Genomic DNA, 71,419 nt, shown 5'->3' with positions numbered 1-71,419 from the left:
ATTGAGTTAACACTCCATACCACTCAGATCTACAAACTTTGATGTCAAACATATTTTAAGTTCAGAAACGACAAGAGAGATGTATCTGAGTTTACATAAAGGTTCAAATAGCTGCATTTCCTTCTGGTTGCTTATGGTGGTCCATCAGTGGGAGGAACAATGAACAGAGTCACACCATACTTTTCCAAACAACTGACATTTTACACACCATACAGAGATGGAGACTGTGTGTGTGGTGTTTGTGTCGGGAATGTGTGAGTGAGTGTGTGTGTGTGTGTGTGTGTGTGTGTGTGTGTGTGTGTGTGTGTGTGTGTGTGTGTGTGTGTGTGTGTGTGTGTGTGTGTGTGTGTGTGCGTGTGGTTGTGTGTGTGCGTGTGGTTGTGTGTATGTTTTTATGTTTGTAGTATGGTGTGTGTTTGTGTTTGTCGTTGTGTGTGTGGTGTATGTGGGAAGGTGTATGTTTGGTATTACTGATACAGCTTTCTCAAGAACTGCTCATCCAAATGACAGAAAATCTCGAACCGGAATTTTTGTCCGTCCAGACACAGGCGTTTGCTTTGGGCTTAAAAGCGAAAATACTGAAAGTAAATTGATGTAGACAAGTGATGTGCATGTTATGTTCAGTGAGAGCCTCCAAGCACAGACTATCTTACATCTAACTGCACTCAGCGGTGAGACATGTTTATCTCTCTCTCTCTCTCTCTCTCTCTCTCTCTCTCTCTCTCTCTCTCTCTCTCTCTCTCTCTCTCTCTCTCTCTCTCTCTCTCTCTCTCTGTCTCTCTCTCTCCCTCTCTATGCCAGCCGCAACCCTCACCTCTTTCAGGGGCCCCTGAGGGCCAGCCCGTTGCTGGGGCCTGTGATGGCGGTGTGACCGGTGTCCGGGCAGCAGAGCCGGAGTCCTCAGGAGTCTGGCAGCACCCGGCTCGGTCCGGTACCAGAACCCAGCTTCCGTTGGACTGGAACTTCCCTGGAAGACTAGAGTCCTAGCCAGGACAAAAGCGCTCAGAGCCAGGACTGGTGGAGGAGGGGGGGGGGGGACGACGACTAGTGAGAGTGAGGGAGGGAGGGTGTGTTGGGGGGGAGGGGGGAGTTGGGGTGACTAGTGAGGGTGATGGAGGGAGAGAGTGAGGAGGGGGGGAGGGGGGCGTGAAGGGGTGGGGGGGACGGGGGGGGGTTACTAGTGAGGGTGAGGGAGGGAGAGTGTGAGGAGAGTGTGTGGGGGGGGGGGGGGAATAAGGGAGAACACAGGGAGATTAAAATTGCTGGAATGGAGTCCACCGTGGCCCATTCATCCGGTATTCTGCTCAAATCAGGGCTTTTGTTGCGCTTGGCGCAAAGTAGTGTCAATCATCGCGACCCGGTTTTGTCCGAAGGGAGGGGGATTTATTATGAATTTGCTCGTGCAAATAATGAGGACTACCCCCTACTGCCTTCTCTCCCCTCCCCTCCCCTACCCCTTCCTTACACCCCCCCCCCCCCCCCCCCACACCAAATCCTCCCCCCCCGCCAATATCAATGCTGCAAAAAAAATAGGCAACAGAGAGTGAAGTTTGGAAATCTCCGAGGCCACTCGCACACTGGAGACACATCAAAGTGACAGAGACGTCCAATCACATGTGTCGTACAGGCATTACATGATGAATACGGTGCGGACGCGCCACAAAGGGCCCTTTGTGTGGGGGCGAGCGGGGGCCATTCACACTGCGCCACGGCCAGCCGCGGCGGTGGAGGCAAATGGCAGAGAAGGGCCCGAGCCAAAGGGAGAAGAAAAACACCCAAACTTGTGCAGCACAATGGGCCATGCAAATGACTGGGCTCGGGCACCTCCACCCACTCCAACATAAACCCCCGCCTCCACCCGCGACACCCCGCTCCAACCCATACCCCCACCTTCCCCACACTACACACCCCCAACTACTTGCATATATTCCTACTTCACCCACTCCACCACCGAACCGCTCAACCGCCTCCACCGAAAACCTCCAACTTTTCCACCACAAACCCCCACCTAAGTCACCCACTCCACCGCGTATCCCCACCCGACACCATATACCCCCAGCTCCACCCACTCCACCCTTAACCACCTCATTCACCACCACAAATCCCCACGAACCTCCACCACAAACCCCCACCTAAGACAGCCACTCCACCACATATCTCCACCCACAACCACATGCCCCCACCTTCTCCACTACATACCCCCACCTCCGCCACCACATACCCCCACCTCCGCCACCACATACCCCCACCTTCTCCACCACATAGCCCGCCCACAACAAGTACGCCATCCCTGGCTCACGCTCGTCAGAAGTTTAGTGCCTATTCAGACGGACACACGCACGCACAACAAGAGAAGAGAATGAAATACACAAGTGTTGCGCAGACACAAATGGATGTGCACACACATATACACACACACAGACACAGAAAAAAGGCAGGCCTACACATGCGCAAAAAAGGCGTGTGTACCCACACACACAGACACACACACACGCGGTTTCCTCACTAGATTACGTTCTCTGCTTAGTAACGATGACTTTTTGGGAAGATATTGGCGGTCTGAGTCTTAAAAACAGAGTTGTTGTTTTTTTAACAACTTCTGTATTGAGTGAGAAATCAAAGTCTCCCCAATTGTATAATGTACAGCAGCCAGTCCAATAGGACACAATATGGACAATACCAACACACAAACACAACACAAGGAAGAACCACAAGAGAAACAACACAAACACAACAGAAGGTCACAAGCACATATGCACACAATATGATATCTGAGTCCGAAATATACTGAGGACCAATCGATGAGAACCGTTGTCCCTGGATGGAACATGAGTCTGTATTTAGTTACGATCACAGGGTCTGCCTCTGTAACACCTATATAAAACCAGCCTGTTTATATTCCATGTACTTCATCTCTATTCATCCCGGTCTTTTAAGTGTATAGTGATATTTTGATCTTGAATAAATGCCACCTGCACTAGGACAAGTCCTTGTGTGATTACTTTGGTGAAATAGAAGTCCTTATTCTGATGTCAAAAGGTGTCAACATGGAGTCTCTTCCCCATGTTCTACACGTTAAACAGGGGAGAGCAGTGATTGGTTATAATGCAGTGCTCGATCGAGTCCAGACCTTCATCAATCAAGAGCAAACACCGCTCAGTAGCGCGGCAGGTGGGGGCTGATGTCCCCTGACCTTCACCACAGACTCTACACACACATTACTTTACTGCCCCTCCGTGTGGATATGGACGTATCTACGCTGTGGCTCTGATTGTCTCAACACTGTGTTTGAATGTGTGGGTGTTTGTGTGTATGTGTGTGTGTATGCGTATATGTATGTGTATGTGTGTATGCGTGTGTGCGTGCGTGCGTGTGTGTGTGTGTGTGTGTGTGTGTGTGTGTGTGTGTGTGTGTGTGTGTGTGTGTGTGTGTGTGTGTGTGTGTGTGTGTGTGTGTGTGTGTGTGTGTGTGTGTGTGTGTGTGTGTATGTGCATATGTATGTATGTGTGTATGTGTATGTGCATATGTATGTATGTGTGTGTGTGTGTGTGTGTGTGTGTGTGTGTGTGTGTGTGTGTGTGTGTGTGTGTGTGTATGTGCATATGTATGTGTGTGTGTGTGTGTGTGTGTGTGTGTGTGTGTGTGTGTGTGTGTGTGTGTGTGTGTGTGTGTGTGTGTGTGTGTTTGTGTGCGTGCGTGCGTGCGTGTGTGTGTATCAGTGGAACATTGTTTTCCTTGTATGTTAAGTACAAAAGTGGCGATGCACGGTTTAAACATTAACACGTCTGTAAGCACCAACCAAGGTTGTCCTCCACCACCACCACCACCACCACCAACACCAACATCACCACCCATATACACCACCTCTTTCCTCTCTCTCCATCTGGGCTGTGATACTATGCACTCATCCACCTTCTCTTTCCAGTACATCCACAATCCCCATCAACACCAGTTGCCTTCGTTGCACTATTTCATTACATGTGATATTCATTTAACCTGCTTTAAAACGATCCAAATGATCAGAAACGAATTGAATAATTTAACTCACTTTTCACTTTAAATATGTAACACAATGGCTTCATAATGAAGGATATAATCCCATTGTGCATTAATCATTAGTGTCTCCGAATTGTGCTCCCGATTTAAATGGCAACATTTCTGACGAAAAGTTTTGACGAAAATATTTGTATACACAAACATATTGCTGAAAGAATGAATGTATTGGAATGTTAGAATCAAAAGATGTGCCACGACACACAAAATCCAAATCCGAACTGCAAAACATAACAAGCAGTTAACACGACATCCGGGCCGGCTTTCATAAATAAACACTGAATCACATCAAATGAGGAGTTCAGTTATTGTCGAAGATCCGCAACGCCACCGTTAACGCAGTGTTTACAAAGCACTTGACCTCGCTGGAGAGATGCTCCTTTTCGCGTCAACACAGAATACGTGATTACGCGCGGAGCCAAAACAGAGCTGTGTATAGAACAACAAGACGGTTGAATTTGTTCTCTCTGCTGCTCGTCCGTCTGACGCGCTCTGTCTTGTGAAACACTTCACTCATCTCCCTTTCACAGAACTAGAACAGAAAACAACTAATTCCCAAAGCGCACTACACGTTTTCGGCCAGTAGATTAAATCCTATTGCTGGATTGCTATTACCGCGGTCAATTTAGTCCAATATAATGATAATGGAAATACGCGGCTGGATAGTCCAAGGTCCGGCCTCAGCATCGGTATTCGGCTCTCTGATTGGTGCTCGTGGATGAATGGTTCAGTCTGATGGATTGGTCAGCGTCTGATTGCCCTGGTCATGAATATATCGCCATTACGCTTTGTCAGGGGAAGATTGCCCATGTCGATGAATACATTTGTTTCCCTCGTTCTGTCGTGTTATCCATATAGGAACCGTCCTAGAGAAAAGGGCGGGCGGGCGGGCAGGCACACACCCTCCCACACACACCCACACACACACACACACACACACACACACACACACACACACACACACACACACACACACACACACACACACACACACACACACACACACACACACACACACACACACACACACACACACACACACACACACACACACACACACACACACACAAGTCAGAAAGAGATGCCGCCGCGCGCCGCGGAGCGCGTGTCCTCTGCCCTCTGCGTGACACTGGAGGACGCGAGAAGGAGCGCTTCACGTGCGTGATAATGGCGCAGCGGGTGGGGGGAGTTCATTCAACGGCATTGGTTCGTCTTTTAAGTTCCACTGACGCACCGGGTTATAGAAAGCAATGAGTAATTGCCGCCATTTATCACCCGGTTGATTTCCTTCATGTCCTTAGATAGCCTAGTGACAGGACTCACACAGGCTTGGGTGCAGAACGCGCAACCCATTACCCAGCAGCCAGGGGCACGTGGCGTGCACCTGCAGTCTGGAACAGGATGAAGATCGGAGACAGACTATAGGACGCAGGGAGGGGCGGCAATAATAACTCGTGTGTGTGTGTGTGTGTGTGTGTGTGTGTGTGTGTGTGTGTGTGTGTGTGTGTGTGTGTGTGTGTGTGTGTGTGTGTGTGTGTGTGTGTGTGTGTGTGTTTATGTAGGCTAGGCTATGTGTGTTGGATGTGTAAGTGTGAGTGTGTGTGTGTGTGTGTGTGTGTGTGTGTGTGTGTGTGTGTGTGTGTGTGTGTGTGTGTGTGTGTGTGTGTGTGTGTGGCCGCACCTTGCTTCAATGTGCATGTTTGCCCTATTTTTATATAGCCACACATATTAGCTAACACACCCATAACTTTTATTTTTTTTGAGGCGCAGGAAAGACAGAAGAAAACTCTGTTCCGAAGTTTCAGTTGAATTATATACGTATATTTTTGTAACATTTAATAGGATAAAAGAATGAAGATATTTACTGAAAAATTGCAGGGTGGAGCGAGATAACATGCGAAACTCCAATTTACTGCAAGCAGAAGAGTCCAAAAGTTGTTCCTGAGTGTCCCGCCCCAAAAACCACCACATGGAACAACACCTCTACAACGGGGGTCATTTCAAATAGACGGTCTTGCAAAATGAGCGCATAAGCGAGCATAATATTGCAGACAATGGACTGATACGCTCAATGTGCAGCAAGAGTGACCTCTCACACCGGGCCGTGTGTCGACCAGAGCCACAGTCGGGGATCCAACAACAAGTCGAGTCCAACCCCCGGTTTGTTTTCGGGGTCAGCCAATACCAACTCTGACCCTTCGCATTGTTGAACTGACTTTCCACGGGCCGTATTTCAGCCTCTCCATCCCCGATCACCACACTCAACCCCCCACCCCGCCCCTACAGAGGCGCTTTTAGCGATCGGGAAGGGAAAGGAGGCATGAAAAGTAATATTAATCTCCCGACGGTGCAGAAAATGCGCTGCGGTGGTTAGGGTTAGAGTAGCCTCAGCTGCGTTTCTCTCTCCCCCGGACACACTACCCCAGAATCCCCGCAGCTGCGCCTCTGTCTCCCCGGAAACACCGCCACCGAGTCGGGAGAAGGTCAATATGAAGAGTGAACAGATATTTAATTAAGTTGATTCGATAGCACAGCCTCCACAGCTAGGAATACAAGGGAACGTATACACACACACACACACACACACACACACACACGCACACGCACACGCACACGCACGCGCACGCACACGCACACGCACACACACACACACACACACACACACACACACACACACACACACACACACACACACACGCACGCACGCACTCACACATCCACACAGTCGCGCACACACACACACACACACACACACACACACACACACACACACACACACACACACACACACACACACACACACACACAACAATAAGAGATGGGACAAGCATGTTATATAAATAGAGTAATTTTATTCATAAAAAAATGTTTTTCCACAAAATATATCTGTTCGAACTCAATATGTACATGTAGGCTTCTGTGAATGGAGAGCAAGTGCATACTTAGAATTAAAAAGGAAAAAAGTTCATCTTTACCACCAGAAAAACCCTTCAACATTTTTACAGGTAGTTGGTATTGCTGTCTAGTCTCACAACACACACACGCGCGTGCCAACACGCAGGCCCTCGCTCGCCCCCGCTCTGTCACTGTCAGACAAGGCTTGGCAGTGTTTGTGGTCCGGGAGATGTCGAAAGTTCATCCCCATTTTACGAAAACGTTGTCTTCATTTAAAAACATTGCACTGTAGACCACCGTCTCCGCTGGCGAAGTGTCAAGTTGATCTGAGCAGCGGTGGTGTGTTCAGCGTGATTCACTTTGACGTGTCTCTCCCCACACACGCACACACACACACACACACACACACACACACACACACACACACACACACACACACACACACGTCTCTGAGCAGTCTCTCTGGGCCACGGCCCAGGCCGTGCCAAGCATGCCTGCTGGCTGACATTAATTGCACTTATTCAAACACACACCAACTTGTTTGATTCCAGGCGCGTAAACTTGGCGACCCCAGACCCGGCGTGTCCTATACGCGAGCGGCCCAGTCGCTCGCTCCAGTTGTGACACTGCCCGTTTGTGTGTCCTTCTGTAGCGTAGCAACGGCTGTGTGTGTGTGTGTGTGTGTGTGTGTGTGTGTGTGTGTGTGTGTGTGTGTGTGTGTGTGTGTGTGTGTGTGTGTGTGTGTGTGTGTGTGTGTGTGTGTGTGTGTGTGTGTGTGTGTGTGTGTGTGTGTTTGTGTGTTTTTGTATGTGTTTGTGTTTGTCTCTGTCTTTCTTTACACACTCATAGACACCATGGCGTTACGCACGGAAACGAAGCCTTGATGGAAATCGCGAGTCAACGATTTTCTTCCAAGCGGAGACCGAGTGCCACGGAAGTGTGCTTCACACACTTCACACACACCAACCGAACGCCTCCCAACTTCACCATGTCAGTCCTGGCCGCGGGTCTGCGAAAGCAGGAGCGGAACCATTTTACGCACGGACACACACCGGTGTCGTTACCTCTCAGTAGCGGTCGAACCACGTCGTAAAGTCCAAGAGCTCCTGCTCCTCGGAGCTCAGCGGCTCCACCTCGTCGGAGGAGTAGGCGGAGGAGCGGGGCGACTCGGGCTCGGCGGAGTAGCTGTTGGAGATGGCCGGGGATGGCAGGCCGCACTGGAACGCGGCGGACACAGCGTCGTGCTCGTCCAGAAGCTGCTGCAGCGCGCGGATGTACTCCACCGCGGAGCGCAGCGTCTCCACCTTGCTCATCTTCTTGTTGGCGGCCCCGTTGGGCACGTGCTGCCTCAGCGTCTGGAAGCCCATGTTGACCTGCTTCACGCGGTTCCGCTCGCGCTCGTTGCGCCGCGCCACCGCCACGGGGGGCTGCTGAGGGGGCATGGAGTAGCCCAGGCCGTTGAAGCTCAGCCGCCGCTTGCAACGGAGGAGCTCCGGTGAGCTCGAGCGCTGTCTTTTCAGCACTTTGCTCTTGCTTTGGAAGGACGCGGCGGTGGCGGCCGCGGTGAGTCCCGGGTGCACGAGGAGGGGCACCTCCGGGCAGTCCTGGGCCGGGGCGTGCAGGGTGAGGGTCGCGCGCCTCTCGGTAAGTCCGAACGGGCAGCCGTTCTGTTGCGTGGTGGTGATGGTGGTGGTTTGGGTTTCCATGGTAACAACGCGAAAAGAAAATAACTGCGAAAAATAGGTTGTAGGTGCCGGCTGGGACCTCGAGGAGAAGAAGGATGAGGAGGAGTATGACGGGCAGGCAGTGGGCAGCTCTCGCGTCCTTCGCGTGCGGCTACCTGGAGTGCGTTGCGGATGCGAACAGGAGTCCAAAGTCTCTCTTGACTGCGCTTGCTTCCAACCACGAGCCGATCTGACCCAAACTTTGGCAGCACTCCTCTTTTTCAACACGCGCCCCGCACACCCCACCCCACACCCCTCTCTTTTTGGGGACGCACGCTTCACCGCGAGGCCCCGCCCCCGCTGTGTGATTCTCCAGCGCGCGCCGCCTCCCCGAGCCAGGCGCGTGGCTTCGGGAGCTCAATAAACAATCCCGAGCTTTCACTGCGCCAGGAGCACGCGCTACTGGGCTCATTTACATTCCAATGTCTCCGACTTGAAGGCCCTTATTGGTCGATTCAAACGGACTGCGACCGGGCGAAGAGAGAGGGGAGGTGGGGGGGAGCAGAAAAAGAAAAAGAATAAAAAGTGAATGGTTCGGTTCATTGAAATGGCTTTTGAATTTGACAATGTGCCCCTGGCAAGTCTTCAAATTATTTAGCCCCCCACACTCCTCCTCGCGCTCTTTACAATCCCGCAAATACCGGGGGCTCCGTCGCCGGTAGCCAGGCTACGGCTCAGAGAGGGAAATAAATGGCAAGCGTGTCTCTGTGTGCACAGTAATTGGCGATTAGTAAAATGGTACAGAGACACGATTAATATAAAGGTAAACACATTTCAACATGTTAAAGGGAGAACGCGAGCATCACACCCGCCCTTACAACCTGATGTCGGTTTAATCGTTATTGGTATTTGTGTTCTCAGTTGATAGGTTATCCCTTCGAATCAGGACAATATATCTGTCTTAACTTGAAAGGTATTGCCTGTATTTTCGTGCGTAATCTGCGCGTCGTTAACTCAAAGCGCACGCTTTACGCACAGTGCGCACGAAGGAAAATATAAAGGCTACTTGAAATGTTGAATGACATGTAGAAGTTAAATCAATAGGCCTATGTTGGTCGGAAATAGCATCCATCGGCTTTCAATTGTAAGTTATTAGTTTCAGATATAGGCTTTTGAATACACATTTGGAAACATTATCTAATCCAAGCATTGCATAAACACACTGCTTTTATTTTCCCTCAAAATGTTTTGTTGTATAAATAGTCAACGCACTAAAAACGTCCCGTCAGCAGGAAACTCTAGTAAGACAGGTCTGTTTTGAAACATCGCCCAACAAGTATTTGCCAAACTCCGGAAAGTTGGGTTGGGGCGCCTCCTGGCGGTGAATGCACTACATGTACCTTATTTGACTATATAAACTTTTCATTGTCATTGTGTCAAAATGATCATCAATATCTGATATTGTGAAAAAATAAACACTATAAATAATATAATAACACTTATTACTCTGAGTTCCTTCTTGATCTTGCATAGCAGGACAACGACCTTACAAACTCAACTCTACAAGATAAAGATAAACAAAGGTTGGACAACCAAACCTCAGAAATCCCAAAGCAGCCATTCAATTGTTTATGAGTTGGAAAAAAGACCTCGAAACGTTCTTAAATGTTCCACCTTGTTTGTGTCGGTCAGTGTCTGTTTTAGGTCTTCCCCTGAGTCCAACCGCACTGGGGTTTGAGCCACTAGGATGCGGGACGCATTTCTGTTCAGCCAACACACGCCTCCTCACGCCCACGGAGCCCACACGAGGATTGATGCGTCGCCTTTAAAAGGCTCTTCTCAAGGGAGCCTTTTAATTATGGAACGCTCCATAGTTCCGTCGTGAGTGTTTAAGGGGTTATGACACCTCATTTGAGGTGGCTCGGGCATCTGCTAAGCAGGCCCACTTGGCGCCCAATAGGGAGGTTTTTCATGCACGTCCAGTGGGGAGGAGGCCTCGGGGAAGACCCAGGACAAGGTGGAAAGATGATATCTCAACACTGGCCTGCGAAGGCCTCGGGATTCTCCTGTCAGAGCTGGTCAATGTGGCCTGTTGAAAGGGAAATCTGGGGCCAGCTGCTGGAGCTGCTGCCCCCGCGACCCAACCCCGGATAAGCGGTAGAAGATGAGAGGATTTGAGATGAGTGTATGTCTGTGTGTACCTATGTGTGCATATGCGAGAAAGAGAGAGAGAGAGAGAGAGAGAGAGAGAGAGAGAGAGAGAGAGAGAGAGAGAGAGAGAAAGCTGTCACACCACTGAGTGCAGTTAGATGTAAGATGGTCTGCGATGCTGAACACAAACTTCTGCTCAACACCAACACTGAGCGGTGTGTGACTAAACACAACAGGCACGAGACGGAGTGTGTGTGTGTGTGTGTGTGTGTGTGTGTGTGTGTGTGTGTGTGTGTGTGTGTGTGTGTGTGTGTGTGTGTGTGTGTGTGTGTGTGTTAGTGTGTGTGTGTGTGTGTGTTCTGCAGAAGCCCATGATGAGGTGGGAGCAGTGCAAAGGGAGAAGTGTACATCACAGAGTGCGTATCACTTCCGTATTCCCCTGCAGACTGCAGGGTCTGAGATGGTTGTTGTGAGGGGTGCCGGCGAGATGCTATCCTGACACTGGTGACTACGGCGGCTGTGGTGCATCAGCGCACTTCTCCTTTACGATGAAGGCTACAGAGAAGTGGGGGAGAGAGACTGTATTGTGTGTGGCGGTCGTCAAAGGCCTGGGGTGAATGGATCACTGTGAGCATTACGGAAATAGGAGGTAACTGGGAACAATCAGAGAGGGAGAACCCCTAAGAGAGAGAGACAACTCTCTCTCTCTGAGCATGGTTTCTAAATATATACAGTCTACGAGACTCAGTCAGACACCTGCAGCGTGAGCCACACCCAGACGATGCTGATTGGTTCTCAGACGATGTGATTCACTCTAATTCGCAGGAAGCCAATGTGATCGGCTATTTTAGACCCAGAATGCACGCCGACTCTCGGCCAAAACCAGGCCTGCAGCTGCTCTGGTTCAGGCTGTCAATTTAGGATCCTGGTATGAGAACAATCTCCCCCAACACCTGTCACTGCCTAGTGTAACACGAACCCCATCATACCTCCACCCTAGTGTAACAAGACCCCCATCAGAACTCAACCTTTCGCTAAATAGTGTAACAACACTTCTATAAGACCTGTCACTACATGGTTTAAACATCTAGATTGAATCTGCACTGTGTAACATCTCGGGTCAAAGGAAGAACGATGGCTGGTAAAACTCAAGTGCTTCCCTATTGTTTCCAGAGTACAAGTGCTGTGCGTCCCTATTGTTTCCAGAGTACATCACCGTCCTCTGCTGTTTGCACCGATGATGCAACCATAGAAAGTTTCGTTTCGTCGTCTCACTTTCGTTTTCCCCGGCACCAGCAGCGGAAGTGCTTTTGGTAGGTATTTGCTCTCCTCCCACTGAAGGAGGGGAGACACCTTGCGTGATATCACGCCTCTATATAACAGCGCATGCGAGCGAAGTGCTCACTCCGTCCGGGACGACACAACGTGGTACACTGCAAACATGCAAAGGTAGTTAATGTCTGTCTGTCTGTCTTTGTGACTTTTTCTCTCGCTCTAACACACGCACACAAACACATGCGGGCGCGTACACAGACACGCGCGCGCGAACACTCACACCAGCGCGCATACACACGCACGCTTACACGTACACATTCCCCCACACACATAAACACACAACCGTACAGAAACACACACACACACGCGTACACACGTATAGAGTACACACGCACGGACGCACGCACATAAAGCCTCTCTCTTACTGTCTCTATTTCACGCGACTGAAGTTTCTCTCGTCTCCGCAGCAGTCACAAGCCGCTGTTCGCCAACTGGTTAATCGAGCAAGTGGAAACTGGGAACTATCCGGGTTTGTCCTACATCAGCACGAATCTATTCAGAGTCCCCTGGAAACACAACTCCCGAAAGGACTGCAACGACGAGGACTGTAAAATATTTCGGGTATGTCGCTGCTTTTCCGCATTATACAAAAAGTTTTTTCTTTTTAATCATTTCTACACTCCTCTGCACCAGTGGGCCACCTGTCTTTCTCTGCTGATGCATCATTCCCCTGTTGTCCATGGTTTGTGCGTGTGCGTGTGTGTACGTGTGCGTGTCCGTGTGCGTATGTTTGTGCATGTGTTTGGTCTGTACGCAGGCATGGGCCGTCGCCAGTGGTAAAATCCACGAGTTTCCAAACGACAAGGCCAAATGGAAGACCAACTTCCGCTGCGCTCTGAAGAACCTCAACAAACGCTTCAGGATGACCAAGGACAACTCCAAGAACTCCGACGACCCGCACAAGATCTACGAGATCATCAATAGGGAGGCTGCCTGTAAGATGACCCCTCATTGCTTTCACTGTTTCACCCACACCACGTTGCATAGCGTCAGTTAATTGATATAAAGTGTGCTTCCAAAACGGAGGCAGTAATTGTAATGTAATGCTCAAAAGGAGTTAACAGTGTTTCCATCTTCATTTGACATCTGTAGACCAGCCTTCGCCCCCGGAGGAGGACATGGTACCTGTGATCTACAGTTCCCCGACGGAGAGCTACCCACCTGGGCATGAGGTAGGGGACAGAGCTAACCCCACAATCAGTGGCTCAGGAGCTATAGCAGGTGTTGAGGTACCCCTGATTAAGGCACCTCGTCATAACTGCTCCCGACGACCAGTTGGCTGTTCCCTCGCATGGTCAACACCGACGCGGATGAATGGATGATTGGGTAGCTGAATAGGTGGATGAATTGTGGTTGAATGGGTGGATGGATGAATGGGTGGATGGATGAATGGGTGGATGAATGTGTCTATGACTGGGTGTATGAAAGTTCTATAGATGGGTGTATGAACGCATGTATGAATGTTTGTAAGAAGGTGTGTAGCGGGTGGATGATGTGTGCATGTATGGGTGACTGTGAGGCCCGTTGTAAACCATTTGAGTGGCCACACATCAGAAAAGTGCCTTTTAAAATGTCCATTTACAATTTGCGTGGTGTAATAAAGCCAGCTATACCGGACGTCGGTCCTACATAAGTAACCTCCTCCCTTTCTCTCCTCACAGCAGAATATCCTGGAACAACTCATGACCTTGGATTTACTGGATGAACCCTGTCAACAAACAGGTAGAATCCCTGATTCCTCCTGTACAGAACCTTTGCTGAATAACAACTTCCAGACGTTGAAAGCGATATATTGGAGAACTCGGAGGACGACACAAGTGTTATGCTGATTATCATCGTTACTAGTACAGCCAACCAGCTCGTCGGGAGCAGTCAGGGTTAGGCGCCTTGCTCAGGGACACCTCGACACTCGGCTAGGACGAGCCGGGGATCAAACTAGCAACCTTCAGGTTACCTGTCAACCCGCTCGACCTCCAGAGCTACTGTCGCACCCCGATGATATTATCATTCTCTTTTCCTGACTGTTACGCAGTGGGCCGATCTCACTTCCTAATGCGCCCGCTGCCGCTGTGGTAACTGTGCGTTCTGTGACGCTGTGTGTGACAGTAGGCGAGCAGTGGGCGGAAAGCTACGGCCAGCAGTGCGCCATTGGGCTGGGGGTGTACGCCACAAACCAGCAGGCGACGGGGGAGACGATGCACGCCATGCAGACCCAACCACAGCTCCAACCACAGCAGCAGGCGTACTACCCCGGTATTTATAACAGGGTCACCAGCGATGGACCCCATGACTCTACGTTTTTTTGTATGCATTATGTTACGCTGGAAAGAACCGAGTGGATAGATAGACTTTGGTATGCAAACGTAGCAGTATGTGTGTCTTTCAAAGCTTGCCGTGGTTAAACTCTGACCTTTGGGTGCCCTTCTCACATTCCCTGGAAGAAGCGATCCCTCTTCTGTGTTGCTTCTTTAGGATTTCTCCTCTGGAGATTCAGGGATTTTTTCCGTGTCCTTAAAGTTAGAGGAGCTCGGGGCTCAGCCCCAGTCTGGTCCGGAAAAGGGGAACTTCAGTAAACGACCCGCAACTCGTGATGATTACCATTTCCTTTTTTAAGCACTTTCACTTACAACACTGCAAACTCCTGTAGGAAGCACCTGGGAAGGAGGCCACGCCCACCTGGGGTGTAAGAGGGGCCACGCCCACCTGGGGCGTAAGAGGGGCCACGCCCACCTGGGGTGTAAGAGGGGCCACGCCCACCTGGGGCGTGAGAGGTGGCGGCAGGTGACGAGATTAATCGTCCTGTACTGGTTTGCAGATGCTTCGATGGATTCTGAAGCAACATATGGAGATAAAAACGTGTGGATGATATAAATGGTTCATTGATTTCATTTGGAAACCACAAGGGTTTCCAAGATCACTGGACAGAATCAAGGGTCCTGTACGAGACTATCTTGGGAATAAGGACGACTATCAAGCTGTGACTCGTTCATGTGTGTTTTGCGTGTATAAGAATGCCTTTCATGTGATATGTCTTTGTGACTTCATCGTACTTAATCCTGTATCGGTGCATCTCTCCCCAGTCAACCCGCCGCCGGTGCTGGACTCCGGCCTGCAGCCCTCCCTCTTTGACCTGGAGATATCGGTGCACTACCGGAAGGTGGAGATGCTGAAGACCCAGGTGTCCTGGCCCCGCGTCCAGCTGCACTACGGCAACGAGGCCACGGAGCTCCAGGCCCGGCCCATCTGCTTCCCCCCCACCGACACCCTGCGGGACCACAAACAGGTGGGCAGACGGCACGCGGTGGTGCATGGTGTACAGTGTACGAGACCCAGACCCCCCCCAGACCCAGACCCAGACACCCCCCCCCCCCCCAGACCCAGACACCCCCCCCCCCCCCCCAGACCCAGACCGACCCAGACCCTGACCCGGTGTTTGGTGCATGGTTTATGGTGGTCTTGTGCAGCTCCTTCAGCACGGGCCAACCAGTGCTTGCTTGGTGTGTTGTTCAAATCTGTGTGGTGGAAAATCAAAATGTTTTCCGGCGCAAATCCTGTCTATGTGTGTGAGGATGTTGTTGAGCGAAGCAGGCCGATTGGTCGACCGTTGCTTTGATCATCGACTCAACAAAACTAGCAGGAGATGTCACGCCTGGTGTCCTCTCCGCGCGCACACACACACACACACACACACACACACACACACACACACACACACACACACACACACACACACACACACACACACACACACACACACACACACACACACACACACACACACACACACACACACACACACAGTCCCCAAAAATACACACAGTCCATAGACGCACAAACACACACACACACACACACACACACACACAAACACAAACACTTACACACTCCCTACTCCCTCGAGCTACACGTCGAGCTGCAACGCAATCCTCTTACCCCAGACGACAACACCCGTCTCCTAGGCGACCATCCACACGACTCCCCAGGGTTGGCTCCGCCCCTCAGCCTCTCCCCTCTCCCCTCTCTCCCCCTCTCCCCCTCTCCCAGGTGGAGTTCACCAACCGCATCCTGAGCAGCATCCAGCGCGGCCTGCTGCTGGAGGTGCGGGAGAGCGGGCTGTACGCCTGCCGGCAGGACCGCTGCCACGTGTTCGCCAGCACGGCCGACCCCAGCCAGGCCTCCCCGGACCCCCAGAAGCTGCCCCAGAACACCCTGGTGGAGCTGCTCAGCTTCGAGAAGTTTGTTAAAGGTGAGAGCGGTCCTACTTCTTACTATTATTGAGCAAACACTTCTATCCCAAGCCACTGATGGGGACTTCAAATTAAATAAGGAGCAGGTAGAGGTTAGACAGTAGAAACAGGTCATTAAGGAGCAGGTAGGGGTTAGACAGTATGGAGACAGGTCATTAAGGAGCAGGTAGAGGTTAGACAGTATGGAGACAGGTCATTAAGGAGCAGGTAGGGGTTAGACAGTATGGAGACAGGTCATTAAGGAGCAGGTAGAGGTTAGACAGCATGGAGACAGGTCATTAAGGAGCAGGTAGAGGTTAGACAGTATGGAGACAGGTCATTAAGGAGCAGGTAGAGGTTAGACAGTATGGAGACAGGTCATTAAGGAGCAGGTAGAGGTTAGACAGTATGGAGACAGGTCATTAAGGAGCAGGTAGAGGTTAGACAGTATGGAGACAGGTCATTAAGGAGCAGGTAGAGGTTAGACAGTATGGAGACAGGTCATTAAGGAGCAGGTAGAGGTTAGACAGTAGAAACAGGTCATTAAGGAGCATGTAGAGGTTAGACAGCATGGAGACAGGTCATTAAGGAGCAGGTAGGGGTTAGACAGTAGAAACAGGTCATTAAGGAGCAGGTAGGGGTTAGACAGCATGGAGACAGGTCATTAAGGAGCAGGTAGAGGTTAGACAGCATGGAGACAGGTCATTAAGGAGCAGGTAGGGGTTAGACAGTAGAAACAGGTCATGAAGGACCAGGTTGATGTTAGACAGTACAGAGACAGGTTGTAAAGGAGCCGGTAGGGCTTAGACAGTACAGAGACAGGTCATCAATGAGCAAGTAGGGGTTAGACAGCAAAGACAGGCCATTAAGAGGTAGTCAGGGGTTAGACAGTTAGCTCAGCTAACCCTGATTTTCTGTTGCAGAACTCAAAGAGTTTAAGGAGAACCGAAGGGGATCTCCGGAATACGTCGTCAATATGTGCTTTGGGGAGAAGTTCCCTGATGGAAAACCGCTGGAGAAAAAGCTCATTGTTGTTAAGGTAAACAAAACTTACATATGTATATATATGTGTGTCAAACCTTATCCCGAGAGTCCAACAGACAGTCTTGAGATGTTAAAACGATAAGCTCTTACTTACTTTAAAAACCTTGGGAGGAAACCAAGCCAAGTCAACCCCCATTAATAGCTACCACGGGTTCAGGGACAAACATAGCTATCTAGACATCATTAACCAGGTGACTGGTACTGATTGGTACTCTGCATAATGCGCAAGACACAGACCGAAGCACAGACACAGGTCCACACAGGTCCACGTCGTAAATCTTACTGCCTCACATAATCAGTTTAAAAACCAAAGACCTCGTTTCTTCTCTGGCAAGCTTTTGAAGAAAAGTGGAAGTCAGACAACGCAGTAAGCGTCTATCTGCCAACCGCAAGACAGACATGGATCTGAGTCACAGCAGGGGGAAAGTCTTGATACTCAACGTGCTTCCACTAGCCTTCTCAGAGAAAGAGGTGCTACTGCAATACTACAGACATCGGCTGCCTTTCAGTTATCCCTCCCTGGCGATTCCCCTCCCGCCCCCTGCCTAACTCTGCAGTTTGTCCTTGAGTGCCGTTTTACCCATTGTTTCATTAAGCCGCTTGGCAAGAAGCTTCATCCGCTGCCGAGTGACCTCGGGAATGCAGGATTCCTCCAGTGTATCCCAAACAGGAAGTGTGCCAGTGATTCTGCCACTGCAGTGGACCTACCACAAGAAAGCTATTTCTGGAGCAAACCTGTTTAGGACAAGCTCTGTTGTTTCCATACCCTGATTGTGCCACGATAGACACATTTAACAAATGTGATTGGCCACAAATACTGAAGATTGTGATAGGCCCAGATCGTCAGCAGTCGATGGGGCCTTTCATAACAGAGGAAACAGCTTTGGTTATTCCACCATTACGCCTTAGACGGTGCTCGAGTGACTAGACCTCACAACTGAGCACTAGGAAAGGTGCTCTGTAAAGGAGCCCTAGGCACAGTCCAAACTGACCCTCCTCCTCCCTGCTGACAGGTGGTTCCTCTGATATGCCGGTACTTCTACGAGATGGCCCAGACGGAGGGGGCGTCCTCTCTGGACAGCATCAACGTCAGCCTACAGATCTCCCACGACAGCCTCTACGACCTCATCAGCTCGGCCTTCGGTCTGCCGGTATCTCAAGTGGCTCCCCAGCTCGTAGGACACTACTAGACCACAGACCTGTGGTCCAGAACACAAACCTAGTCCAGAATAAGGGACAGTTCACCCATCTCTCATCTTCATATCCGTATAGGCACATATGCTTCCTCACTCTCTTTATAGGCCCTCTTCAAAGTTTTAATTTAAATGATAAAGCTATTGTTAATTGTACGATGCTAATAGGGTAAGTATGATTTAAGTTGTTGATATAGTTGGTAGTGGGGACGTGGTTTTCATATATATTTATGCCAGAAGGCTTCTCTGACTGTTCTAAGTCACTTTCAGTCTTATCACTTCCTAAGTCACTTTCAGTCACTTCTGTGTTTACATACACTGTTGTCAAATATGCATCTATTCTCACCATCAAACCTGTTCTATTAACTGGTATTTATAACTACCATTCTTGGGGGTATGTTAGATGTGACCGTTGCTTTTTTTCATGACGCAACTAAAATCATTCCTTGGTTGATGCTATTTTGTAGTTTACGCATGCAATTTTTTGTCATGTAATGTAAAGCACATTTCCCTGTTTGATGACCCGTTTGTAAATAAATCCTTTTTGTGTTACATATATATCCTAACTGAGTAAGGAACAAAGGAATTTACTTTCAAGTGCCCTTCGAAATACAGTGGGAGTTTAATGGTTTAAGGCACTTGGAGTGTTTTTATTTATAATTAAAAAGCTACTACTACGATGTCTACTTTTTTTTATATTCCTGTTTACTTGTGTAATTATATGACATACCCCATACAAAATGTGTGTGATAAGATAAAGACTTACTCTCTGCCGAGCCAAAGGTCTAGAGAAAGACTATCGTGGCCTACTAACAAACGATTGAGACAAACACGTACTTCCAACCACGCCCAAATTCTGTGGTCACATACCTACACACTTTCATTAAGCCACATATCTGAAAGCCACAAACCAACATTGGAATTAACCGGTAGAAATGGAATATAACTCACCACACTTGCTGCTATGCTCGGTACCTGCTCAATATATTGGAATGTTGTTTATACGCAAACTTGTTTTTGGAGGTTAATTTACAAATTGTGTATATATATATATATATATATATACTGCATATGTTGTATATTGATAGTTTGGAATCAGTATTGGAATATTGTTTTCTCGTAATTATCACAAATCAATAACAGAATTGTGACGGCTCTCTCGTCTGTGTGTTTGTTGTGGAGCTGCAGAATTGTTGCGCTTGCTCCTCCCTGTCTCTCTCTCCTCTCAGGTGGTGGTGGTTGGAGCTGCACAATCAGCTGGCTGCAGATATAAGGCTCACCAGTCTGCCGATAGCTCTCTCCCTCTCCAGACACCATGACTTGTGTTGCACCAATGTCACTTGATGTGAATGATAACCGATAGTTATGTGCAGTATGAAGCTAAATGCTACAAAACAATATTCCAATACTTTTAGCATTGGAGTTGTTTTCTAGTATTTAGAAAAAAAATCCATAACAAAATATACAGTAGGTCCATAACTATTTATTTCTAATTTTTATTAAATCATTCCCAGAAAAGAAAAAAACGATATTTACAAATAATGAAACAGGAGTTTCTTCCAGACTGCTTGGTTAGGAAACACAGATCCTAGGAGCGGAACGTTCCAGTTCACAGGACAAAAAAACGTAACAACGAAATCCTACCATCGTCTAATCGTCTCATCTTCTACCATTTGAAATCCATTAGTTTAAAACTGAAGGCAGGCAGCACTTCTCTCTAGTTCCTCAGCCCTATTTCTGTCAGGGTGAGCGAAGCCAAACCTGATTCTGCTTAATTCCGGATATTCTGGATGGAGCCCACATTCCAGGGAATTCAGTAATGAATGAATGACCTCTCAGGGCAGCCTAGTGGGAAATACCCCATGCTCACACTTTACAGAAGTGAGATGTTTCTAACGCATTTACTTCATCCTAGTTCCTACAAACCTCAAATAGCACCGTGGTCACGGATGTGACGCCATGACAACTTTGATCTGCAACAAGAGCAACGAGTAAGCCAGGACTAACATTACATTGTACAACAAATGTGTTTAGTCACTAAATCCTCGATTCACTCAAGAGTCTGCATCCCAATGGGGTGGTCGTGGTTCCCTCCATTGCACATAGCAAACAAACACACAGCACACTAGGCCGGTGTTAACAAACCACCTCTGCTTGCAGAGTCCAATGTTGTGCCCTGACGGAGCACAGTGGTTTTTATGGAAGCCCTTAAACAGAATACAAGCCCTTTTTTTTATTATCCTTGATATGCCCACGTCATTAACCGTCAACGACTTAGCATCAATGTCTGATGGAAAATAATTTACGGCTGAATTGTTAAGCTGGAATTCTACCAAATAACAGCTTATCTCTGCATGACTCAAAGCCAAATCACGTCCGGAAACAAACCTTTTACCAAGATACCAGGTATAACAGGTTATATATAAACCCCATCATTTATCTGTTCCGACATGGTCTCTTGAAAAAATAATTGTACCATTTGTAATGTATGCATGTGCTAACAATGATCATTCAATTATTAGCATGGATCAATCTAGTATGCGCTAGCATATCCCTGTTGATTGGTTGTTCTTTTCCTGATGTCGTTCTGAACATGTTATTGGCCACAGAAACGGGTGCACGAGAACCACCCTATACATAAAGCGGTCTCCTCCATGAAGCTAGAAACGGCGACTTACCACTGGCAGGCAGGCGAAACAGGATGAAAGAGCTAACTCCATCAAATCAATAGTAGAAATAATGAAATTTAAAATTGGTTCACTGCTCTCGTAGTTTTTCCAACCAAAAATTAAATAAAATCCGTAACAAACTGATAAATACACTCTGGAGAAAAGGAAATAAACAGAAACCCAAAACAGACTCAATAGTCAGTGAGACGGACGGGACGCGCTGTCTCTTTAAGACACAAACGTCCTGCCTCCCGTTTTCATGGCTTGCTCGCTGAACACAACGGAAAAAGTTTTTTTTGGCAGCTTAACATATAGAAGACTGCAGAGGAGGAGAGGGGGGGCGCCCCACAGAGTCGTCCCACAGAGACCTGATGAGATCGAGAACAATCTGAGATTCCAGCAGACTGCCCGGTGGAGGGCAGTCTGCACGCTCATGGGCTGTCCAAGTCCTTCCCGTCCTCTGCATTCTGGGCCTCGCTGGCCTCGTCTCCGGCCTTCAGGTGCTTCCTCACGTGTTTGTATTTGTCCACGTAGGCCTTCACCAGGTTGGCCACCTTCACAGGGTTGATGGCCCCGCTTTTGCTGTGGGTCACCTGGTGAGAGACGGAGACACTGCCGTGAGAAAGACCTTGGCTTCATGGTGGTGGAGCCAGGGAGGGACAGAGCCTTAGTGGTAGAGCTAGGAAGGGACAAAGCCTTACTGGTAGAGCTCGGGAGGAACAGAGCCTTACTGGTAAACTTCATACTGGTAGAACAAGGGAGGGACAAAGCCTTATTGGTAGAGCTAGGTAGGGACAGAGCTTAACTGGTAAACTTCATACTGGTAGAACAAGGGAGGGACAGAGCCTTACTGGTAGAGCTAGGGAGGGACAGAGCCTTACTGGTAGAGCTAGGGAGGGACAGAGCCTTACTGGTAAGGCTAGGGAGGGACAGAGCCCAACTGGTAAACTTTAGTGGTAGAACGAGGGATGGACTTGAGGTGAGTTCCACATTCGAGAGCTCAGCATTACTTTAGAGAGCTTTTAAGTCCAATACCCTCAATTGTATTAAAATCAGTCAACAACGGAAAAGAACAGTGTTAAACTGATAAAACGTATTTTGATCTAGGTCATCAAAATCCGTCTTCCTTTAACAGTGTTCAATTCATAAGTTAACATAAATAAGAAATCAAAAAAGAAAAAGAAAAGCTAAAGCAAAAGCAAAAGAATGGATCACTAGATGCTTTCAGTCCAGAAGTACTGACCTCTAAAAGTGAAGTCATGCCCATCCCTAGTAGCAAGATCCAAACCCCCACCACAAATCACCACTCAGTGTAGGCAAGGCAACCTTATTTACATAGCACTTTTAATAGAGGAAGCAGACTCAAAGTGCTTCACATACAATAAAATGATATAATAAAATCAAATAAGTAAAAGAAAACCAAGGCAAAGTTCAGAAGTGCATACAATAAAATGAGGCAGCACCCACCTTCTGAACGGCCTTGCGCACTATCTCCTTGTACTCGTCCTTGGTGATGTCCCTCTTCTGGTAGTAGGGCTTGATGGCCAGCTTCACCTCTTCTATCGCCCGCTCCTGCATGTGCAGCTTCTTCAAATACTGCCGGGAGAAGCATTCACATGATACACAAGAGTTCATTCCCCAATACGTTAACGCAGACAGATGTGTTATTCATCAGTGTTGAGGCCAAGTACACACACACACACACACACACACACACACACACACACACACACACACACACACACACACACACACACACACACACACACACACACACACACACACACACACACACACACACACACACACACACACACACACACACACACACACACACGTCGTTCCTTGGCAGGTCCCCTTCCTTGGCGTCTCCCTGGTCTCCCTGGACCAGACCCCCTGGGGCACTGGCCCTCCGCCGGGATGAGCCAGAGGCCTGACACACACGGGGGGGGGGATGGGGGTTAAGGGTAATTTCATATTTTAAGGTTGTTCCTCACATATGTATTCGAAACAACAACTAGGAGTCATTAATAGCATCCTCAGCTGGGTGACTTCAAGAATCACTGATATACATGAACGGATGTGGAACGGTGCACACCGCCGGTGTTAAAATAGGATTTAAAAAACAGGAACAGTGCCACCAGCTGTTAGTATAAACAGGGGGGGAACGACAGCTTTCCCATCAGGCTACCCAAAAGCCTGAAGAACGCCAGAAATTATGAGCTTAAGAAAGTTAGAACCGCACACATGAACGGCTGCTTGTCAACCAATCAGATGCCGCCTCTAAGGGAAGCCCCTACAGGCAGATATTTCAGGAAACGGTGGTTCACTTATCTGGTCGGATGGGGAGCGACCCACGACCATATTAAGTCAAGGGAAGTTAAGGTGGTTTCGTTCTTGGAATATGAAAGCAGTATATTGTATCTCTGCTTGCTTCGGATCTCAGGGATGAGTTCATCTGATATAATGGGTTTTTAATGGAGCCATTTGACCGTTGGATTTCATTCAAACCTCATCTAATGAGTTTTGTACTGCCAGGCAGCATTTCCAATTCCTGCCCTCAATGTGCCAAATATGGATCTTTTCCTATGCTGGTAAATCTCAAATGACCACAGTGACAAGCAGAAATCTATCAAAATCCTTCAAAACGGGGGGCTGTAAACCAGTGGTTGACACCCCAGACACTATGGCCATATTATACACAAGTCTATGCTTGCAACTTTTAAAAACTACTTTAAAAACATTTTTTTAAGACCCAGTCAATATTTCAGGACCGTTTAATCCTGATGTGTTGTTTCTAGAATTTCTACACATTTTTATCTTCAGATGGATATGGGCAATACCTACAATTCTGTTGTCTATCTTAGCCCTATTATTTTGATCTTATTGCCATCGGTTTGTGATTGTTATTGCCTGAGTAATAACAGCTGACGCACCCTTTCCCCCACATTAGCAGCCATTAACAGGTTTGGACAGGTACGACAAGATCGACAGTCTGAGAAACTTGGGTGCTTTCCTAAGAAATCCATTGTCTATTGTGCCCAGCATAGTATCATGCAGCAAGCATGTCAGATCATACTGATTAGGGAGACACGTGACACCTAGTGGCCGTTTGAAGTGGGTGCACCGTGTCACTGTGTTTGTGGCGTGTGCTTACCTTATTGGCTGGTCTCCGAGCGCCTTCCTGCTTCAGCTTCAGCTTGTACAGGGCCAGCTCTAGAGAAAGGTTAAGCAAAGCATATTTAAAATTTAAGTGGAAAACCAAATGTTAAAAACACGCGTGTAACAGACAGACCACCACAACAAACCATTCGTTGCGTTTTAACTCATGCGGGAGTAAAGCAAAAAGGGTTAGAGCAGTTCGACTCTCCTCTCGCTGCTTGGCAAAACTTACTGCTGGCCGATTTCTCCGGCTGCGGTCCCTCCGGCACCTCGATGTTCCAGGTCACCCGCTTCCCCTGGGATTTCGATTTGACCGCCACGGGGGCCGGAGTGGGTGCCCGCCGACACTCGCCCTGCACCTCGTCCGCCTCCCGCTCCTCCGCCACCTCCAGCCCAGGCTCCACCTTGACCTTCAACCCCAGCCCCAGCCCTGGCTCCACCTTGACCTTCACCCCCAGCCCTGGCTCCACCTTGAGCCCCAGCCCAGGGTCCGGCATCACCCCCAGCCCTGGCTCCGCCATTAGCCCCAGCCCAGGCTCCACCTTGACCACCACCACCTCCTGCCGCTGCTGCTGCTGCTGCTTGAGCGGCCCGCTGGCTCCCTGCTGCTCCCTCCTGCCCTCCGACCCCAACAGTCCCAGGTTGTCCAACAAGGAGTTCACATTGAAGTCCTCATCGGAGGAGGAGCAGGGTCGCTCCACCACCTCCTGCTTCACCATGGCGGGCGCGGGCTCCGCAGGCACTTGCAGGGCGACACTCTGAGGTGGGCATGTTACCACGGTGACGGCAGGAAAGACGGTGGAAGACGAAGGCGTTGGCGCGGGGCTCAAGGGAGGGGACGGCGGGCTAGGCGGAGGGGACGGCGGGCTAGGCGGCGGCGAGGCGGCCTGCGGGCCGGTGTTCGCCGCGTCCGAGGGCTCGGACGACCAGAAGTCGCACGGCTCCTCTTTGATGTGCATCAGGGGTTCCTTCTTGATGTCCTCTGCCCTGAGCATGCCCTTCACGTCCGTCTGACAGCACATCTCCACCGTGGTCTGCTCCCGCTCGGTCGGCCGCGGGCCGGGCGAGGCTTCGGCTGGTGTCTCCGTTTTAACATCTATCGAGGACTGGGGAACTTTGTCTGCCGTTGGCGCCGTCACGCTGTTGCCGTCGAAATCCGGGTCTTTGCTTTCCCTCTTGAACTCGAAGCTGGACGTTTGGCTTTCCTTCTTAGCGATGGGTTTCTTGGTTTCCCTTTTGTCGTCTTTAACCTCTTGGGGGCGGCTTGGAGTCGTTTCCTTCTTCTCCTCGTCTTTCACTTTCCTCGCTTCCTTGGAGGAAGAAGTGGCCGAGCCCGATGCTTTGGAGGTGCTCTTCGAAGACGCCTCGTCTTCTTTTCGCCGCTCCCTGGAGCGAGACCTGGACCGCGGTCTCCTCTTGTCCTTGGAGCCGGTCTTCTCTCGGTCCCGAGAGCTGGAGGACGAGGGCTTGGGTGGCGATCGCTGGTTCCTCCTTGGCTCCTTCTCCCTGGAGCGGTCCATTGGACCCGGAACACCCCCTCCTCTGCCCTCCCCTCTGGCCTCTGCGTGCCGCTCCCTGCTACCGCCCGGCTTGTCCATCTTGGCGCTGGGAGGTTCTCGGCTGCTTGAGAGGGACCCAGACCTGTGAATCAACGCAAAGGACTCCTTAGTGACTTCAGTGAAATCATATTAACTGACACATGACATACCAGATCATATCTGATGAGAGGCATACTGTAATAAGGATTTAATGACTAATCAATTAAGTGGCATAGTGTGATTGGAAATATATGCTGGGAAACCCGGTTCAAATTATACATTGTAGATGATAAAGCAGACTATAGTGTTGACCGAGTGCTGTGATAGACGATCAATCCTGCTGTTGTGTAAATGTGCTAGTTAATCCATCCCAGTCTCTCTCTGTTTGCCTGCAATGTATCTGTGCAAGGGTTGATTGGATGATTGCTTATAGATGTGTGTGGGTGTGGTTTTGGTTGATTGCTTTACCAGGTGTCCAAGGCAAGCAAAGAGACCCATTTATCAACCGTGCGTAGAAAAGGCTCCAAAATCTCTTACAAATGAAATGAAGTATTTGCTTCATTAGAAAGTAATCTGTATTTATCAAAAGTGTGCAAGGCAAACATACATCATCAGTAAGTAATCAATCTTGATAAATCCCATCTATTCTTAAGTGCCATGCTCGGTCAGGCTCAGACCATTTGCATTCAGAAACACCTCAAATTAACCATATACAATGGTCACAACGCATCCCTTTATCAACCATGTGAATGCGTTTTTCCGCTCACCACTATAATGGCAAAGTTAGAAGAAAATAAACTTCTCCAACGCTGAAATGGAAATGCTCGAGCTTGAATTAAACCAGAAGTTACTTTTTCGCTCACTTAGTGCAGGTGGCATTACAATAAAATAAAATTGCTGCATGCAGTTCATTTAGTTGGGTCAGCAGAGAGAACACTATATGAAGTCAAAAGTTTGATGCTAGACTTAACTGCCAAGCAGATCCGCAATTCTTTGAATAGGCGCAAGATGGTTTGCCAAGTCTTCCAATAACGCAAGATACGCCATTGCACTACATTTAAAAAAAAAATTCACAGCTGTCTTTTATAGACATAGTATACCAGCAGGTGTTAGTGGGATTAGCCGTTACAAGCAGTATTGAAAATCTGCCTCTGACATCAGAAATGGGTGTGTCCACGTCTGTCCTAGATTTATGACGGATAGATGAGCAACGTTTGCTACAGTCCACTGGGTAGGCTGGTGGAATGATCTAGCCACCACACATCTAGGTGAACATACCCACATGTGATGTCAGTAGAGGCCGATTGGCTTGTAACGGCTAATCACACTAACATCTGGTGGTAAAATATATTACCTTTAAATGCTTTACTATTTGCTTGTGCTGTGCTTATATTTATACACATTCCTCAGTATAAGTACATTTTGGTGAATTCCATGCTTAGCGTGGCAATGTTCTTATGCATTCCTTACTCACAAATCTCTGCCAACAGGTTGTTTATACAACCCGGATGAAACATGGCAAGAATGCATGGGGCTTAATATCTAAGATGCACTTTAAGTAGTCCAACTTCGTGGGACATCGTTGTTTCATCACGTCAGACGTCCATAACATCTTCCGTCGCCTAATGCCCTAGCCTAGTGCAGTCGGATTCTCTTGTCAACTCGGTTGTCCATTTATATACTCCTTCATAACCTTCCTTGACCGCCTGACGTTTTCCATTGAGGTCAAAGGAAAGAGGATAGGAAAGGACAGGACGCAATTCTTTTGACTATTAGACCGCAGACTATGTATCTACAGCAATCCGGCAAATGCCAAATGAGCCTGATGGTGTCTTGTTACACATCCTATGAAACACCTTGTAAAGAATCCTACAACAAGAATCCTACAACACCTTTAGGCAGGATGAATCCAATGGAAGAATAGGAGATACCCATTATATCATTATTAGACTTTAGAGTAAACATGTTTATTGAACTGTTGCCATCAACATGGCAGATGTCAATCATGCAGTGAATTTCTACCAGAGCCGAGTCGGACGCTGCGCTCAAGGCTCATCGAACGTAGTTTCACCTGGAACCTGATCGGGGCCTCCTCTTCTTCCTCCTGCGCGAGGAGGACGAGTCAGACCGGGAGCTCCCGGAGGAGGAGCGGGGCCTCCTCCTGTCCCTGGATCTGGACCTCCTGGAGCGCCTCTGCCTCTCCCTCTCCTTCTCCCTCTCCTTCTCCCTCTCCTTCTCCCCTCCTCGCCTCCTTCCTCCCTGGCCCGAGGAGGCGCGCTCTCTCCCCCCGGTCCGGCCGCCCTCCTCGGAGCTGTTGGACCGAGCGCGCCGGCCCCCGGGGGACACCGGGGCCCCTGACCCCTCGGGAGTCAACCCGCTAGGACCCGCGGCCCGGGAGCAGGGAGTGGTGACGGGCTCCGACTTTATCTTCCGGTCTCCGTTGGGGTCCTTGCCGGAAGGCGGTCTGGAGGGGGCCGGATCGGCCCGGGGTGGGCCGGAGGTAACAGTGTTGGCGGGGGACCGGCTGGTCTGTACCCGGGCCTCCGTCGGCTCTTTGGTCTTGTCTGACCGGGACGTGGTAGCCACGGTCCGACCCGGTGAGGAGGAGGAGGAGGAGGAGGGACGGTGGCCGCAGGTTCCCCCATACTCGGCTGACCCGGGCTCTAGCTTGACCTTGACGTCGGCCCGCAGTGTTTGTGTTTCCTGGGTCTTCAGTTCCCCCTGAGACCCGGAGCGGGCTGCGGGTTCAGGACCGGCCCCGAGCTCCTCCGGTTCTCGTTTGACCACAAGACGCTCTCCCGAGCCGGCGTCTCCCCGCGTCGCCCGCCGCACCTCCCCCGCCGTCCTGGCCTCCGACTCTGTGATCCGGCGCTCCGATGCCTCTCTCTTAACGGGAACGCTGCTCCGAGACGGCGACGGGTCCCGATGCGCCGCCTCGCTCTTAACGGGAACGGCGTTCCGTAGCGGCGAAGTGGAGCGATGCAACGCCTGGTCCCGGAGCGTCGGGATCCGGTGGTCCGACGGCTCACTCTTAATAGGGACGGCGTGCCGAGGCGTCGAAGGATTCCGGGGAGGTGACGGCTCCCGCGGCGACGGCTCCCTCTCAACGGGAACGGCGTTCCGCAGCGTTGACGCCTGGTTCCGGGGCGCAGTGATCCTGCGCTCCGACGCCTCGCTCTTAACAGGAGCGGCATTCCGGTGTAGCGGGGGGTCCGTCTGCGGCGCCTGGACCCGGGCTTCGCCGTCCGAGCTGTCCGAGTCGGACATGGTGGGGTTGAAGGGGTCGTAGATGTCCTCCACCTCCTCTTCCTGTTTAAGTGGGGCCCGCGAGGCCACCAGCTTCTGCTTGTCCCGGCGGTCCTGTGTCCGCCGCTGCTGCTGCTGCTGCTGCTGCTGCCGTCTCCTCGCTTCCTCTTCCTCCACCTCGGAGCTGTCCTGCTGGCTGCCGCTATCCCGGGACCGGGCTGCCGCCGCCGCGCCGCTCAGACGCTGCGCACGCCACGAGTTCCCGCTGTTGGCGATGCGGAAACTCACGCCCGCCGAGGAATACGATGAGGACGATGCTGATGTCGATGGAGCGGCGGAAGACGAGGAGGAGGAGGAGGACGAGGCGGCAGCGGGCTGGCCGGACAGAGAGCGGGAGGAAGAGGAGGGGCAGAAGGAGTTGGAGAAGCCAGACGAAGGCCCCGCTCTCTCGGCCACGCCCTGCCTCTGGGAATGTCCATGGTGCCGGCCTCGGGTCTGGTCCACGCCCTGCTGCCTGCCGCCCGTGTCCCCGGCCAGACTGTGGATACCCCTCCCGCTGTCGCCACGACGACCGTCGCCCCTGGCAACGGCACCGCCGCCCCTGGCAACGGCACCGCCGCCCCTGGCAACGGCACCGCCACCCCTGGCAACGGCACCGCCGCCCCTGGCAACGGTACCGCCGCCCCACACAACAATGGCACCGCCGCCCCTCGCAACAGCAGCACCGCCGCCCCTGGCAACAACGGCACCGCTGCCCCTCGCAACAACAGCACCGCCGCTGCTGCTGCTGCTTCTGTCCCTGCTACCGTCGACACGACTGCCGTTGCTACTGCTGCTGCTACTGCCGTTGCTGCTGGTTCTACTCTGGGCGTTCCCAGCGTCCCTCCCGGCACCCCCGCTGCCCTCCCGCTTTATCTTGGGGATCCTGGGGAGCCCGGACACGTCCTCCCAAACCGCCTTGGTGGGGGCCTTTTTGGCCTCGCTCACGCTATTCCTTTGGTAGGGGTGCGCTCCGTCGGTCCCCCGGGGGCCGGAAGAGGCGGATGGGCCGTGTCTGTGGGGATGGGGGGGAGCCGGCGGTAAGCGGGGGTGACCGAGGGCGGGCGGGTGCGATTGTGGAGCAGGCAGGCTGTGGGGCGGATGGGCCTGGGGGGCTGAGGGCAAGCAGGGGGAGCTGTGGGAGGAGGAGGAGGAGGGGGAGGGGAGGGAGGGGAAGGGGAAGGAGGTGAGGGAGGGGGAGGGCATGGACGAGGAGCTGGCCCCTGGGCTCACGAGCGAAGAGGGTCTCTCTGCAAAACAGATGACAGAATATAAGTGGATATGCGTGGCTTTAACAGAGGAACCGACACACTCAGCTGTTTTCTATTACGAGAATGTTCTGCTTCAAAGACATGTAGTGAAAATAGTTTTGGCCTTGAACAACAACTCAGCTTCTGAACAATATTCATTTTTGGACAGAGTCCTGAAGCAGACGTTAAAGGTAACCCACCTGGCTGCAGAGCCTTGAGAGTGCCGTCCCGGTTGATGACCACAGCAGAGCTGTCCATCATGAGCATACTCTGTCCTGATAGGATGCTGCCCAGCAGGTCCGGCACAGGGGTCGCCTCGGTAACGCACCGCGACGACGTGGGCATGGCCCCGCCCCGTCTGTTGACACCACGGGAGGAGAAGGTGTTGGAAAACAAGAAAGAGAACACACAGCAGAAAACATAGGGCAGTGGATGCTGGATTAAACCCTGGCCAGGTCTATAAAATGCAGGTTTAGGATGATATGGGGTATGTTGAACTTCTGAACCACACAGCTGGTGTTCGCTGACAGTGAAAAAACGATTTAGTTCTTTGGTTAATGTAGTTGTCTTTGTATTTCTGACTAGGTGACATATTCACAATCAGTGGCACGCAGGAGCAGCCTCCAAAAGGTAAGGGACTGAGAACGAAAACTTTTCCTGATTTGTGACAAATCCTTGGTGGTCTTGACGTCGTTCATACAGTGTTTATATTTTGGCTTGGTATATTTGCGCTCTTATAATTGCCATTTATCCCTGGGAAGCTCTTTGTAAGTTTTGAAAAGTGAAGTATAAAATATTATCAACATCATCATCATCATCATCGTATTGTGGTGACAAGGGGTCGGAGGTCAGAGGGGTCACCTGGACAGGCCGGTGGTGATTGGCCGAGCGACCGGCTGGTGGGAGCGCAGAGCGGAGTGGGAGATGCCTCGTCGCTTGGCCTCCAGCAGAGACGTGACCTGGGTATGCGGCTCTTCCTCCTCAATCCTGGACCACCACCACCATCATCATCATCATCATCATCATCATCATCATCATCATCATCATCATCATCATCATCATCATCATCATCATCATCATAACAGATTGACCCAGTCAGGATCACTAACTTAACTTAGGATAACTAAAACCATCAATGAGAGTTCTCATGAACAAACTTATTTCCTTATGAATATCTAGATTCAAAGATAGATCGACGTCTGTCGATATAATTGTAGAAAACGGTATGAGGAAACGCTACTCAACTGTAATGGAAATTTCCATAAGACATGATTTTCCCAAGACACTGGATCACTTATTATTATGAGTTATTATTTATAGAAAACATTTCACAGTCGGTCTGCGCTATCAGCCTTGTGGGGGGGAGGAACTTTAGACCGCTACGGCTGATCTACAGCAACACCATGAGCTATGGCATCCCCGTCTGCAGCTGTGAATCAAGGATGTTTCCCTGCTCCCCCAGCGTGCCTTTTAATACCATGTTAACAATAAACCCTTAGTCAACTCTGACCTGAATACAGTTCATAGAACGTCCACCACACGTCCTAGCGGGAGGCGACCCATACCGTCGCGCTCAGCGGAGCTCCCGGTGTAATAACACACCTGGCGTTCTCTGAGGTCGCTTCATAGATAGATTAGCGCTGGAACCTACCCGTCCACGTCTCCGTCCAGGTCGGCGGGGTCTCCGTAAACGGAGAGAGATGCGGCGCCGATGTCGGCCCGCATGTTGCCCAGCGTGTGCTCCGACGGCCGGACCACCGAGGGCAGCGTCGAGCCCGCCTTGGGCCGTGCGATCCCCAGGCTCTTGGCGATGCGGCTACGGGACGAGGCTGGGGTCTTCGACACCTGGATGGCGCAGGGTGGGCAGAGACACAGTCACACACACATACACACACTATTTTAACAACTTTACACGATTTAAAACGGAAGTAAAGTTGTTTAATGATCACACACTCTAAGCAGAGCACTTCAAAACGACCCATGATAGTAGAAATCTTTGTTGAAATCTTAAGTGTTTATTATAGAAACCGAAACAGCAAGTGCAGAATTCAAATTTAAATCGGACAAAGGGGGGATTTTTCCATAAACGTCATACTTATTACGATACAGTTGACATAAATGGGAGAGGTTTCCTCCCCCACAAAAAAAGAATGTTCTCCCTTCCTGATTAAGGGGGAATTTATGACTTGGACACTGTAATGGTTCAGGAAGTGGTCAAGGCCACTTCCTCCTCAACCAGCCATCTTTCACCCTCTACAACAGCCCCTATAATATAACATCACCGTCTACAACAGACCCTATAACATAACATTACCATCTACAACAGCCCCTATAACATAACATTACCATCTACAACAGCCCCTATAACATAACATTACCATCTACAACAGCCCCTATAATATAACATCACTTTCTACAACAGACCCTTTAACATACCATCACCATCTACAACAGACCCTAAAACATAACATCACCATCTACAACAGCCCCTATAATATAACATCACCTTCTACAACAGACCCTATAACATTACATCACCTTCTACAACAGACCCTATAACATTACATCACCATCTACAACAGACCCTATAACATTACATCACCTTCTACAACAGACCCTATAACATTACATCACCTTCTACAACAGACCCTATAACATTACATCACCATCTACAACAGACCCTATAACATTACATCACCATCTACAACAGACCCTATAACATTACATCACCATCTACAACAGACCCTATAACATTACATCACTTTCTACAACAGACCCTAGAACATTACTTTTGCCATCTATTGGAACCCTATTATATGTGAGCAATTCTAACTTTTAAAATACGTCCATGCTCAGTGTAGTTAAAGGAAGTTCGTTCATATGTCTTGAGTGTGGGTGGCCTGCTGTGTCAAATGGAGGGAAAGGGTTTTGAACAGTGAATGTCAAGACATGTCTTTTGTCCGTCATTGATTAGAACGGCCGTACTTCAGGCATGAAGTGCATCGCAATGTTATTATTAACGTATAGGTTACAGAGTTTATCGTAGCCATTTTATTCCTGTTGTTGAAAACGTTTGGCCAAAATCTATCTTGATACAAGACAAAGTGAATAAACAGGCTGTTGAGGTCAGTATGGGCTTTGAATAGATGATCAACGATAGCCCCCCTTAGACACACTTTGCCTGCATGCCTATCTGCTTCAGCGTCTCGACCTTTAATACCAGTTCATTATTGAGCTTTGCATTGCAAACAATCTGACTCTGTACCCAAACAGCCGCCTACTACTGCGGTCTAGACGCCTACAACTCCCAACAACTGTCTCAATGCTGCGGCCTACTGTCTCACTGCAGCACTGCACCCTGTTCAAGATGGAGGCGGGCCGGAGCTATCAGGTTTTGATGGACAGTTTGAGGATCCAATGAAGTGACAAGAGTTATCCACAATTGTAGTGTAAATTCTTGTTGTCCCAATTGTAAGTAATTCTCACTTGTTTAGACCAATATCTTTAGTGGACCGACAGCGATATATCTTTTTTTTCTTTCTTCTGATGAATGTATTTATTGTAAGTTGCTTTAGATAAAAGCGTCTGCTAAATGCCCATTAAGGAAAATAACTAAACATGATGAAACATGCAGAAAGGAGAGCAGCAACGCCACGTTTGAAAATGGGGGATTATTATCCGTTTGTTTTGCTTGTGCAGAAATGACCTCCATACGACCCGATCCCTTTGGCGACCCCCAGGAGGGGAGTCATGGATCCACCAGGCTCTCTGGAGAGAGCAGTAAACAGGTGTTGGTACCACGAGAGGAGTGACTCACCTGCTTCCTCCTGGACTTCCTCCTCACTTTCCTCCTCCTCCTCCTGACCCCGGTGGTGCCGGCCTTGCCACTCTGCCCCTTGGTGGACGACACCTTCCTGGCTTTTCTACGCTTGGCTGTGAACACGACAAAGGGACCCCTGGTTAACGAGTGACTCAGGGTTTACCAGCGCATGCATGTCTGGAAATATACACTTATTGTATGCTGTACGTCCTGGCACTAATGCTGCTATCCATTTTGAAGGTAGGCTGGTACGAACGACCAGCTTCAGCGAGAACGTGACGTATTTCCCTTGCTCCAGCCTTCCAGTTTGCTATTTGTGTCAGACGATTTTAAGAAGAAAACTATTTTGGAAAAAAGAAATAATCCAGTGTATAATGGTTGCCAGCCTTTACAGAAACATTAACATTGCAAGCCTTTTACATTGCAATAATATTTTGCCATTTTCGCCAATTTTTATTTCAACAAGTGCTGTCGTGTTTCTGTCGAGCCACGAGGGGTAGTAGTGGGCTAGTCATCATTAGCAACATAGCCTCTTTGGCAAACCAGCTTGAAAACACAACTTTACATTGAATTTCACGCAAAGCAAGACCATACATTGGTGACCGGATTAAAGCAGCAATGAAATCAGGTGTGTAAGAGGATTTAAAATCGACATTACAACCCCCAACGTGGTACAAATGCAAAGAAAATACAGCTCAATCCCCATTGACTATGGGCGCAGCCATCTTGTTTGCTAGTTGTACAGATCTGCTCGCTCTACTTTGAAAGCGACGAGATACTACGACCGAAAGGGGGCGTGCCTCAGTGAAATGCCGCAAGAAAGCTGGGAGATTTGCGACTTTACCACTTCGTACATCCAAATGGATAGCAGCATTAATGTACAGACTTATTGTATGTTGAATGTCCTGGCAATTAATGTACTCACTTATTGCATGTTGTACGTCCTTGCACTTTAAAACAGTACTAAGCATTGTGTAGAGTCTTATCCTAGCTATCTTTGTTGTATACGGTGGAAGGGGATAACCTAGCAATTGTAAGTGCTTGGCACTTGATTCTAAAAAATTCTTACTCTACCGACAGCGATATATTGTTGTTTCTCTTTCTTCTGACAATTGTACTCATTGTAAGTCGCTTTGGATAAAAGCCACACTATTTTAGTACTTTACAGAGATTAAAGAGATTTCTTGTCCTACACACACCAAAATTTGTGTGTGTGTGCGTGAAACAGTAGAGCACCTCCGTGACACTTCAATACACACCCTGTTTCAGGCTTTCAGTTTAAGCATCATCAACTAACAACCTTGACACACAGCGAGTATCAGTTCAACGGTTACATGTGTTGTATCAGGTCTAATTATGCATCGAGTTACATATCGTCTTCTACGGTCATGTTCTACAGTTTGTTTCTACACTGAGCTCAGTCCAACTCCATGTGACTGAACCTCTGAACGTGTACCCGGGCGGTGCGCGGCGTTCCAGACTCACGTCGCCGACCCGCGGCCGGGCGCCAGCTGAGGTCCCGGATGTAGACGGCCGTGTTGAGGCCCGCCACCACCGCGTTGATGGTGTCATCCAGCCAGGTGGTCTGCATCATGTACGTAGGAGCCAGCTGGTCCGACACACACCAGGCGTTACATTCAGGATAAAACACAGCAGTAGGAGTACAGCTCCCAGCATGCAACACAGAGCTCAACTCCTCTGACACACATGGGTTAGGTAAACCAGGCGGAAAATGCTAACAAACGTGTCAGATCAAAACAACAGCAAATTTTTTAGCCCCAACAATCAAACCAAGCATGCAAGTCCCACTAATAAGATATTAATTAAGTCATCAACATCATTTATTCACTCATATTTATACTTGGAAAGTTTGCACTTAGATACATTCTTACGAACAAATGTATCAAAATCAAGCAAAGTGACGCCATTCACTGTGTGTCCTCTCGTGCCGAATCCGGTTTGAAGTAAAGCGAAGACGTATTCTAATCTGGGAAAAGCCTTACATGCAGATTTCTGTCTTTTAGGATCGTTATTCAGTCTTATTTCTTGTTTTTCACGAACTCAAACTCCCTCCCCCCTGTGCCGAGTGGTCCTAGCATTTTATGCATGGAAAAAGGCTTCGAAGGACATTCTTGTCATCACCCTCACAAGGCTAGTGCCAGTCACACCACAGTAATGAGGCTTGTGTCAGTTTAATCACACACCACGCCACACCGCTTTGTTATGCTGCAGGGAGAGAAGAAGAAGCCAAGACGAGAAGCCACACTCCTCATGCCAAACCTGCGCGGTGCGTGCCTGGGTGATACGGTGGCGGTTGACGTTGGCCCGGACCCGCTCGCTCTGCTGGGTGCGGGCGATGGCGCGGGTCAGCCCCGGGCCGGCGGAGCCACGGGGGCTGCGCATGGAGGAGGAGCGGGCGCGGGCCGGGAGACTCTCCGCCTCGCTAAGCTCCTCGTCGGGGAGCCCTGAAACAGCACAACCCCCCCCCGGGGTGAATATCCTCAACAAGCACTGCAGGCTCCTAAGATAAGGTCTGGAAGCGTTTAGGTTGGTCCTGATCCACTACTTGACGATGGCTTTAGTTTCTAGTTTTAAAAAGAGGACTGGAAAATTAATGATAAAATGCAAACAAGTCGCCACTTGTAGATTTGTTGATATTCGATGTCTCAATCTCTAGGTTAAACACTCGTTATTGCATGCATTAACCTGTGATTGGCTGATGGGGTGAACCATCAACTGCTGATTAGGCGTTGATGCGACACACCTGTCCACTTATTGACGCTGTATTGAGGGGTCGTTTATAGGGCTGCAACAACGAATCGATAAAATCGATAAAAATCGAATACTAAATGCGTTGGCAACGAATTTGGTCGTCGATTCGTTGGGTCGTGCGATTAATAAGTTACTCATAGGCGCAGCACTGTTTACAGCCAGCCGCCGACAGGTTGGTTCACGGTTCATGCACGCCCACAGCGAGCTTTAGTGTGAGCGACCACAGCTTGTATTTTGGTCATATCTTAAAACTGGACTGAAGGCCTACATAAAAGTGTTGTACCTTCACTGTCTTTGGGTTAAAAAAACTCCTTCAACTCAGTATCCGTCTAGTCCAACCAAAAACTCTGTCAGCTGCTTCTGCTGCAGACGTTGTGTAGACGGGCTCGGAGTCGGCACCGCGTGCATCAACAGTCATTCAAAGCAGCGGTGGTAATCACAAAACCGGACGGTGTAGAAAGTCCCGTCAGTTAAAAATAGTAATGCCGTTTTTAAATCCATGTTAAAATCGGCAGGATATAGAGCTACTTTGCTTAAAAAAATAAAACTGACCAATGGTCACAAACAGTGTCAAATGTGATGTGTTCAGGTCGGCTCAGTAATATGATTGATGCGTTCAAATGCAACAGAAAAAAATAAATAATAATTTAGATTTTGGTGAAAACTTGTTTTCCCAGTAATATAAAATAAATAGATAGAATTATGACCTGTTTAATGTCCTATCTTGAACTATCATCATCTTATCAGCAATTAAAGCAATATTACAAGTTCTATTTCAAGGAGTCTCGAAAATGGTATCAATAGGTTTGACCGGTTAACCATGGACATCCCTTATATACATATAAAAGTATATCATACATTGTATGGTTTTTTTTGTTATCCCAGTTATATTTTTTAATTTTTTTTTATTATTTAATATTACTTTTAATAGTTCCGGGACGTTGGAGCAATAACCTTGTGTTTTACACTTTAGTCTGCACTGTGAAATTGAATTAATGTTCAGTTTTTGAATAAAGATGCGGCAATTCCAAATTTCTTCTTTTTTTTTATCCGATTCATCGATTAATCGAAAAAATAATCGACAGATTAATCGATTATTAAAATAATCGTTAGTTGCAGCACTAATCTACACTGATGGAAACATTTCTATAATTTCAATACAAATAAAATGGCTTTTTATCCGATTCCTAATACCACTTCTCTGCAGTCGGTCCGACTGTTTTTGGAGAAATGAATGCTGTGATCTCGGATTGCTGATTGGTTAACATCTTCAGTGGGCTTACTTGAGTTGCGGTTGTTGGCCTCGCACTCGGGGCAAAACCATTCCTCCACCGGGACGGCATCGATCGGGGGGGTCAGGCACTCCATGTGGTAGCTACCGCAACAAACACACAGAACCCAAAACTTGGATGGGCGTAGACAGGAAGTACCTACACTAGGGATGCTCGATTTTGAAAGAAATGAGAATCACGATTTTTTTTGTTCAAGATTTAAATCACGATTCTTTAGACGATTATTTTTGAGTTTGAAAATAAAAAGTATTTCAGTATTTAAAAAAAAATAAAAACTTTACAAAAAATTCTTCAATTACACAGTACACAAACTGTTCAAATAAAAAAATAGAAAATGTTCAAATTGAAAAGAATGTACAAATAAATATGTATCCAGCTGTTCTGTAATTTCTATAAAACGATCAATGAATAAAATAAATACACTAGAAAATTAAACAATTGGTTATAATCGTCTATCCTGCTGTCGTTGGGGTTGTGGTCTTGTGTTTTTGTTTCTTTGTCAATTCGTCGTAAGCAACTTTGTGATTGCGTCTCACGTCCCGTCCACACTAACCCGGGTAATTGTAAAAACGCACATCCGCAATGAAAATGATCTCCGACCACACTATCGTTTTGATATCGTTTTCGGAATGTCCATGTTCCAAACTGAAATTATTTTGATTAACAGTTGTTGTCATGGCAACTCCACCAAGCCTCTCTATTTAGATTACAGGCGCGCAATCAGCTGATATTTGCAGTTGATCAGCTGGTTAATCATTTTCAAACCGGTCTTGTCCACGGTGTTGGAGCAACAAATATGTTTGAGCCAATATGTCGAGTTGTATCTGGAGATAAATTATTACATTGTACAGAGAGATCATCATTTGCATTTCACCTGCAATTTTTTTGAATATGCGTCTCGGTCCCGAGGGCAAGCTTGTGGCAGCGTCATGGCACAGTGTCACTGAGTGTCACCCTGTCCACACTACAACGCGAACCCAGCGTTTTCACATTTATCCACCTCAGCGATCGTTTTCGAAAAGCATCGTTTTCAGTGTCGGAATTCCCAGTTTTAGTGTGGACGTAAGAGCTAAACGGATAAATATTTATGCGTTTCGATTTACCCGGGTTAGTGTGGACGGGGCCTTAGGTGATTAAACACGTTTGTTGCGTTTCCAAGGGGTGTAGATATAACATTGTAGCACATTATGTGGGCCGGTGCCTCGTTGGCTTCTTCGAATCCGAAGTGTTGCCATATTAGAGAACTGGTTTTACCCTTTTTATCGATTAAACACGGCTGTCCTCCCTCTGCCATCTCGCTCGCACTGTTTTCTGAATAAGGTCACCACACACACACAGCTCGCAGGGCCGCGTTGAATGCTCTGGGGGAGTGACTGAATTGCGCATGCGTGTCTCTTTCACAAAACCTCATAGACAACGGAAAATTCCAAAAGAATCGTTCCAACTCGATTTTTATTAATTTGGAGATCGTTTGACCCCAAGAATCAAAATCGTGATCAAAATTCGATTAATTGCACAGCGCTAACCTACACTGAACCTTCCGGTACTCAGGTTGTGTTGCATCTGCATTATGTGCGACTCACATTGTGTGTGCCTGTGTGTGTATAGACATTTTGTAAGGTGGGTATCCTATTCAATAGTGTTATCTGTTGTCTATTCTACTTTCTGCTGTGGCCTCCCTGATCTCAGGTGAGGCGGTGGTCTAGCCGGGGTCCCCCACCCCCCACTCACCCAGCATCGCAGCCGTCACACAGCAGCAGGCGGTCCTCACGGTCGCTCCCCTGACACACCTCACAGGTGACCTGCTCCAGCTCCAGGTTGACCACCTCCTCCATGCCCTCCTTCACCGGCTTCTCCACCATGATCTGAACCACAACGGAGAGCCGTAACACACTATGCAGCCGGGCCTTCGTGGACGCATGGAGCTTTGGATGTAACACTACAGCAGAGGATGATCTCCAGGGTTGCCTGTTATGATACCCTTGAGCTAACAACAAGACAACACCGTTGAGCGCAGGTAACCTTTTACTACGGCGGTCATTCTGCATGAAATGCAATGCATAAGACATAAGAATATGACCACATATACTCGAGGTGATTAGAATTACTCGGTAAAGAGGGATGATGTGGATGTGGACGGATAAGGCCATGAATCCCTCGTGTACTGCTTAGCCACAGCGGCAGACAGATGGGATAATATGGCGTGAGCTATTTAAGAAATGGTGCATTGCATTGGGCATTCTTGTCAGGTGTTGGAAAAGGGATAATAATATATGGCAAAGAAAGTAAAGAAAACAAACTCACCATCTTCTGAACTTTTCCTCCGTAACATTTCCGCAGGTAGATGCTACCAAACACAATACGGTCCACAGGACAGGAGTTTGCGTTCTGTGCATCGGAAGGAACAAAAGACAATTCATCAAAAGAGTAGAGAGCGAGAGTCACATTTGGGGGGGGGGGGGAAAGGTACAGTCCAAATCGATTGGATGATTTTTGACAGAATCGATTCCCTGAAATGTTGCGCCTGACTGAGGCCTTGAGAGCAGAGGCTCCGCCCACCTTGGACCACAGCAGGATGCAGTCCAGGCAGAAGTAATGCTGGCAGCTCTCGGGCGTGGCCACTGGCTGGCTGCCAAACGAGTTCAGACAGATGGGACACTTCTCGGCGTCCTCGTCGGAACTCATCCCGTCCAGGTCGGCGGAAGTGCCGGCAACCGCGCCTTCGGCGGTCTTGCCGTCGTCGTCGTCGTCGTCATCCTCTTCTTCTTCATCGTCGTCTGGGGGAAGATGAGAACGGAAAATGTCACTTTACCTTGAATGATATGGTGGCCATGTGGCCATCAAGCTGGCAGATGTTATACATCTACCTCTTGGGAATCCGAATACAACATACGTTGTTCATGCCGCACTCGTGTGATATTGTACTTTTGCTTTATGAAGTGTTACTGTAAATGACAAATTTATATAAAATAATTGAACCGTTACAAAAACTAAAAGGAAAAACTAAACAATGAGTCGAGTCAGACTACTGACGTCCACTAAAAGTCTGCATCGTGACAGCCCTATTTCTAACTGCTTGGTGGCACGAGAAAGGGAGCATGGTGGCACAGCGTCCATGAATGACATTCTTTAGGGAATACCTTGGAACATGTCTGCAGCACATGTTGGCACTCTGTGTGTTCCTCAAGTAGTAATAGCAAACATTAATATCCAGAAGTAAAAGAAATGCAAGAGTAAAGAGTGCAAGAAAGAGTAGGAAGACTGGCCTCTAGGAGAGGTTTGTCAACATTTGAACAACACTGGACTACAAGCAACAGGGTCACTACGACTTCTTCCGGATGCTTTGAGTAAACCCGTCAAACTCTAGTGAGCTTATGTAAACAGAGTTACATCCCACTAAAGCCACTACAGACTTTACTCAAATCCACATGTTCTCACCATCACTGTCTTCCTCATCTTCCTCCTCCTCTTCACCATCAAGGAGGTCATCCCCTTCTCCGCTCTCAGAATCACCCTCCTCTTCCTCCCCAGAGTGGTCCTCGGCTTCGTCAGAGTCATCTGTCAAGGAGGAAGTACAAACATGCAGTTGTTTTTTTCTCATTCCAATTCATTTGCATCTTCACAGGATGTTGTGCAGGAGGAATACCGCCATGAGAAACATATGAGCATCTTACCAGAGATGTCCCACACAGTGGGCCTCTTCCTCTTGCCATGAGCCTGGTTCTTGTTGATCAGCTCATCCTGGCTGTCCTCTTCCTCCATCTTTGACCATCAGAAGTCCAAGCTCTGATGTAATGAGATCATCAAAAACTTAACTAACAGGTGGGGTCTTTTGCAGGGATGACCACATCAAAATATTAAACACACATTGAAAGGAATATGTTAAAACAATACTGAATGTGCCGGTTTCAGAAAGGTCAGTACATGTATGGAGTTCAATGATGTATACTGGTACTTACTATTTAGAAGACTGGGGACTTTTGGATAATCCTTCACCTTTAAGGCAGTTTAAACTGTTATTCATCAAGGAAGGAGGAAGAATACTGAACATAAATAATCAAGATAGAAACTTGCCCAAAGTTACAATGACCTTAAGATTTAGAGATTCCCCAATTACGTATGTGGTGAAACATTTCCTTTCTAACAACAACAAACCAAAGGTGTTACTTCTAAAATTGTCAATGTTTTCCACAGCCAGATCAAATTTCTGAGCATTGACAGGACAGCAGACAACCATGTGTTCTTCTTGCAGTACACAACCAGAGGGTTGGAGAAGCAATAGAAACACGGGCTGTGGGCTAAACACACACACAGTGTGTGTGTGCGTGTGTGTGTCACGCGCACACACACACACACACACACACACACACACACACACACACACACACACACACACACACACACACACACACACACACACACACACACACACACACACACTACCATCTGTATGCATGCATGTATACATGCATCAAGAAAGCAGAACTTGTCGAAGGCAAGCCTCTGCTTCGCCCGCATGTGTGTGTGAGACTGTTCCTGCTGGTGGTGGGGGAAAGAGAGACGCCTCCTCGCTAGCATTCCGCCTGCAGTGTGTGCGGGGCTCGAGGCTAGCAACGGTTGTAAACAAAGGTGACAGCGAGAGGGGCAACAAACAATAGGGCTGGCCCTCGGAAACACGGGCACCTGGGCGAACAAAATGCAAGGGCTAAAGCGGGTGTCCACCGTCCGCCCCCCCACGCCTCGGACCACAGCAGTCCTGCTGCACAGACATGAACCCAAGCAGGCTAGCTAGTCCTGCTACATGGAGTTAGCACCAGGTCCAGCTTCTCACTCGTAAAGACAGTAGTTAAGTAACGTACATCGTGCGTATGTTTACATTTAGTCTATTATATGGCGGGGGGATGTCCATTTCAAACATATAATGTGAATTTCACACCTACCCTGTTAAGTTGGGAGAGACATGAGTAGTGTGTGGTCTCTGCCAGCGTTGAGTGACACCAGCGGCTGGATGTGTACGGCAATGCGGCGTTCACGTCACGTAGGACGGAAGTGAACGCTGGCTGTTGGGAGGTATTTTGTTTGCTGTTCAATCGCTTCTTTTTCTTTTTTATGTACTGCCTGGTCGGACCTATAGGGCCTTTCAGAATATAAAAAAGTCTTAGTTGACATTTCTGTTAAATGTTTTTATAGTACATCTATGATGGAACGGAATTACGGTTGCGAAATTGATAATTACGGTAAATCCCATGTAGCCTGAACGCAACATCATGGCTGAGCGGACTCAAATCACAGTGAGACATGTCAATCTGTGTGTTTCAGCCATGGACATATTAAAGAAGCAAACCTTTGGTCGACTTAGATTGTACATATTGAAACGTAGCACCTCCTCCTGCCCTATCTCAAAGTTGACGATTATTATACGATTAATTTGCGTATTATTCCAATAGTATTATAGCGGCGCACAGTAAGTAAAGCAGAGTCAAACACGTGTATAATAATCGCATTTAAGATATATTATTTAGTTTGTGTTAAACAAAATCATGTCTGAGTTGAGCTGTACAGGCTTAACACAAATTCACATTTACCTCTTTGACCTCTCGTACCCGTGATCTACACAGTGAACCCGGACTCTGTCGCCCCCTAGCGGCAGTGAGTGCTCTGTCGCCCCCTAGTGGCGGCCGTGAATTGACGGTGACATGTGTTGCATAACCATGATCGACGTTTGTTTTGTATGTTTACAGTAGGAAGTTTTTATTCCACATAAAAAACACTGACCTCTCGTACCCGTGATCTTCACAGTGAACCCGGGCTCTGTCGCCCTCTAGTGGCGGCTGTTAGTGCTCTGTCGCCCCCTAGTGGCGGCTGTGAATGGCCGGTGACATGTGTTGCATAACCCTGATCCGATCCACGTTTGTTTTGTCTGTTTAAACTTTACAGTAGGCAGTTTCTATTCCACATAAAAATCACGGGGAGATCCGATTCAGCACAACTGTGCGATTGCACAATGGGTATCATTTAGGGGCCTAGACAGTTTTGGATTAGGCTGTTACGATTCATACACATAGTTATTTTAGCTGTATTAATAACATTTCTAAGGAAGCTCAAGTTGCAGATGGCAATTATTCGGACATTAAATCATGCATCCCTTTTTAATACTTTTTCGGTTTGTAATGCAGCTTTCACTCCAAAATACTTCGCAATAATACAACATCATGATAATACTCAACAATATAATCAACCATCATCAGAATAATCTAATAATAAGTAGAAGTATAATCATAAAAGGATCAAAGTCGAATATTTAAAATAAGTGTATAGGGTAGTCCACACAGTAACTAATCTAAAAAGGACACGGAGTGCTAAGTAAATAATTGATAACACCCGACTACAGTGTGGCCCAACCCGCATCACCGCCCAACATCACACGGCCCATTCCCTGACTCTGCTGTCATGCTGCATCCTCGCTACGTGCACAGCCGCCCTCCGCTCATGGCAACACTGTACACAGGCGGGAGCCGGGTCAAACCACTCTCCGGGCCTAGGGGTCGAAGGTCCGCTCTTAAACGGGGAATAAAAACACGCTCTTGGTTTGCCCCGTGAATGCGAAGTAGAAAAATCACGTCGTACGTTACACTGAAACTTATGCGGTGTTGCATGTGTGGGATAAAAAAGGGAAAAGAGGAAATGTAAAATCCCAAATGGTTTGTTCCTAATGTAAGACGTGCAAAAGCGAACGCACCGCACCCCAACTAGGACTCGGAAACACCACCGTGCACATTACTGCGTTGAGCCCGCCTCTCCGACGCTTTTTCATTCGATAGTTGCCTTTCATGGGCGGAGAACACCACCTTAATTTGACAGAGTATTGGCCTGAGGTGATGCCAGTATTCGTCACAGTTCCCCAGGCAGGCCAGGATGCGGAGGCAGGGCGAATGGGCAGGGCAGGGGGGCTCCTCTAGTGCAAAGTGAGCTCAACTTCTGTGAGGTGGTGGTGTGCATTATATGTTAACCTCCACCTAAACTTTAGCATTTCACTTTCATTGTCTTGGATGGAGATAAATTAAACTGAGCCTTCAGATTTGAGTGAAGGCTGATCCCTGCGACCCTTTTAATTTCCCTCTGAAAGAGGACTTGGAAGATGGTAAGTATTAATTTCTAGTCGTTATTACTGCAGACTATGGAGGTGGTGCATTGATGTTTATGTAAATAACGATTTGCAGCTATTGATTTATAAGTTCAAAACTTTTAAAGTACCCGCCCAAAACCCATTTCAGCTGAATACAAGATTTTAATTCCAGAGTGCATCCATCTATAACCTTTCCAACCTCTTTAATGAATTATATGTGAGGAGAATTCCGACCATAACAATGTGATGTGTCGGTTTTCCATTGCAGGTCGTGTGTTATTTGTTCAGTCCGGACTCGATTATTGTCCGTAGATATCTAAAAGCAGGTGAGCCACTGACTAACGCACATTGTGCCACTTGCCCATTCCACTGTGCGTGTGACAGCGGCTAACCTGTTTTTGGGGAAGCCACATTGGGCCGGTGTCGTGGGAGATTCCTCAGCGCTGGATGAAGACCTGTCCTGCACCCAATCAATGACAATCCTTAATAGGCCAACTGTACGTCGCTTGCTTATCTGGTATGTAGACCTATACGCACCATGAATGCAGCTTTAGCATATGGACAACTGCTGTTATAGGTCGGTCTTATTTATAGACACTACCCCGATGTTGCCTTGACCATCCCATAATGCCCTCTACTGTCAACACGTCAGGTGCTTTATTCGTTTGGTAGCATTTTATCAGTGGCCTATTTTATTGTCATCATAACTTATTTTTTATCTCAATGTACAGTTTGTTTTTAAAATCATAACTAACATTTGTGTTTCGTTGCAGTCTTATTGTCTCTGGTGTAAATCCTTCTTATAAAAGTGACCTGTTGTCCATCAATCATAATATTTGACATGCCAATACTCCACCCTCATCAGCCATAAACATTCAGAATATTATTATCAAACACAAACATACACACACACCCTAAACTTAATACGATCACAACATTAATATGAATGTTTGTGAGCGTTAATAACACGCTTTTTAGGCAACTCATTTATGTGGACTTTCAGAACGCCAGAAAGTTTTGATTGATGTTCCATCGAATTGAGTCATAACTGGTATGTTGTACATAACCTACCAGAGAGCTGAGGGCTGTCCTCAGTGAAATAATTGATTGTGTGGGATTGGGTGTAATAACATTTAACACCCTTTGTGTTAGCTATGCCATTGAGCCATTAATATTTCATCTCTTTCTTGCTAAAACTACAGTTTTTCTAACTGGTTTCGTCAGTTGATTTCTCTTGTATACTAGTATAATGTCACATGACCAGATATGGGGGCTCCTATTGGTATAGCAGCACTCATGTTAAGGCATCAGGAAAGTCAGGCATAGGCTGATAGGTTGTCCAGGCTGTCAGAGATTTGTGGCTTATCCAACGTCATGCCAAGCCACACACGTCTGGCTGTGATCTGCCTAGTCCATTTACACGACCACATCTGCCCATTAAACCTGTAAGTCCGACTGTCTGCCTTCAAGGCACCACTCAATAAATACAATTGACTTTGTCTAAGCTATTTATTATTTTCGTTTTTTTAAGCCATGGGTCACGTAACAGAATGAAATGGCCATCAAGTGGAGGAAGGTCTTTCAGAGTGTAAGACAGGAGCCAAGTGTCTGGTCTAAGATTATTTATACAACTGCTGTGTGCGTGTTTGCTTCTGTGTGTGTGTGTGTTTGTGTGAGAGAGCTAGAGTGCGATAGTACACGTCTGTCAGCTGGTCTGTTTGTTTACCCAAACAGGCCGAGGGTGACAGGGAAATGTTTAGCAGAGGAAGTTCAGAGTTGCGTGATTGTGTTTAAAAACAGCCAGTGTTTATATATCCTATTTCAGCAGACAACATATTCGCTGTTCCTAGAAAAATAAAAGCAGAAGAAAGTTATTATCATCTTGAGGAAAGGTGCTTTGTGCAAGAATGCTTAACAGCCAACGCCCCTGTGTAAAATACATGTCATTTTAATAACTTAAGGTGATGTAGGTTAGCGTCAACATCTATTATTTCAGGGTTAATTGTTGGAAATGGCAAAGCGATCCGTCAGCTTTAAGTGAGAGAAATGGTCTATGAGAATATTTAGTTTTAGCTTGCCTCTGTTAGAGCCCATTTAGACCCCGGCTCATTTCTGACCAATCAGGGTATTGCTTTCATGATTGGATCCCGGAATCCATCTTGCCTGGCAATCACAGGTGCGTGAATGTAAAACAGGGATCAGAAAATGTTGGGGTTGTTTAGTTTCTAAATCATGCTTTCATCCGCTCGTTTCAGCTTTCTCTCCTAACGAATGTTTAATCTTTTCTACAGCACCTTTAAGCCAAAGTACAACTTTAAAGTCGAAGTGTGTAGGATGTGGTGGCCTCTAGTGATGAGTTAGCAGATTGCAACCAACTCAATACCCCCTCTCCCCTCCCTTTCCAACGATGTAGGAGAGGTGATGGTTGCCTGGAGAGGCGATGGTGTAGGGGCTACTATTGTCTAAGGGGCCGGTTGGTACATTGTTTACTATAGCATAAGAAGCCATGTGTCAAGTGAGGATGTTCCTTGATAGATTGCTAAATTGTCTATAGTTATTTAGTCTGTCAAACTATAGGTCATAGCTTACAAGAAAGATTTTGATTATGATTGTGAAGCGTAAAATTAATTCCTTGATTGCCCTAGGCCTCATTGTTATGACAAAATTTTCATAGGTGCGTGACTTAATGCATATATAGTATAGTAGTAGTAGTTCTGATCCAGCAGTCCTACTGTGTTATAGCAGAATTTCTGATCCAGCAGTCCAACTGTGTTATAGCAGAACTTCTGATCCAGCAGTCCTGCTTTACAGCAGAATTTCTGATCCAGCAGTCCTACTGTGTCAAAGCTGAACTTCTGATCCAGCAGTGTTATAGCAGAGCTTCTTATCCAGCAGTCCTACTGTGTTACAGCAGAACTTCTGATCCATCAGTCCTATACTATGTTATAGCAGAACTTCTGATCCAGCATTCCTATACTATGTTATAGTAGTCCTTCTCATATAGCAGAACTTCTGGGGGGAGACGCATCATCAATCATTTCACACACTAATAGCTACGGACAGCTATGGCATTTCTATAACCAAAGTCACTCATAAATAGCTCTGAAATCATACCTACAGCACCTTTGAGGAAAAGATAAGTGTAGAAGATAAGACAAGGCATGAAGATAATCTCTAATAGGGCAAGATGTAGAGAAGACGATACATAATGATGCAGATACTGTGATAAAATAAGTCCTGCATCTCAGGCACTTCCATCTGTTGAAAGTGTTTTGTTCCCTGAGGTTCCTCTTGGTTCCTGAGGAACGCTTTGGCTGAGCCCGCGGCAAAGCAGATAGAGAACTGCAAGAAGGGACTTTCCAGCGAAGAATCACAGCGAGGAATGCAGGTCTTAAAGTCCCGTACAACAAACCCTCGGATATAGGGAAAAGTGGGGCTTTACGAATATACCGTATAGGACTTCTCTGACAACGCACTCTCTTGGTCTGCTTGTTCTCCGCCCCTCTGGTGCGGTCAGCCATAGGGCGAAGCCGAGATGGTCAGCTGACATGGTGCAACTGTGCAGGTGTTGTCTATGTTTTACAAGGTGTTCATAAGTTTTTATAAGGTGTTATAATGTGTTTCTTTATAGGTCCATGGGTGTTCCAAATCAGCCATTTGGTCAGAAAATGACATGTTTTCAGATTATTCATGTTTATCGATCACCTTCAAGCTGATTTAACGGGTGTTTTCTCCCTCCTGGCTACGTAGCGTGAGAGTGTTGTGACCAATGACCTCACATAAGCCAGGCCACTCCCTTTACCTTGTAAAACATGCAGACCACACCTGCACAGGTACAGTGGCTATCGATGAACTCAAGTATAAACACACAAAACAACTCAGTATTTACAAGACTGAGTTTATTAGATGACTTTGGGATGTAAATTGTTACATTTTCCTGACCAAATATCGGGTAGGTCTGTAGTGGATACATCCCTCTGTGATAGTTATGATTATTTTAATTATTTCGTTTTTATATCCTGAGGATGTGTCCGTCTAGCGCCCCCTGCAGTCACAACCGCGTAACAATAATCAATAAAAAAATACAAACTTTATCAGGAACACAATGACGTTTTTTTATTATACTTAAATACACAGATAAAGTAATAATTGATGTAGGTTAAAGTTGTCCTAAATTATTTGAACATTTCATACATGTAGTTTTCAGTGTGCACTGTAGCAAATTACTGTATATATATATTTGTATCATGAATATATATATAATTGCATACATATATATATATATATATAATATACAGTATGTTTACGAGGGTAGTAAAAGGTAACAAGGTCATCGTACAACAGTGAGACGGTAAGGGGTTTAAATGAGTCGATGGAGCATTGAACGTGAAGATCTGGGGGTCCATGGCTTATCTCCATGACTGCTCCCTGGATACCAGGACTGCAACACACACACAGATAAGTGGACATGATGAAGATGGTGGTGGTGGTGGTGGGGATCGCTTGTCAGGTTAGACACTTTGGGTTACTGACGCAGCACGGGAGCTGGTCTGACCTCGCCGTGGGAGACCGTCAGATGGTTGGCCCATGACACAGACACAGACCCAGGAGTAGGAAGTACACCGTGGAGGACTGTACCCGGTACAGTGTCTACAATTTGATTTGTCAATTGATCGTGTGAGTTTGTGTGTTAGAACATTATTAACAATTACAGCTGAATACAGCTATTAACAGCTGAAATGATGATACGAATGATCCCACAGAAAAGAAACAACAAAGCCAACACAGACACACGGACACACACACACAAACTTTGATCTGCCATTAGTATAGAGGATAAAAATGGTGCAAGAATGGATAATAAAGTCTACGAATTATAGTAAGCGCACACAATTGACAATGTGCATGGCCACATGGGTTCATCATTAGAATTCAACGATGAGTGATGTTTCAAATTTAATTTAAAAGCCTATGACAGGTCAAAGATGTGGTGTGAGTGCGCATCATACAATATACTGGATCAATATACTGGATCCATATCAGAGGGAATTTGCCTGTTTGATATTGAAGCCTAAGTCAAAGTAATTGAAATGCATGTTGTGATATCAGGATGTATGTCCATATAAGGATGCATGTCTGTATATATCAGACCAACTGTGCATTTAAAAAAATAAAATACATTCCCTTGAATATAGCCATGCCTCATATTGTCATGTCTTGTTTATGTCCATGATATTTCACACATTTTACACGTGGCCTTTTTTCAGTCAGATACGAGTTTGCGTTTCAATGACAAGAATTGACACAGTATAATAGCAATGGTCCAGTATAATATCAAACGATCATCGTGATATCAAAGAATTTCCAAAAGCAACAGCCAGGAGAACAGAAAAGAACCAAACAAGGTGAAAGAAAAGCAGTCAGCGCACCACGGCCGCCTCAGAACACAGCCAGCGCAGCCCCTTTTAAAGATCCAGCGCCGCAGAGATAGAGCAGTGACTACCAGGGCCACAGAGAGAGAGCAGTCACTACCATAGACCGGTCCCTTCCAGGGGCCAGACAGGAGCTGGGAGCGGTATCTGATGGTTCAGAACTGGGAGCATGGGTAATGGCTCAGGGTTCTGAAGAGGGCCATGGTGTCACATAGGAACAGTGTCATTCAGTTTGCAACGCCCATTGGGAAAACTGGGCTTTGGTTGCTCTTTGGAATTGTAACAGGGACATAGAATAATAATAAACTACAAACAATATCCATACTTCAAAAGGTAAACTGATTGGTCCCATTCCTCTTTGCGTCACAGTATCAAAATGTTAGAATGGCTAACAGTCTCTCTCCAGTGCTAACTATTACTGTGTTAGTCTCTCTCCAGTGCTATTACTCTTTGTTTAGGTCTCTCTCCAGTGCTATTATTCAGCCTTACAGTCTCTCTCCATTGCCAACTATTACTGTGTTACAGTCTCTCCCCAGTGCTAACTATTACTCTGTGTTACAGTCTCTCTCCAGTGCTAACTGTTGCTGTGTTACATTCTCTCCCCAGTGCTAACTATTACTCTGGGGTAGTCGCTCTCCAGAGCTACTGCTATGTGTTCAGGGCTCCTTCCAGTGCCATTAATCTGTGTTTAGGTTTCTCCAAGAGCTAACTATTACTATGTGTTACAGTCTCTCTCCAGTGCCAAGGATAACCTAACGTGTTACATGGGGTTCATACAGTTAAGACCAGCCCTTACATTAGATTGTGGAAGGTATTTTAGCTCTGCATCCATGGGTGGAATGAGGGGGTCAAATGCATGGAGGGAATGTAGAAATTAATTTGGCTTGGTTTAGTATGGTACAATTTCGGTGGGGGGGGTGTCACTCCATTGATGTACAAACACAAAAATGGGTTAGACATTTATGTTTACCCAATCATCATCCACCTCAGATTTAAACAAGCCAATCATGAGCCGGTCGCTACCTACTTACCAGTTACTGTCCTACTTGGAGGAAGTGTGTGTGTGTGTGTGTGTGTGTGTGTGTGTGTGTGTGTGTGTGTGTGTGTGTGTGTGTGTGTGTGTGTGTGTGTGTGTGTGTGTGTGTGTGTGTGTGTGTGTGTGTGTGTGTGTGTGTGTGTGTGTGTGTGTGTGTGTGTGTGTGTGTGGAGAGAAACCAAAGAAACAGGTCATCAGCCCAAAGGATTAGAGAAAAAGGCAAAGTAAAAAAATTAAAAATAAACACAAACAAGGCCAATCCAATCGACACGCAGGAAAGCAGGTCAGCAGTCAGGGAAGTTAGGACCTAGCGGACCACCATGCAGTCACCTTCCCCAGAACCCACCACCACCACCAGACCCAGAGTCTGCACACAGCGGGCACGCAGCCGCCACCACCCAGCCAAGCGGTGAGCGGGGGGGGGGGGGGCGGGCGGGAGGTCTCACACATACACACCCTCGGGGTTGAGACTGGACACCAGAGGGTTCTGCAGGTTGCGGGGATGACCCAGGAACTGTTTGGCTGTGGACCGGGGCGGAGAGTCTGTGCTGGGGAGCAGACCTTGGCCTGAGGGGAGAGAAGGGAGAATGGGGGGTCAGGTGTTGAGATCCCGTTGGACGGCGCGATTCACTTTCTCTGAGTTCATATTTGTTTCGACCAAACGTGTTGCTGGAGGTGGGGATCTGAAAGCGCTGCAATTAGTGAACACAAACTCGGCCAGCAGAAGTCAACTGTCTGTAAAGGTTTCGAATCAACACGTGTGTATCTGTATGTCTGTGTGTCTCTCTCTCTCTCTGTGTCTGTGTCTGTGTCTGTGTCTGTGTCTGGTGGTGTTCACCTCCGTTCCTGTACTCCTCCGTGAGGAGCTGGGCCAGCTCTAGCTGGTCCAGCCGGTCCAGCTGCTCTTGCAGCTCTGTGCGGGTGTAGGCGTGGGCGGTGGGGACCCCCGTCTGCTGGATGAACTGCTGCAGGTTACACTGCCGCAGCTCCTTGTTCAGCTCCTCCAGCTCGTCCTGCTTCGCCTGGGGAGGAGCAGAGGGGGGAGGAGGAGGAGGAGCAGAGGGGGGTGGAGGAGGAGGAGCAGAGGGGGGTGGAGGAGGAGGAGCAGAGGGGGGTGGAGGAGGAGGAGCAGAGGGGGGTGGAGGAGGAGGAGCAGAGGGTGGAGGAGGAGGATGAGGAGGGGGAGCAGAAGGGGGCAGAGGAGGAAAAGGAGGTTGAGGTGGTGGCGGGGGAGGAGTTGGAGAAGGAGGGGTTGGGGGGATGAGAGTGGAGGAGGAGGCAGAGGTGGTGGAGTTCGAGGAGGAGGAGGAGGAGGAGGAAGCAGAGATGGTGGAGGCGGAGGAGGAAGAGAGAGGAGGAGGACAATAGCTGAAGTTAGTTGTTGCTTACTAATCTCGGACAAAATTCAGTCAATATAAAAACTACAGTGCTAAGTGCTGCATGGTTGTTCGTTGTATTTACTTTTATTATAAAATGCATGATAGTAACAATCTAAATCGCATAAACAATCATTTTCAACACTTGAAATGTAATGGAATATAAATAAAAAATATATAAAAGCATACAAATAAAGTATCACAAAGAGGGACAGAGAGGTAAGATTGGACATAAAACGTCAGAACCAGTCCATATATCTCGTACATCATTCAGTATTCACCACAAGGGGGCGAAAGAGCCCATAACACTCAGGCGGGACGGCTCCATTATGATATAATGATGCTTAGTCTTAGACATAAGAAAAATACACAATGAACTCCATTCAATAACGGAACGGACTTTTTAACCATATGTAGGACCAATCCATCTTATGGATCAACATGTCAGTCAACGTGTCAGCACAGACACTGCCGGTCTGTCTGCAGTCGGTCGCGGTTGCCGTGTTGCCTTAATGACAGGAACCTGGTGTTCATCTCCGGCGTCGAGACGTGCCTCGACACGTCAGCCCAGCCGACAGACACCGTGCCAGGCAGAGTGACACCCCCCCCACCCCGGCCTAGCATAGCAGGACGCAGTAAACAAACAACCCGGTTGTACGGCTGTGCGCTGTATCTGCGTAATGACTCGAAGTGAGATGGGGACGAACACAACCATGACACGGTGGCGCGATCGATGCCCCGGCGCGAGCTCAGTTGGTGGTTCCGTGGTTCTGCGAGTCTGTCGTCACCGTTTTTATGTGATAATATCCTGGGGCGTCTCTGCAGCCCGGTGCTACATCATGCAGAACAGTTGCGCAGACAAAAACACGACATTCATGATGCATGAAGCTGATCGCTGCCTGGATGCTGTCCAAACCGATATGTAACCTCTCTCAAGTCTGTCAGGTGTCTTAAAGAGAACTTGCTCAACACAAAAGAGAGCTTTTTTTTACGACTTTAACAGTTTTCTTTATGGTTTTTGCCGAGAGAAACAAATAAAACTTGAATTGAATCACACCTGGACGGAAGCGGAGCGCAAAGACAGCACGACAGCCTCCGGAACTGTTTTGTCATTAGTGTGTGTGCGGTGGTTTCATAACTAAGTTAATGCTGACAAGTCCCAAACAAATCATTTCTGGAACAGCTAAGGAAATCTGCCTCTGGCAATTTGTGTGTATTTGATTGAATACAAAAGGGAGAAACGTTATTTATGCCAAAATATAAAATGTTTTACTCCTCCACTTGGAACTGGGCAGGCCATCTTTAGGACACACACACACACACACACACACACACACACACACACACACACACACACACACACACACACACACACACACACACACACACACACACACACACACACACACACACACACACACACACACACACACACACCTGAACTTTCTGATAGCCCACCTCCATTCATTATGATCCTTACATCTACCCTGTTTCACGTCTACTGATTATATGACACTTAACAGACCGAAGTGGGTACTTAATGAGGTGATTAATCCCCGAAGTACCACGGTAGCGACACAGCACCACAAACTCAGTACAAACATCCAAAACTAGGCCAGGTTTCCCGCTGATACAGAAAAGCCTGGAGCGTCCGCAGCCTGGTACTGCACCACACGGGGGCGCCCGTGAGCGTAATGAAAGCCCACCTAAGCCACTCTGCTCCCGGGGTGACGCTGAGCCAGTTTGGGCTCAGCTAAGCTCCCCCTCAGCGCAGACATGATAAGAAACAAGGTTGACTTCGGCACGCAAGCTCTGCTTTCTTCCCGACCAAATTATATTCACAGCGGCCTATAAAATAAACTCAAGATAGACCGCTGACGGATATGGATGGCGGAGGAGGGCCTTGGGACTGAACAGAGATGGGCCCCAGGGTTTGGAGTCCCCTGCTGGGCTTTGGTATCTGGGCATGGGGCCTCAGCCTGCAGGGGATGGACCACAGTGTCCCGTTTGGTGAGTTGAATTGAAAAAGTTTCACTTTAAACAGGGTTATGTCTTTATTCAGACGATACAAACAACACACGAGATTACCGCATCTGGGACAACCATCGACAGATGCACAATGACAAGGCTAATATCGACTGCCTCTTTGGCAATCAGTAGAGTGCTATATTTAAAAATTATTGTATTGATAAAAAAAAAAATGAAGAAATTAGTTGAACGTCACTATAACACTATGAGTAACCTCATTGGGGATCAGACAGCATACCTGCTGAACCAGATAGGCGTCACAACGTCACCTGGTACAACATAAACACAGCAGGCAGGTGGCTCCTGCGTAATTATAGGTCATTAGTTGTAATATTCCTCATTGTTGCTTGCATTAGGATCTCTTTTCAGAACAGACGTACCTTGTAAGGAAGGTGCATGTCTGTTTACATAGCACCAGCCCTCTGCAGTAGCTTATTTCAATGGGATCCTTCAAATAGTTCAAATCCCGTGTCAGGGATTTAACTGAACTTTGTTATAAAGTGACCTTATATATGAACTACAAAGCAACGCAACGTATGATATTGAACTAAAATATGCAGATATTAAAACATGTTCCAAGCCATATTCTCAGATTGTTATTCATACGTGAGAGGTGTTACCTCTGTGTGCCGATAGGGAGTTGATGTGGTGCGGTTGCAATGTCAATAGCATAGACTACTCGACTCAAAAACTTCTCCTCCTCTCTCTGAGGGTTTCATACTGTCCTTCATCCACCTGATCGAGGAACACATTCTCCCAGCGATATCACTACCGAGACGCAATGTCACGACGCAACGATCCTTCACTTTAACCGAGCCGCGAGCGTCGGCTAACAGTCCCAGGAGCGAGGGGGAGCCGAGGAGGAGAAGACGGAGGCCAACGACAAAGAGAAACGTAAGGGTTCTGGCATGGAATTTGACACAGCAAAAATGCAGAAACGTGAAATGGAAACGCATGTCTCTCTCTTTCTCTCTCTCTCTCCCCCACCTCTCTCTCCCCCACTAAACATCCAACTCCAGGCTACTCCTCGTTGAGATGAGAAGCCCCTGGGTACCTCCCCCCTTCTCCCCCCTCACCTCTCCCTTACCTGAAGCAGTGACTCCGCCTTGCCCAACACCGCCTGGCCCTCCGTCAGCTGCTGCTCTAGCTCCGCCCCTTGCCTCTGCTGGCTCTGCAGCTCCGCCCTCACCCCCACTATCGACTCCTCGGGCTGCTTCCCGTCGGCCCAGGCCTGGCCCTCCCTCCGCTCCCGCTCCATCTCCTGCTCCAGCTGCGCCGAGCGCACCGAGATGCCGTGGAGCCGGCGGCCGCAGTCGTCCATTTTGGCGTGGAGCTCGCCCAGCCGGGCCCTCATGCCCTTCTCCTGCTCCAGCTCCGCCCGCAGCTCGTCCTGCCAGAAGTCCTCGTGGGCCAGCTCCGCCTGGTTGCGCCGCACCGCTTGCTCCAGCACCTCCAGCTCCTCCAGGGCGTGGGGGTCCAGGGCGGGCGAGGGGCAGGGCGACTGCCGGGGGGACTCCCAGGGCCGGGCCTCCCGCTCCAGGGCCTCCAGCTGGGCCTCCGTGGCCCTCAGCCGCTCCTGCTGCTTCAGAACCTGCCGGAAGACCTCGTCTTTGGAGACCCCCACGGGGGGCGAGGGCGAGGGCGAGAGGGGACTGGGGGAAGGGGCCGGGGAGGCTCTCTGCTCCGGGGAGTCCCGCGGGGACCTCCGGGTCTGGGGGGCCTTGGTCTTCGGGGAGGTGGATGGACCCAGGTTGAACGTGAGGGACTTCTTGGGCTGGTTGTGTTTGAGGCGCTCGGGCTCCGAGTGGTGGGGCAGGGCGAAGGGGGAGGGCGAGAGGTCCTGTTTGGAGGCGGGGCTGTCGCTGCTGGGGCCGGTGCGCCGCAGGAAGAACTGGACCTCGTTGCCATGCTGGCCCAGCTTGGACAGGGACTCCAGGGGCCGGTCCGTGGCCAGCAGCTGCCTCTCCGTGTCCCGCAGACGCTGGATCAGGACGTAGCGGCCCGTCTGACCTGGAGGATCCAACACAAACACGTTAGTGGCACCGCTTGTTTGAGACGACGCCCTCTACAGGTTAAACACGCGTTATTGCAGGCGTCACCTCTGATTGGCTGACCCGGTCATTTGAAGGGGTCCCAGAATGAAAAAACTAAACTTGAAGCATTGTTGAAGGCGGGGTCATGGTGTCGACACAAACCATTATTCAAATCTTTGATTTTCATGTGTCCACTTAGATTTGTTTGTGTTAACAAGGTGTGGAGTCTTTCTCACACACACACACACACACACACACACACACACACACACACACACACACACACACACACACACACACACACACACACACACACACACACACACACACACACACACACACACACACCAAGGGATGCAAAAAAAGTCCAACCTCTAAGACCAAGGGGATGCAAAAACGGAATAAACAGGGAGAGTTTCAGTGTACATGTCCGTCAGACAGTGAGAAGACCCACAGAGATGAGAGGGACTCATTCCTCCAATCCCCTCAAAAATTGAGAGTCTGACGATTGTTGTTTAAAACGTCTACAATATATAGATACCTATTGTTTCTTCAAATTAACCGTGGTTTCCGCGAGGGCTCTGAAACGAGGACAAGCGCTCCCTAATGACTTGGCAGGCGGCTCACAGAAGAGGGGGAGAAGGAGGAGGAGTGCTAAATCTGGAGCCGTGGCGTTCAGGGCCAGCCAACGCCGTGACCAACGCCCCGAAGAGACCGCGATGAAGACACGGCACCAATCCAGCCTGACCCCCTTCACCCCTCCGGAGAGGAACATCTAGCCCCCCGGAAAAAAAAAAATGGAGCCTTTGATTTATGTAGGTCACCAAAGAATGAAACGATGAACGCGGAACAAAAGAGTGTTGTTCCGCGTGTTTGTCCTCCCTATGAACCGCTGTTTTATTCGGAGGCTGTCCCCGCTGAGCTACACCTCCAAGACTTCTACAGAAGAAGCTTGTTTTGTCTCGAACCCACGGGGAACGCATTTTGGTACGACACTGATTTCAGTTAACCGGATTAAAAATTAACGAACGGGCCAGGAGAGAGATCTGAGTTTTGTTAACAGCGGGTGTCAAAACAAAACAAAGCACGTTAACACTATCCACCCACGGTCGCTGGCTGTCATAAACAAACACTTACAAGATAGCCCCCGTCACATTCGTTTAAATTTAGCTCCCTCACACAGCAAGGGAGACCCTCATCTGAAACGGCGCCGAGATTATGACAAACGGGTGCCACTGCAGACTCTCTCTCAGCTAGCCTGAACGGGCAGGATCCGCCCTGTACCACAACCCCCAGGTCGTGGTTTTATGAGGTCTTCTGGAGGACAAAGTGATGCACGTTCCCCTTGTCATTGGCATTTTAAACTGCAAATAGCACTAATCTGGTTGGCATATGGCCCAGGAGGTAGAGCGGGTCGACTGGTAAACGGAAGGTGGCGGATGTGATCCACGGCTCCTCCAAGCTGAGTTTCGAGGTGTTCGTGAGCAACACACCAACCTTAACTGCTCCAGACGAGCTCGCTCTCACCTTGCGTGGTTGACTCCGACGGTCGTGTGTCAATGTGTGTATGAATGCTTTGGATAAAGGTGTTCCCAAAATGCCAATCTCCTAAATGTAAAAGTGTAAATGTCATTGGCATCCTAAACTGCAGATATTCCTTATCTGCTCTGTGTATTGCCTTACTTTCACGTGTAATCTCCTATCTGGACCACCTCGGTCTGCTATCATGAAGTGTTGTGACCCCTGGATGCAAACCAAACCGGAGGAGACCACAACGCAGTGGGGTACTGACCGATGGCCTGGGCTAAAGCGATGACCACATCCTGGCAAGAGGTCTCCTCCGACAGCCCGCAGACCACCCGGACCACCCCGTCCACCCAGACCTTCAGCTCCATCGGACACCGGGGGAGCTGTGGGGGGGGGGGGGGGGGAGGGGGGGGGCTCAGTCAGGGGTCACGGGTCAGGGGTCAGGGGTCAACTCGGCTCCGTGTGGTTGGGTCCGGCTCCACTCTGAGGAGAAGAAGAAGGAGGACAACGGTTAGCGGCGCTTCACGGGTTAAGAAGATGCAGCTTCGGGAGCAACGGCTCAACAATTGTGTCTAGAGCAAACAGTGAGCGGTTATAAAGCCACACACACCCGAGGTCGCACGGCGCACACCACAAGCGGTGACGCACGAGCCAAAGACAAACTAACCGAGAAACTGACGCCGGAAAACAGTGTGTGTGTGTGTGTGTGTGTGTGTGTGTGCGGGTAACCCTAGCCCTCCTGTGTGTGTGACGCCGACTGGTTGCTAAGGTAAACAGCCCTTGCCAGCAGGAGGCCGTCCCAGCGTCACATGCTGCTGTTGTGTGAAGTCATCCTCCGTCGAGCATCCAGGCTAACGGTTTCTAGACCCCGCAGCCCCAGTCCAGGGGGGGTTGTTTGACGGGCCCCCAGCCCATTGGCCCCAAAAGGCCTGTTTTCTTAGCTTGGTTGTGGGTCTCCTGTGGGGATATCCAAGCGTAAACGCCAATCTGTAACCCAATTAAACGCACCGCTGCCCTCCCTCAAAGCACCTATGAAAGCTTGCTGCCAAGGGGTGCACCGTTGGGGTTGTGCGGGCGTCCGGGCCCGGGTGTTGTGGTGTGTGAAGCATGTGTGTAGTGTGTGTGTTTGATGTAGTGCGAGTGTGTGTAGTGCGAGTGTGTGTTTGATGTGGTGTGTAGTGCATGAGCGAGTGTGTGTGTTTGTGTTTTTTGTGATGGGTGTTTGATGTGGTGTGTGCGCGATTGCGTGTGCGTTCAAAAATAACAATAATAGCGTGTGTGTCTTTGATGCAAGCATTCAATTGTACCAAGCCTCTCGGCTAAATTAGTCTCCGTGTGTCTGGATCACCGCTCCAGAAACATTGTTGGTTTGTCATCTGATCAAGTATTGATTCCCCGTTTGCAAAACCACAACCGGGTCTCAAGACTCACTTGTTCAGAGTTGGCCTAGACTCTGCAAAGCCACACCATCCCTCCTATGCTCTTATTGTATGTTGTATGTCCTTATTATATACTTAATATTTGCACTTAGTTGTGTAGCATCTTATCGAAGCTAGCTTTGTTGTATATGAGGAATAACAACAGTGAGTGCTTGGCACTTGATTATATGAACGTCCTCACTGTATCGACAGCGATATTTTTTTTCTCCTTCTTCTGTACTTATGCTTATTAAATGGACTTATTGTAAGTAGCTTTGGATAAAGGTGTCTGCTAAATGCCCTAAATGTAAATGTCTCTTCAGTCAACGCTGAACCCGGGAGGGCGTGCAACATCTGGGCACGTAGCCGAACACCTTGCAAATAGATCACTTAAGCAAACCTCACCCTCCTTCATACCGTCACTGTAACGCAGCAAGTTTATCTTCCTACAACCATGAATAAAAATAACACAATACTGGGTATTCCTATTTGGATACGAGAGCGTCTGCTAAGTGAGGAACAACGATATACAAGCGGACTGTGTGTTCCGTGCCCGGTCTCTACCCTGCTACCCTAAGAGAGGGCTCCCTCTCTCTCTCCCTCATTTACCCCTGAAACAGTCCCGGGACAGCCGGGGAGAGGAGGAGAGAGTCAGAGGGAGAGAACTGCTCAGCATGTCAACGTAATACGTAGTAGAGAAGAGCAAGACACAGAGAGAGAGACAGTGGGACAGAGAGAGAGCGATAAAGAGACTGAGAAAGAGAGCCAGAGAGACACACAGGGAGAAAGAGGGAGAGACAGAGAGCCAGAGATAGATTGTGAGACAGAGAGAACACCACATTTCCTTTCTTGGGAACCAGCAGTGCACCAAGAGCTAATTTCTAAGAACGTCTCCGTCAGAGGAAGGGGTGGGCTAATTTTGACATGAGGAGACCTGGGATTTCAACACACTCCATTAGTCAATCCTTTGATTTTGGTGTGACCACTTCCATTCAGATCCAGGGTTTCCCCCAGCACTATATTGTTAAGGCGGCCGCCTTAACAAGACTAGGGCCCCGCCTTGACTACCAATGTATTGAAAAAAAAAAAAAAAAAAAAAAAAAAAAAAAGTTAAATTACAGCAGGGCGCTGGAACTGTTCTTTGCACAGCCACGCAGAATTGCATGCACTGATGCCTCTTGTCAGCTGTGCCGCAAATAAGATCCAAAAAAGGAACTGTAAATAGTTGAATTTGCATACAAAAGTTAAGTGTATTGTCCATTATTTGTATTTAATTTGCACTTTTCTTTAATTTTATTTTGTAGTGTCTGCATGTTTGCACAACATTTGTACCTACTGTTGTTTATTTATATGGAAATAAACAGTCGTTTATTTCATTCATGCGTACTGGCATCTTTGAGCAAAATACCCCCAAAATTTCGGCGCGGCGCTTCGCGACGCGCCAACAACACCACCACCGACTGCTTACCACCTTAACTGAGACATTTACTGGGGGAAACACTGAGATCTGTGTTGAAACTTGCACATTTTAATGCGTCTTAACAAGGTGTACAGTCACACGTGGACACACACACACACACACACACACACCGAACACAAACACACACACACACACACACACACACAGTACACACACAAAAAAGATGCCAACCGGGTTCAAGATAAACACAGGCGCCATGTTACTCTATTTCCCGGCAGGTCTCAGGAGTTTTAACGCTACCTCACAGGCCGGTGTGAAGCACAAGAGAGGGAAAGGATCTTACCCCAATAAAAACCTGAAAAACACCGGTCTTACCCACTCAACTCCTGTCTGTAACTGAATACTTGTGCCGATCTCTGTTTACTAGAAGCACCTGGGCAAACAAAAGAAGCCCAATAACAACAGCTACCATACCCATAGGCCTATCCCCAGTGCATCTGCATTATGTGGAGCATTGACTCAGCTTTCCTGGTTTTGTATGTATTCTCTCCATATCCAACACGTTGAATCTTTGAGGAGTTTGCAGAGCTGCGATTATATCGCTCTAGTAGTCTAGAACGCACCATTGTCATAGAACTATAGAAATGTAGAAGTTGTTGTGCTGTGAAGAAAGCCCTTTGATTCAGATGTTTACTGTACACATTTGCAGCACCACTCATCATTTAAATTAGGTGGTTCAGCACAATTTACTTTTCTTTGCAGCTACTCTTCATTCTCACTGCATGTTTGTTTTTCCTCTGCCTCATTTGTAAGTGCCTTTGGATAAGGGCGCACGCCAGCCCATAATAGCAATTGTGGAGATGTTGTAACTTTCTGTTTTTTAGGGTAATTTGGTTAAAGTCAATACGACACTCCTGTATCAACAAACCCAGGTGGCTACACGCGCATTAAAATCCCACACAATGAACCCAATCATCATGTTCAAATACTCCTGAGTCTCTCCATGTCATGATACCTCAATCACAACCCGAGCCTGCTTCTGGCGTGCATAGCAGAAATGCAATACAAACAGGCTAACAGCCATTCAATGTAAAACTCCAAAAGCAGACAGCGGTGGTTCTAACATGCTGTACCAATGCACGGGACAGTCCTTTGTAGAAGAATGAGGCAATCCAGCCAAGTACAGTAATACGGCACGTTTGGAGAAAAAGATATTGTAGGAGGTACGAAAATGTGCCGTTTATAATAAGTCACAACAAAAAGAAGTTCAACTTTTTAAAGTCAAACTTTACCTTGTGAGCCGAGATGATTTCCCCAGCACAGTATTGCACCAGATTTTTCTAAACATAATCTAGAGCACAAAAAAAATTAATTTCCGGTAAGCTGTGGTAGAGCACGTCCCCACAAGCGACGTGAGAAAAGCAATCTAGCGTCCCGCAGCAACTGTTTACCTGCTGGATGCCTGTGAGTGAGCGCTAGTAGTTGTCATATCTGGGCTACATGACAATCAGCAGTCGGTGCCGTCCTGTCACACGGTCCTCAACGCGCGCCACAAAACATGCAAAGCACCTCCATTCCGATAAACATCATCGCTGCTTTCCCATGATGCCCTGTGGTTGGCTCAGCCCGGTCTGTGAAAAGCGATAACGGCAGCAACAGGAAACCGACACGCACGGCGCGGCGCGGCTCTCAGGTTGCCGCCGGCGACGCTCACCGAGGCAGCACAACAGCGGTGAGGCCTGCACGCCGATGTCCGCCCGGACCCGCCCGCCCTGGAGCCTAGCGTCCCGTTCAGTTCAGTCTCACGCCGCCGTCCTGACGCCACAACAAACAATCGCTAGGCGAGAGGGCGCACGGGCCTCTGAACCGTAGCCATGGAGACGTCCGACGTTGGGAGTGTTGTGCAGGAGACCCACAAGAGAAGTCTGCCCGGTGTGTTTGTAGAAGCCTTTAAACTGTCAGTTAGCCTTTTTCCTCACTTCACTCAGAGATTTAGGAGCACACACGGAAGACGGAGGCGAATAGTGAGCGTCTTGGGGCAGTGACAGCCTCATAAAAGAGACACAAACGACACACACACATGTCGGCCAATCCCAGCACGCACACAGACCCACCCTGTCCTTATCCGAGGAGACTCGTAACTTAGCCACAAGACCAGGCACCGCCACGCCCACCCTGCCACACCCTGTAACCTCAGGCCACTGAAAAAATGTTGTTGGAATAAACTCAGGACATACCATCCCACGCAACACACATGGAGGCCAACGCGCGTGCACACGCACGCACGCACGCAGGCGCACACACACACACACACACACACACACACACACACACACACACACACACACACACACACACACACACACACACACACACACACACACACACACACACACACACACACACACACACACACACACACACACACACGCACGCACGCACACAGGCCGGAGGAGAACGAAGAAAGAAAGGTCGGGGGATGGGATATAAAAGCCTGTAATTATCGGCCTGTGCCCTTCCCTTCTCTGTCCTATCATCATCACTCACACAACAGCCAGCCAAACAGACAGCCAGCCAAACAGACTTCCAGCTAAACAGACTTCCAGCTAAACAGCCGGTTAGCTAAACGGCGGTAATCTATGGATGTCTAAGGAGAGAGCTCATTTCTGGGAAACAGTTTGGCAATCTCCTCGAAGAAAAATTATTTCTACGGTCAATGTTAGTTTACATTTGCTTTTTAATCTACATTCAGACTACTCTCATTGTGTATGCATAACAATGTCTTTGATTTTAGAAATATTTTGTACAATTTCTTCATTCTACTACTTTCCAGTTCCATATTTGGATGCCCATATTCGGATGCCACATTTGTCATCTGAACTCTCATGATCTGGGATGGATAAAGTCTTATCCTATCCAGCGACCTAGGAAGCTACACAGCCAGCTCTGCCTCTCATCACGTCTGTGTGGCTGTGGAACCTCTTCACCCCAGCAGGCCCGTTAGCTTCCACCTTTCAGCTTCCACTGGTTAGTTTCCACTTTTATTCCTGCTGAATTATTAGGTCAATACTACTACTACTAGTATCAACAATCCCTGAAGATGTCCACACTGCCTTATTCTCACACACACACACACACACACACACACACACACACACACACACACACACACACACACACACACACACACACACACACACACACACACACACACACACACACACACACACACACTATTGGTAATGGTTCACTGTGCTTACAGTGACAATCCAGCGATATCCCCTTTGGGTGTTATGGCTGATTATTTGTGAGGTGCTAAAACATCCACCTGAATGGAGACATGTTTTACTGTCTACAATAAAGCTCTGATACAATAAGATACCGCCTCACTATCTGTGTATGACCACAAGAACAAAACAATGAGAGGAAGAAAATGCATGTGAATCACACACACAATCACAAACAAAAAAGTGATTGTCCTTGACCGACCATACACACTCTGACTCAAGAGAACCCTTATCAGTAATACCAGGCCCTGGTTGGCTAAACATCAACAGCCCAACCCCACTCAAACCCCGTGCCCCAGGGCAGTGTGCTGGTGGGGGGGGTGGTGTGAGCGGTGGTAGTGATGGTGGAGGTGAAGGTGGTAGCGTTGGTAGGGGAGGGGAGTAGCGCTGGGGATAATGGGAGTGGTGGAGAAGGAGGTGGGTGGTGTTGGTGATGGGGGTGATGGTGTTGACGGGCTGGTGATGGTGGTGGAGTGGAGGAGCTGGTGGTGGTGGAGGAGGTGGTGCAGCTCTGTAACTGAGGGGAGAGGGGAGCTTGGTGCCTTCGGATGCATGGCGTCACCGAGGCTGATGTGGTCATTATGGTTGTGGGCCAAAACCTCCACCCACACTAGCTCCCTTTGTATCGCCTGGCCCTGGCACTGCCCACCCCACCCCCCATTGTGACGCCGATCACAAGTGATGGGAGCGAGGCCAACATAAAGACAAGATTTGTCCCAACCAAACCTATAATTAAGATCGCCCCACTCCTCTGCGTTCATGTCTCCAGCTGTTCCCTGGTATATAATTTCTGTGTAAACGAAAAACTAACAACAATAACAACAACAACACAACCAACACCCAACCCCACGATTATTTATAATGCCCCAACATAGCGCTTTAGTTGTATTTTTTTAATGGATTTTTAATGGATGTCGTCATCGTCAACACAGAATAGGACGACAGTAGCTCAAGGGCATTAAATTAAAAGTCATTGAGTAGTGAGTGGCTAATAAATAAAGGTTCTTGTGTGTTATAGCACCATATTGCTAATAATTGACCCATAGTACCGCCACTGCCCAGCCTGAAAAAGAATGCAGTTTTTCCTTGATAACAGTTGTCAAGACAGACATGTGGTTGACGTGGCAAGCAGACATTTCTGTTGATCTTTTCCGTGTTCGTTTTTAAGTAATTTGTGTGTAAACGTCAAATACTAATTTGCTTAAATAATACGCTCTGTGTTTGTGTTTAAATTTGTGTGTGTGTTAAAGTGCATGTGTGTGTGTGTGTGTGTGTGCATGGGTGCGTGCGTACTCCAAAACCGCAGGCCGGCAGGCCTCCGTCTCTAAACAGCCCCAGCCCCACACCAACAGAACAAACTAGGCTGCGAGATCAAGAAAAACACCCTGCCTTGCCTATTTAAGGGTTCAGCACGGTCTACTTCTATAATTAAGGCCGTGCCTCCACGGTAATCATACGAACGTCGCGTTCAGCCAATCATTAGCGAAGCACTTGAACGGAAAGCATTTAATCTCGGGGCCTTCGCTAAATGATGTGCAGAGGGCCTGGCCGCCAGCCGCGGCCCACCGTCAGTGGGTCCTCGTGGCCCAGTTACATGAGGAACCCTGGCGCAGACACGGCGGCGGGCTAATTAAAACAAACGGCGGCTCGGCCTGCCAGCGAACAGAGCTCTCACCGAAAGCCTCGGCAGCGCACCTGATGAATAATGCATGGCATCGCAACACATTCATTTGGCAAATATCCCTCTGAACAAACTCCAAAGCACCATGTGACCAAACAGCGTTCTGAAATGATCCCCCCCTCCCGACTGCATGTCCCTCCTCTATTGAGATGCTAATGACCTAGCGCGCGGGGGATCACAAACCACAGCTAATAAGCTGTGGCCGCGCGTGCGCGCGCGCATCACTCTGTCGAGCAAATACTGCCTTCAGCGGACGGCCATTAGTGCCATTATCTTCTCCACTTTGAGATGAACATGAGAGAGAGAGCATCACACATCTATTCACTCGCTCGGGACCCCGGTTCCCGAATCAAGGCCGAGCATGAGATGGTGGCACTGGGGAGTGTGGTGATGGTTGAAGTGTCAGCCTGAACTGGGAGGAAGGGAATGTACCAGACGAGGAAGGGAGCCGTAAGAACTAGTGTGGAGGGGCAGGCTGGCATCCCTCCCGTCGTATCACCAGTACACTAGGGTTTCAGGTCTGGCCCCCCCCTGCTCGGCAGTAAAATGGGATCTACGAGGAGGTTTCAAAGATGGCGCGGTACACCACTTCAGATGTTCCACGAGCTTGAACGAAAAAAATACTTTGAGTAAGTATAACTCAAGTATCTGATGAAACTCTAATGTAAGGCAATGATCAGATTCTAGCTCATGGTTTTGGCTGTGTAGCAATCATTAGCCTTACCTCGAGTAAGAAAAGGAGGGAAGGCAGGAGTGTGTTTTCTAAATGTTGAGTATTTAATCTGTGTGAGAGAGAAAGAGAAAGCAAGAGTTAAAGAGAGAGAGACAAAAGCCACACACACACACAGAGACAGAGACAGAGAGAGAGATACAGAGAGATACAGAGAGAGATCCAGAGAGAGAGAGACACAGAGACAGAGGGAGAGACAAACACAGAGACAGAGAAAGAGGGAGCTGTCGCGGAGCCGGGCCCAATAGATTACACAGCTCTGACCACACAACCCTATCGTCATCATCATCAGGGAATATAGATGGCTTACTCATGCCCTGGTCACCCGTCGGCCAGGAAACGGAGCCGATGAGACGTAAGATGATAATGTAAGATAAGAGGACAGGCAGTGTCTGCTGGAGCCGGCTCCACAGTCCTCCCACAGAGCCACTCGCTGATACTGGGAACCCCCCCTGCTGGGTTTACTAGCACCCAGACACTGGGACACAGGTAGGAAGACAGACGGGTACCAGGCAGGCAGAGATAGACAGGCAGGCACATGGCCGATAGAAAGCATTTGCCTATCAGCAAAAGAAAATCTCCTAAGCAAAACACTTTACAGTCCTTTCCCATGTGAACCAACGAGAGAGCGACAGAGAGAGTGAGTGAGAGAGTGAGAGACGGAGAAAGATGGAGGGAGACAGATAAGGAGATGGAGACAGAGAGAGTGAGAGAGACAGATTGACAGAGAGAGTGAGAGAGACAGAGTGAGCGAGAGAGAGCTCTTAGACCGCTGATGAGCAGGAGTCTCATCTCGTCTCCATTTACTGACACTACAACCCCCCCCCCCCCCCCCCCCCATCCATCCACACACTGCCAACAATACACACACAATACATGCATGCATGTTTATGAGAGTAGAAAAAAGCAAAAAATAAGTAAGAGCGGCAGACAGTGGGACTGGATAATAGTATAATGATAAGTTTGACGCAGGAGGAATGTGTTAATCACGTCAAAGATGTGTTTCACACAGAATGCTGATTGCTATCCCCGAGTTTCATAAAAAGCCCCGCCGAACTGCAGTCAGTGGCAGGGTGCATTCCATCCGGCGCACAACACCACTGACATCGTCTCCCATGGGTTAGAGTAGCCTGAGGCATTGAGGCAATACTGTCCCTCCACATAGCTCGGGGAGCAGGAGCAGGTAGTAGTAGGGTAACTCCTAAACTCCTAGTGTTTATTCAGATGCAATCCCCAGCAGTCAAGAAGACAGTGATGCTAGTGTCGACACGCATCAGGGGCCCGGTAAGACTGTAGGCCAACGCTCACGCAGCAGGTGGTGCATTCTTCAGCAGGGCTGGATCAGCGGCTCAGGGAAACTACGGCGGCTTCTGGGTAAAGACTCTGGGTCAACACACAGTACATCAGATACTATTGAGGATGTTGATGATCCTATTGAGGATGTTGAGGATCCTATTGCGGATGTTGAGGATCCTATTGTGGATGTTGAGGATATTGATGATCCAATTGAGAATATTAGTGATCCTATTCAGGATATTGATGATCCTATTGAGGACGCTCCGTTTCCGTCCTCGGTGGACACTACTTTACGTTTCCTTTCATTCAAACTTTACAAAGTCAGGAAATTCTGCATTTATTTATTGGTTGAACGGATCTGTACTTGGCATCGGCCGATCAACCCAGTGAACGCCTCGTGAGAAGGGTAAAAGCTGGTTTGCTGGCGGGCTGTCTGGCTCTCTCTCTCTCTGAGACTTTCAACAATCCTGGGGCCTCATTTACGTGTGTGTGTGTTATGTAAAGTAGGTTACGTAAAGAGTAAGTGCACACTCCAAACAAATTATCACAAAAATAAAACAGTGCTTGTGTGAAAACTCTGTACGTGTTTTGACTTGAACACCAGTATGGAACAATGTATTTTAGCATGTGTAAACCCGCACGCACGCACACGCACACGCACACACACACACACACACACTTAACAACGGTGCTGGTAACAGTAAAGTGTATTGATCCTGGCAGGGTCAAAGCCCTTCATAAATCAGATGCTCTGCAAAGTGAGGCAGAGGTGCCTGATTATAGGTTAGTTAGTTCAAAGTTCCCTTTCACTCTTTTTGGCTTGTCCTCATGTTTTATCACACACAAATGACTTCAGAGTAGTAAAGCATACTGACCTGTGTGTAGCAAAATGCTTAATGGACGTCTATTTCCTCATAGAACTAGGACGAATACAGACAAGGAGACAAAACTACACCAAAGACACAGCGGGAAGGAAGTAAGGATTTCTTACAATCAAAACAAGCCAATCTCTTTAGAAAAGCCGTACGGAGCAACCATTTCATGGAACCATCAGTATCAGTCAGTCCCGTTTATTTAATACGGCTAAGTCTTCCACATCGCGTGTTAAATATCCATTCATTTTCTGAACTCTCCACAACCGACCAACCCAAACATGAACGATACAGTGAGCATTCCAAGCATTCCTTGAGATGCTGCCAGTGAATGTGTCTTTTTTCTCCATCCCGACAGCACTCATATCTCATCCTTAGTACACACGCGCACGCTTAACACACCGCCCAGGGCTGCCCCCTCCACACACATAAGAGGGGTGTGTGTGTGTGTGTGTGTGTGTGTGTGTGTGTGTGTGTGTGTGTGTGTGTGTGTGTGTGTGAGCGATACAGTGAGTGAGAGATTGAGTGCATGTGTGTAAGTGTGAGTGTGAGTGTGTAAGTGAGTAAGGGATAGAGTGAGTGTGTGCATGTGTGTGTGTCTGTGTGAGAGACGGCGTGTGCGTCTGCATGCATAGGCAAGACCAGTCCAGCCTCCGGTTTCAAACGGTGGGACAACGAACCGCCAAAGCAAACATCTGGAACCGCTGCTCCGGGTTTGGGGGCCACGGCACCGTGAACAGGGCAGAGCGGCCGGTTAACAGCACGTCCATCAGGCCTGAGGAGCCCTACACACACACACACACACACACACAACAGGTTGATTGATGGCCGTGTGAATGGGGGTCTGAGACGGGCACAGAAAGACTAGCAGCACTGGGCGGTAACGTGACACCGGCACCCAGGAGAACCCATTAGTCTCTGTGGGGACGGCAGCCGGCCCTCGTACCGGTATCGCTCTCCACCCCCCCCACCCCCCCCCCCCTAGGACTGGAGACTGTTCAGCACCACCGCACCTCACTGGGTGTCAACGTGTTGATTAGGAAGACGGCTAATGCGAATACACTTTGTGCAGTGTAGTGCGTGGATCTGTTTTATCGACATCGATCTCCTGTCGCTACGTCTACCCGAGTGTGTGTGTGTGGGTGGGTGTGTCCTTCTCTCTCTCTTAATGATGTCCCACAGTCATAATCCTTCTCTCTCTCACCTCCCTCTAAAGCTTTCTGAGACACAGAAGCAGTGGAAAACACCTGCGCTCCCTTGTGATTTACACCGTCTCCCAAACATCTTGGACTAACACCGGCTCACAGCCCGACACCACCCAACCTCCTACCTCCCTCCACCCTCTCCGGACCCACACCCAACAAACACACGCACTTATCTCTGCATAGGGGCCCTTGGCAGAGGCAACTCGTTATTTACTGCACCGAGATCTCTCTCTCTCTGTGTGTGTGTGTGTGTGTGTGTGTGTGTGTGTGTGTGTGTGTGTGTGTGTGTGTGTGTGTGTGTGTGTGTGTGTGTGTGTGTGTGTGTGTGTGTGTGTGTGTGTGTGTGTGTGTGTGTGTGTGTGTGTGTGTGTGTGTGTGTGTTGGAGAGTCAACATGGCATGGCTAATAGATCACAGGCACTGCAATCATCTCCCCCCCCCATTCACACGGGGGACCGACGGGAGGCATGTTTGCACTGCTGCGGTCACCATGGCCCTGGTTGACATGGCGTTGGCGCTGGGAGACGGCGACAGCTTCCAGAGGAGCACGCCCGTGAAGACTGTGCTCGTCGACCAGCGACCGGCCTCTCCTGCCTGCAGCTCT

At 48.4% G+C, this 71,419-nt stretch overlaps 4 protein-coding genes across 5 annotated transcripts; 1 reads left to right on the top strand and 3 right to left on the bottom strand.

The window, feature by feature from the left end:
- Nucleotides 1-8,015: 8,015 nt before the first annotated feature.
- Nucleotides 8,016-8,777, bottom strand: ascl1b (achaete-scute family bHLH transcription factor 1b). The gene has a single exon (XM_056599765.1). The coding sequence runs from the start codon at nt 8,652-8,654 to the stop codon at nt 8,016-8,018; it is 639 nt and encodes a 212-aa protein (XP_056455740.1). The 5' UTR covers nt 8,655-8,777.
- Nucleotides 8,778-12,132: 3,355 nt separating this feature from the next.
- Nucleotides 12,133-19,591, top strand: irf7 (interferon regulatory factor 7). 2 transcript variants are annotated; one of them, XM_056599350.1, is made up of 10 exons: nt 12,133-12,212; nt 12,506-12,659; nt 12,856-13,033; nt 13,191-13,270; nt 13,760-13,820; nt 14,205-14,351; nt 15,179-15,381; nt 16,143-16,344; nt 17,248-17,363; nt 18,382-19,591. In XM_056599350.1, the coding sequence occupies exons 1-10, from the start codon at nt 12,205-12,207 to the stop codon at nt 18,556-18,558; spliced, it is 1,326 nt and encodes a 441-aa protein (XP_056455325.1). In that variant the 5' UTR covers nt 12,133-12,204; the 3' UTR covers nt 18,559-19,591. The 2 variants fall into 2 exon arrangements, with proteins under 2 accessions (XP_056455325.1, XP_056455326.1); XM_056599351.1 differs by having other exon boundaries at nt 12,167-12,212; nt 12,509-12,659.
- Nucleotides 19,592-19,722: 131 nt separating this feature from the next.
- On the bottom strand, nt 19,723-45,100 carry LOC130389526 (PHD and RING finger domain-containing protein 1-like). Its single transcript, XM_056599352.1, has 20 exons — nt 43,290-45,100; nt 42,309-42,362; nt 42,024-42,135; nt 41,788-41,907; nt 40,909-41,126; nt 40,654-40,737; nt 40,081-40,214; nt 38,341-38,432; nt 36,566-36,750; nt 35,771-35,894; nt 34,283-34,398; nt 32,117-32,310; nt 31,327-31,452; nt 30,666-30,823; nt 28,002-30,465; nt 24,625-26,033; nt 24,388-24,446; nt 23,068-23,163; nt 22,698-22,826; nt 19,723-21,823 (listed from the first exon to the last, which is right to left on the bottom strand). Exons 3-20 carry the CDS (start codon nt 42,109-42,111, stop codon nt 21,662-21,664), a joined length of 5,958 nt encoding a protein of 1,985 aa, XP_056455327.1. The 5' UTR covers nt 42,112-42,135; nt 42,309-42,362; nt 43,290-45,100; the 3' UTR covers nt 19,723-21,661.
- Nucleotides 45,101-48,748: 3,648 nt separating this feature from the next.
- Nucleotides 48,749-59,291, bottom strand: LOC130389523 (ras association domain-containing protein 8-like). The gene is made up of 5 exons (XM_056599349.1): nt 59,173-59,291; nt 56,435-57,357; nt 52,782-52,965; nt 52,400-52,510; nt 48,749-49,916 (listed from the first exon to the last, which is right to left on the bottom strand). Exons 1-5 carry the CDS (start codon nt 59,273-59,275, stop codon nt 49,885-49,887), a joined length of 1,353 nt encoding a protein of 450 aa, XP_056455324.1. The 5' UTR covers nt 59,276-59,291; the 3' UTR covers nt 48,749-49,884.
- Nucleotides 59,292-71,419: the final 12,128 nt, after the last annotated feature.

Source organism: Gadus chalcogrammus, chromosome 9 (assembly GCF_026213295.1).
Source record: "Gadus chalcogrammus isolate NIFS_2021 chromosome 9, NIFS_Gcha_1.0, whole genome shotgun sequence".
Taxonomy (NCBI): Eukaryota; Metazoa; Chordata; class Actinopteri; order Gadiformes; family Gadidae; genus Gadus; species Gadus chalcogrammus.
Note: the sequence above shows the minus strand (reverse complement) of the source record. Positions and strands in the feature narration are given on the sequence as shown.

Bases quoted from the DNA above. Each gene is read 5' to 3' on its own strand.
- ascl1b (XM_056599765.1), bottom strand. From the start codon at position 8,654: ATGGAAACCCAAACCACCACCATCACCACCACGCAACAGAACGGCTGC.
- irf7 (XM_056599350.1), top strand. The intron at 13,821-14,204 runs GTAGAATCCCTG...TGTGTGTGACAG, and splicing joins TGAACCCTGTCAACAAACAG to TAGGCGAGCAGTGGGCGGAA. The intron at 16,345-17,247 runs GTGAGAGCGGTC...TTTCTGTTGCAG, and splicing joins CTTCGAGAAGTTTGTTAAAG to AACTCAAAGAGTTTAAGGAG.
- LOC130389526 (XM_056599352.1), bottom strand. From the start codon at position 42,111: ATGGAGGAAGAGGACAGCCAGGATGAGCTGATCAACAAGAACCAGGCT. The intron at 36,751-38,340 runs GTAAGCCCACTG...GTGCTGTTTCAG, and splicing joins GGCCAACAACCGCAACTCAA to GGCTCCCCGACGAGGAGCTT. The intron at 21,824-22,697 runs GTGGGTGCTGCC...GTCTCTCACCAG, and splicing joins TGCGCAAGGCCGTTCAGAAG to GTGACCCACAGCAAAAGCGG.
- LOC130389523 (XM_056599349.1), bottom strand. From the start codon at position 59,275: ATGGAGCTGAAGGTCTGGGTGGACGGGGTGGTCCGGGTGGTCTGCGGG. The intron at 52,966-56,434 runs GTAAGGGAGAGG...GCTCCTCCCCAG, and splicing joins AGGCGGAGTCACTGCTTCAG to GCGAAGCAGGACGAGCTGGA. The intron at 49,917-52,399 runs GTGTGTATGTGT...TGTGTGTTGCAG, and splicing joins GTCCAGTCTCAACCCCGAGG to TCCTGGTATCCAGGGAGCAG.